Source organism: Hordeum vulgare, chromosome 7H (assembly GCF_904849725.1).
Source record: "Hordeum vulgare subsp. vulgare chromosome 7H, MorexV3_pseudomolecules_assembly, whole genome shotgun sequence".
Taxonomy (NCBI): Eukaryota; Viridiplantae; Streptophyta; class Magnoliopsida; order Poales; family Poaceae; genus Hordeum; species Hordeum vulgare.
The window spans coordinates 114993093-115065181 of NC_058524.1; the positions used below are offsets into that span (position 1 = coordinate 114993093).

Below are 72089 nucleotides of genomic sequence, written 5' to 3' on the forward strand. Positions count from 1 at the left end.
CTTGTCTTTGCGAATGAGCTTGACACCATTGTCTTCCCTTTACTCATAGGGACAATCCGCCATAAAGTGACTCACATTGCCACAATTGTAGCAAGTTATCACTCGTTGCTTTCCCTTATACCCGCTTGAGTTGTTCTCGGAGAAGTTGGGCCTTGAGTTTTTTTGGCCCCAAAACTGCCTTGATGCAAGAGCCATATGCTCATGGTAAGCATACTTGGTGTCTTCAGGGAAAGATTCTTCTTCGTCTTCCTCATCTTCCTCTAAAGCAGCCTTGGCCTTCAAAGAAAGGTTGGGAGAGTATTTTCTTGACCGTTGAACTCGGGCTAGAGAATTGTCAGCGGATTTGTTCAAAATGTTCATGGCAATAAACTCATCCAACACATCACTTGAGGACAAGGAATGAAAGTCTGGCCTTTGACGGATGACGGGGGACATGGACTTGTTGAAATTCATGACGGCCTTGAGAAATTTGCGCTTAATCCATGTGTCATCCACATCTTTGCTTCCATGATCCTGAAGAGCCAGAGCAAGAGTTGTAACTCTTTGATATAGCTCACGAGGATCCTCATCCTCGATCATAGCAAATTCATCAGCCTCATCGAGAACCACTTAATAGTTGGACCGCTTAATGCTAGAGCTTCCCTTGTACATGGAGATGATGTGCTCCTAACAATCTTTGGCATGAGTGAAGGGACGCAAGTGAGGAAGGTCTTCAACAGGTATAACTGCTTGAAGAATGAACAAGGCGGAGTGGTTGAGCTGATTGTCAGCCTCTTCTTTTGGCGTGATATTTCTTGGATCATGTGGGTAGTATCCCTGCTCGAAGATTATCCAAAGTTGTGTTGAGGAGTGGTTCCAATGAGATTTGATATGAGAAACCGAGTTAGCAAAATCATTCTTAACAAGCTTTCGTGGAGGACCTAGATTAATAATATGCGGTGGGTGAACCGGTCCTCCATAGACCAAGGGAGTTGGAACAGAGGTAAAGGCATTAGCCCCACTTGTTCCTTCACGCGTTTTATCCTTTTCACTAATAGCATTTACATTTTTGGAATTGCCTCCCGAATCCGAAGATGTGGGATTCGCCACCAACAATGGGTCGGTAGACGACTTGTAATTATCAAGGAAATCCTTCAACATGTTTTTGACTTCGATAGCCATAGAGGATTTAAATGTGGAAATAACCTCATTCAATTCCTCTAGAGTGACCGAGTTTGCAGCAGCTCCCTCGGGCACCTCATCGACCCGTTCCCCGTCGTCAACCATACTCTTTGGGTGGTAAAACCCTTAATAAAGAGACGAGGCTTTGATACCAATTGAAATGATCGATATGGTTGACTAGAGGGGGTGAATAGGCAACTAACGAATTTTAAGCTTTTATTTCGACAAATTAGGTTTAGCAACAAATAGGTTGTCAAGATATGCAACTAGGTGAGCAACCTATATGATGCAAACAACAACAATAATAAGCAAAGAGTAAATAGAAGTAAAGGTAAGAAACAGTCACAAGTGGAACCGATGAAGACGAGGATGTGTTCCTGAAGTTCCTTCCCTTTGAAGGGAAGTACGTCTCTGTTGGAGCGGTGTGGAGGCACAATGCTCCCCAAGATGCCACTAAGGCCACCGTATTCTCCTCAGGCCCTCACACAATGCGAGTTGCCGTGATTCCACTAAGTGATGCCCTTGAAGGTGGCAACCGGACCTTTACAACAAGGTTAGAATCTCTCCACAACTTACTTGGAGGCTCCCAACAAAACCACGGAGCTTCACCATAATGGGATTTGGCTCTGAGGTGACCTCTTCTGTCTAGGGTGCTCAAACACCTAATGGTAACAAAATCCACACAAGAAATTGGGGGAATCAATTTTCCTTTGATGAAAGTGTAGATCTAGGTCTCCTCCTTCAATCCCTAGCAAGACAACAAATTTGGGTGGCTAGGGAGAGAGATCGGGCAAGAAAGCTTCAGTGCATCAATGGAGGAGAGAGAGAGGGAAGAGATAAGGGGGAGGAAGAATAAAACCCCCTTTATATAGGCCCCCCAGATTTCTAGCCGTTAGAGGAAATATGCACATGGCGGTATAATCAGTCGCCGGGCCGGTACAGCCGGTGTCCCCATATATCAATGGAGGAGAGAGAGAGGGAAGAGATAAGGGGGAGGAAGAATAAAACCCCCTTTATATAGGCCCCCCAGATTTCTAGCCGTTAGAGGAAATATGCACATGGCGGTATAATCAGTCCCCGGGCCGGTACAACCGGTGTCCCCATATTAGTGGAACAACCGGGCCAAAACAGAAAGTTGGCCCACAGGTGTCACCAGCCATGGCCGTTAGGAGCGGCTATGTCCCAACTCCCAAGCGGTATAATCGCTTGGAACACCGGTAGTACCGGCTATAATTAATATAGAGGTACAACCGGACCAGCACCCCACAACAACCGCCATGAAACAGAACCGTGTCCGGTTGTGGACCAGTGCAGGGCCGGTACAACCGCCCATCAACTGAGCGGTACAACCGCCCGTAGCAGCGGTACAATCGGTCAGTTAGAAAAATTAGGGTCCCTCTCTCTCAATGATGCGATGGAACACGATGGGTGCAACAGTGTGTGACAAGAATTGATTCACCCACTGACTTCCAATGTGGATTCCTTCTTAATAGTACGGAATCCCTACGACTAAAGAGAATAAACACATAGGGAACACGTCCTCGATCTTTTCCGTTTGGAGGGAATGCCTAACCGTCTTGTATCTTAACAAATGATACCTGCATACTTGACACCCGGTTAGATAACATAATGAGTTGTTATCATCACCAAAACACTTAAGCAGGAGAATACCCTTACAAGTGGGGCGACGACGATCAACAACACCGGCAAGCTAGGACTAGAGTGACACGAATTCAGGCTGGCCTGGCCATAGTCGTCGGGACGATGGTGAGCCAAGTGAGTCGGAAGGGACACAACTATTGGGTCATCGATGGTGAAGTTGTCTAGCAGAGGACATCGGCCGTCATGGGCACAGGAAGGACGCGGGCTCGAGGTCGCCGGGGTTGGAGCAGCGTGAAAGTGCGTTATATCGACAAGAGAGGGGTGAATAGGAGATTTTTAGAATTTCATCACTGAGGAAATTCCTTTTGAGGAAATTCATCACTGATGACTAACTTACAGCGGAACAGTAAAGGATCAGATGTGCAAAGTTTCACAACAGCAGTTTTTCAGAGTGAAGAATGTGAAAACAGATTGCACTGTGAGCAGGCACGCAGAATACATATGAGGATTAACTGACGTGAAGAATTTGGGGTTGAGGAAATTCAGAGAAAGTCTTCAACAAATTCTTCAAACAGTCGCAGTGAAAGTCATCAACACATAGTACGAGGAAAGTAAGAAGTTGAGGAATTAGAACCCGTTTCTCAGTGAAGACAGTCGTTGATGACCCAGTTCCAACTGCTGTGACAGTCGTACATCTGGTTTGGAACGGCTTGGTATTGAAACCAAAGGACACACAATCCCAGGACACACAGTCCCTACCGTATTCTCCTTGAGCTAAGGACACACAGTCCTCGCCCAACACTCGTAGTAAGTCTTCAGGGCAGACTTCCAAACCCTCAAAAACTTGATCACCCGGCGATCCACAATTAACTGTTGGAAAGCTCTAGACCATGACGCCTAACCGTCTGGAGGATGCACAATCCTCAATGGTAAAAAGGCTTTAGTCCCACACAGGAACAACTTCTTCAGTGATGCTCAATCACTAGGTTTGGTTTGTGGTTTCTGTGTATGGTGTATTTCCTCACTGATGAATTACTCTTGAAGGCTGTGAGGAATTTGGGTTGCTCTTATGACAAGTGTCAGTTTCTAACGGAGCAGCCAACCAGCTAGTGGTTGTGGGGGTGGCTATTTATAGCCTGGGAGCATCCCGACATGATTTGACACTAATACCCTTAAGTAATATGACCGTTGGAGTGGATAAGACCAGTGACTTGGCGTGGCTATCGAAACGGTCGGAACCCTCAACTGTGAGAGTCCTCATGTCACTCGTATTCGTCATTTGAGGCTTTTGGTAGGATTAGGCTTGGGTTGAGCATCATGAGGAAATTCATTCCATAGTGTAACTTCGACCCCCTTTAACAATACGATGTTCCTATTACTCGAATGCGAAGAAAGTAAAACAGAAAGTGTAAATCTTCATGCTTCAATTCTTCAGAGTGATTTTCTTCAGGAACCACCGGACTTCTCAATATCAGTATCTTCATGAGGAATATCAATTTCATCGCAGATTCCTCGCGATTCATTTCTTCAGCTTCAGACCAATCTCTTCAACTGAAGACATATATTTTTAGTGGTCGATATTCTTAAAATATCTCAAACTCCTCACTGACTTATAGATCCCGTGTACACTCACAAACACATTAGATACTTAACCTATAAGTCTTCAAACCACCAAAATCACTAAGGGGCACTAGATGCACTTACAATCTCCCCCTTTTTGGTGGTTGATGACAATTAGGTTAAGTCTTCAACAGGGATAAAAAATATGAAGTGTAAATACTCATTTGAGGAATTTGAAATCAAGATTGAGAGAGACTCTCCCTGAAGATGTGCATATCTTGAGGATTTTGCTTTTTACAGCAAATGCACATTGATGATTTATATCATGGAGATCTCCCCCTGAGTCTTGTAAATCATGCATACATGTAACATATCATATGAAGAAAATGAAGATGCATGATGACAAATGGTATCTGACGAATTCCAGGATGCGTGCATTAAAACTTGAGGAATAAGCATGCGAAGAAAAACGTTCAAAAGCGTCAGAGTACCATCGGGCTTAAGTTACAACTCATTACATAAAAACTTCAGAAGAGCCAAGAGTTTGTAACTTAAATATAGTTCATAAGCCCCAAAAATATCCCGCTTGAAGACTAACTCTCGAGTTTCTCCCCCTTTGTCATCAAGTGACAAAAAGGGACAAACTGAGGACTAACGCCCGTGAAGACTTCATTTGTTGGCGGTTGAGGAAGAGCCGTGATGCTTCTTGGGAGTAGTCTTCTTCCTTGGGCCGGTAGCAGTGTCGAGCTGGTCTTCATCAGATTCAGTAGTGCGGAATGAAGAAAAGGAGTTGTATTCAAGGTCTAGCACTGGAATGGGCCTGAACTTCTTCTTGGGAGGCCACGACCATTCAAAGTCTCGCTCAAAGTCCATTTCTTCAAGCTCAGTTTGAGTCTTCAGATGTGCAAATGTAGCCCATGTGCGATCGAAAACCTCATGCAGATAGTGATGGTTGAGCTTCACACAGTTTTGTGTTTCAGTGGGGGTTTTCACATTGGCACCAAACTGGCATTTGACCCATTTGTAGTTGCGGTCCACCTTCTGGTGAAGACTGGGGAGGAGCTCTCTGGTATTCAGCACGCGAGGAGGAACGGGGCTTGCCGGATGAGTCTCGGTATCATCCCATGAAGAATAAGCTTCTGGCTCTCTAAACTGGCCATCAAGGGGCCTACTGCTTTCTTCAATCACAAATTTGCCTTTTCCTTCAATGGACTCGAAAGTCTTCTTGTTGACCCGGATAGGAGGCATATAACCAACATGGTTTTGGAAATCAGCGTGGAAGTTGATGCCTGTCCTTGTCCTGATGAATCTCATGATCCATGGAGCATATATCTTGTGATCAAAAGGACACATAGCATTGTCGGCCAAAGTCCTCAAGAAGAAATCATGGATGTTGATAGGAATACCATGAATGATATTGAATAGGATATTCTTCATGAGGCTTACAACATCTTCTTCATTGTCATGGCCTTTGATCGGCGCGAGCACACTCCAGAGGATTCTGTTGACAGACCTGGGTGTGTACTTGAGCTCGTGGACGAGGAAGGTTGTTCTCGGAGATTTTCCTTCAGTCAATGGTTTCATGAGGACTTCCATCATCCCATTTGGCAGCTCACGCTCACCATAAAGCTTCACAGCCTCATCTGAGGGAATTGGTACGGGCAGTTCTCTGAGGAGTTCAGTAGCAGGAGCCTTGTAGTGAGTGTTTTGTGACATTCAGTCAAACACCCAAGTGTTAATGTCTTCAGGGTTGCCAGATATGTGAAGAGTGGCATAGAACTGAAGAATTAACTCGTTGTCCCAGTCAGATATGTCGGAGCACATTGGGAGTAAACCTGCATCATGGAGTACACTGAGGACTGGCTCCAGGCACGGTATTGCTTCAAGTTCAACATGAGGAATATGCCTGTGCTGGAATATCTTGTTTCGTCCACATAGCACAGAGGCATAGTAATTCATCTGAGTCCTAGTCCAAAACTTCAGATGCCTCATTTGAGGCTTGTCATAGGGGTTCTCTCCAATGAAGTACATGTGTTCTTCAAAGAAATTTTCCTTTTGAAACTTTGGACGGTTGGAGAATGGCTGACGCTGAACTGGCTAAAGATTTTGCTGAGAAATAGGAGGGGAGACAACAATGGCAGTCTATGGGTTGAGCACGACGAATGCATTGTCTTGGTCAGGTGCATTCTCCTCAGCATTTTCCTCAGGGTGAGGAATTTCAGCAGTTGGTACTTCAGGCTGAGGAGATGGTGCTTGCTGGGCGTCAGGCTGAGGAGCTTGCTGTGGCCGTGCTTCAGGCTGAGGAATTGCTTCTTCTTGCTCAGTTGGAGGAGTTGGATCAGCCTGTTCCTCATCTTGAGGATTCTGCTCAGAGCGTTGAATTTCATCAGCTTGAGGATTTTTAGTTTGTTCTTCCTCAGCTGGCTTGGTGGCAGGGGCAGTTTCATCAGCTGGTGCAGCTGATGCTTGAACATTGTCTTTCTGAGGAATGAAAGGTTGAGGATTGTCGTCTATCTGAATTTCCTCGTCAGTGTGTTCCTCAGAGGCGACATCTTTCATTTCCTCATCTGCCTTTTTCGCTGGATCATCAATGATGACCATTTCATAGGAAGGAGCGACATTCAGGGGAACAGGGTCCAGGGGAGCAGCTTCTTCAAGTGCTTTGAGGCGCTTTGCCTCAGTTTCTTCTTCTGCTGAGGAGGCCTTTCTCTTTTTTGCTTCCTTTTCAGCAGCCCTGGTTTTATTCACGTCTGATGCAGACGGTGTCATCTTCTTCACCTTTGAAGCTTTTAGTGAAGGGGTTCTCTCTACAGATTCTTCAGCTGGTATTGAGGAACCAGCTGGAACAGAGTCATCAGCCTGCTTTGATGAAGCAGCTGGATGAGGGGCAGTCACATCACCTAGAGTTTCCATGATGATTTCTTCAATAGCCGGTTCATCAACACAACGCTCTCGGTGTACTTCCTCAGCTTGAGGAGTTTCCTCATCATGAGGAGATTCATCTGTTGGCTCCTCAATCAAGGGCTGAGGAGTTGGTGCTGGGGGTGCGGCCTTCTTATTGTAGTCATCAACAACACTAGTGGCCAGCTTGATGAAATTGCTCTTGAGGTTTTTGCGATCTGACAGCTTGGAGTACTTTTCAGTCAATTTCTTCAGCTCTGCCTGTGTTGTCACCAGTGCATCAGGAATCAATTTGAGGAGATTCTGCTTGAGGAATTTCTCCTTTTTAATCTTTGCAACTTTGGCCTGCCTGGCCTGCTATTCTTTCCACTTGGCTTCATTGATGAAAGTGGTCACCATGTGGCTTATGCCAGGCGAAAGTTTCAAATCATCAACTTGAGTGTTTGGGTCCTCATACCAGATGTTGATATAGTCAAGGAGGACCTTGGCGTCCATTGCCAGAGGAATGGCACTGCCTGATGCTTGAGCTACTCTTTCCTGCTTGTTTCTAATGATGGCTTGCATGGTTTCATCATCAAAATCATCACTTCCCTCTGATGCAGACGGGACGGTGATGATTTTGCTGGGGCTGGGCAGAGTTGCACGTTCAGCAGTTACCAAAGTCTTCGCAGGAGGTGTTGAAGACTTTGCCTCCGAGCTGGTTGCAGTTGGGAGTGAGGAGCTGGAGCTGGCGGTCATAGGCTTCATGACTTGCTTCTGTACTGGTTTCTCTTGAGGCTTTGGAGGTGGAGCTGAGGAGATTGGTACTGAGGGCTTTGGCACTGATGGTTTTGGTGCTGAAGGTTTTGGTGCTGAAGGTTTTTTGACTGAAGCCTGAGCAGACTTCTCTTGAGGCTTTGGAGCCCTTGGCTTTGATGGCACAGACTGCATTTGAGGAATTTCTGAGCCAGAGGTTTCTGCGGCAGAGGAAGTAGCAGCAGCTGAGGCAGCAGCTAAGGATTCATTGAACTTCCTCACTGCAGCTTCTGCCTGCTTTTTGAGCTTAGCCAGATGCTTTTCCTTCTCATCTGGATAGTCATCAATATTCATGAGGCTTGAGCGATGTGCTACTTGATGATCCTCAAGTGGGGCCCTTCTGCCAGGGGGCTTCAGAGCGGATTTCTTCGCATATTTGGGAGTCACAAACCTGTATTCCTTCCATCCCTTCGCCCATCGGCGTTCTATCTTCTGCAGCCGTATCTTTCTCTTGGCCATTGTCTCATTTTCATCAGGCGTGCAATAGTCCAAGTAAATATCCTCAGGGATATCCACAGCTGTGTTTTGCTCAAGTTTCTTTCCTCCCTTCTGTTTTCTGTCATCCTCCATTTTTCTTCAGTTGAGGATTTTGCTGATGAGATTGAACTCTTGAGTATTCTGATGAGACTTGAAGAGTTTCTTCCAGAAACGCTGCAAATGAGTTAATGTGATGAGAACCGAGAGATTCATCAGCTGACATTTGTGTACCTGTGAACATAGTATAGTTGCGAGGAATTTGGAGAGGTCATATGCATTCTCAGATTTGAAGAAAATGAAAAAGTTTGGCAGTTTGAGGAATATAACCAGTGGTTGAGGAATTTGCCTAAGCATACTGTTCTTGGGTTACAGAGTTGTACACATCCAAAAATTCGCACAATTGAGGAATCTCGTGAAAATCGTAGATGCTTAGCATAGGTCATCAATGATGTGGTGATAGGCAGTGTTTGAGGAATCAAGTGCTTATCGTTTCTTGAGGAAAAACAGATTTCACATAGAAGATGTAAAATTTTAGATCTAACTTGCTATAAAAATGGGATTTATTTACCCTGGAAGGTGCGCACGAAGAACACAAAAAGGTGTGTGTGGAGAAGCTCTTCGGTCGAATGTCCAATGCACCCTAACCCGGCGACAGAGGACGTCTACGGCGGCGGCGGACGAAGATGGTCCGACTCCGGCATGGTTCCGGCGACGGAGAAGTCGAGCCAGTGAAGCTCTTCCTCACCGGCGACGAGACTACCAGCGATGGCGCTAGGGTTCGGTGGTGTATGCTGTGGCAGGAGAGCGATGGAGCGAATAAGAGTATGCTGAGGGGGATAAGGACATATTTATAGCCAAAAGTTACTGTTGGCGCGAGAATTTCGGACCAAACAGCCCCTGCCTCTACGTCTCCGCAGGACACGTGTAGCTCCCGAACGATGCGGTGGAGATAGTGGAGATCGTGGTTATCCGATCGTGGGAAGTGGGGTTCAGTTACTGTGTATTAAAGAAACAATTTTCGAAGATTTGAGGATTTTCGTTACAAAATCATCAGCTGACAGGGTCGCAGTGAGGATTTTGAACAAAGTTTCAAGTAGAAGGCATATGAAGAATTGAATAGACTGGATGAGTATAGCATAGAGGGAAAGTAGGGTCCGATCACATTCACTTAGCAGAAATATCCACTTGAAGAAATAGCAATAAGTGAATGCTGTTGAGGACTTGAAATCACAGTCGATCTAGTCAAATGAAAGTCATCAAGTGTTTTTGAAGATTTTGTGATAAATCATCACAATGAAGAAAATCAACTTGAGGAATTTCACATTGGGCGGTGGCGTGACCCACCATATAAGAATGTTGATTACAGACGCCGCGTACAATTGTCGTAGGGCCCTGAGAATCAATTTCTTCGTCAATTTCTTCACATTCAGAGTGACATTCTTCATCGGTTGAAGAAAATCGATTCATCATGTGTTGCACATCTAAGTCATCAACTTTGCATAAGTGTTAGGATGTGTGCATGTTTTTACAAAACATTTGAAGATTCTAAGATATTTAGCTCACATCGCAAGTTGCAAAATCTTTTCTCATCCAAGGGCTTAGTGAAGATATCTGCCAGTTGATCATCAGTCTTCACATGGTCGATGAGGATATTACCCTTGAGGACATGGTCCCGAAGAAAATGATGACGAATCTGGATGTGCTTGGTCTTCGGGTGCTGTACTGGGTTGTATGCAATCTTGATAGCACTCTCATTGTCACAGTACAGAGGTACATTCTTCATGTTGATGTCGTAGTCCTTGAGGGTTTGCTTTATCCATAGCAATTGAGCATAGCAAGAACCAGCAGCAATGTACTCAGCTTCGGCACTGGAGAGTGATACGCAGTTCTGCTTCTTTGAGGACCAGCAAACTAGTGATCTTCCGAGGAAATGGCATGTGCCAGAAGTTGACTTGCGATCCACACGGTCACCACAATAGTCAGAATCAGAATACCCTACCGGATGAAGATTGGAGCCCTTGGGATACCATAATCCTAGTGTTGGTGTGTGAGCTAAGTATCGAAGAATATGTTTCACAGCCTTATGGTGTGATTCCTTCGGTTTTGCTTGAAAACGTGCACACATGCAAACACTAAGCATTATATCTGGCCTAGATGCACATAGATACAATAAGGAGCCAATCATAGAACGGTATACCTGCTGATCAAAGTCTTTACCATTTTCATCAGTGTTGAGGTGGCCGTTGGTAGGCATCGGAGTCTTGGCACCTTTGCATTCGTGCATGTCGAATTTCCTCAGAACATCCTTGAGGTATTTCTCCTGTGATATGAAGATTCCATTGCTTTGTTGAAGAATTTGAAGACCTAAGAAGAATTTCAGCTCCCCCATCATGGACATCTGATATTCTTCACTCATCATGTAGGCAAATTCATCACTGTATCTTTTGTCAGCACAGCCAAATATGATATCATCGACATATATTTGACATACAAACAACTCATTATCATAGGATTTTGTGAAAAGAGTTGGATCGAGTGAACCAGGTTTGAAGCCTTTCTTCATGAGGAATTCCTTCAATGTATGATACCATGCCCGAGGGGCTTGCTTGAGGCCATACAGAGCCTTTTTGAGTCTGAAGACTTTGTGTGGATTCTTTGGATCCTCAAAACCTAGAGGCTGAGCAACATATACTTCTTCCTCAAGCTTACCATTGAGGAATGCACTTTTCACATCCATTTGATATAAGATGATGTTATGATGATTAGCATAAGCAAGTAATATTCGAATAGCTTCAAGTCTAGCAACAGGTGCAAAAGTTTCATCGAAATCTATTCCTTCAACCTGGGTGTAGCCTTGGGCTACAAGTCGTGCCTTGTTCCTCACCACTTCACCGTCCTCATCTTGCTTGTTTCGAAATATCCACTTGGTGCCGATGATGTTGTGCTTGCGAGGATCTCGTCGTTTGACGAGCTCCCATACGTCATTCAGCTTGAATTGAAGAAGTTTGTCTTGCATAGCTTGGATCCACTCCCGTTCCAGAAAAGCCTCAGCAACTTTTGAGGGTTCTGTGATGGATACAAAGGAAAAGTGCCCACAAAAGTTAACTAAGTGTGAAGCTTTTGAGCGAGTGAGAGGACCTGGCACGTTGATGTCGTTGAGGATTTTTTCAAGTTCTACTTCGTTTGCAATCCTCGGATGAGCTGGTTGAGGATTTTGTCTGGGCTGAGGAAGTGGTGCTAGTGCAATTTCCTCAGGAGCACCTTGTTGGTTTTTATCAGTGATGGGGATCGTTTCTTCACCAATTTCCTCAGTGGGAACAATGTCTTCAGTAGGCTTAAGCTTTATTGCTTCCTCAGGAGACAACTTATCTGGATCAGAAGGCAATTGCTCTCTTTGCGAGCCATTAGTTTCATCGAACCGCACATCTACAGTCTCAACAACTTTGTTGTGATAGTTGTTGAAGACTCTGTAAGTGTGCGAGTCCTTTCCATAACCGAGCATAAAACCTTCATGTGCCTTAGGTGCAAATTTTGAGCTATGGTGAGGATCTCTAATCTAGCATTTTGCACCGAAGACTTTGAAATAACTTACATTGGGTTTCTTGTGAGTGAGGAGTTCATATGAGGTTTTCTTGAGGAATTTGTGAAGATATACCCTGTTGATGATATGGCATGCAGTGTTGATTGCTTCAGGCCAAAAGCAACGAGGAGTCTGATATTCTTCAAGCATTGTTCTAGCCATTTCAACCAGAGTCCTGTTCTTCCTTTCGACGACACCATTCTGCTGAGGAGTACAAGGAGCAGAAAATTCATCAAGATAATCATCAAGACCAGTGTTTTTGAACTCGGTTCCATTATCACTCCTGATATGTTTGATCTTGATGCCAAAGTTCGTCGAGGCCATTGAAGAAAATCGTTTGAAGATTTCCTGCACTTCAGTTTTATACACTATGATATGCACCCAAGTATATCTGGAATAATCATCAACTATGACGAAGCCATATAAAGATGTTGCATTGGTTAGTGTGGCATAGTGAGTAGGTCCAAATAAATCCATATGAAGCAATTCGAATGGACGTGTAGTGGTCATGATGGTTTTAGAGGGATGCTTGGATCTGGTCATTTTCCCAGATTCACAAGCACCACAGAGATGATCCTTGAGAAATTTGACTGATTTGATGCCGATGACATGCTTCTTCTTCGCGAGCGTGTGCAAATTCCTCATGCCTGCATGACCTAGTCTTCGGTGCCACAGCCATCCTTCTGAGGTTTTTGCTAGTAAGCAAGTGGCTGGTTGAGGGCCTGTAGAGAAATCAACAATGTACAAATCCCCTCTTCTTACACCTTCGAAGACTTTCGATCTGTCAGATTCCATGATGACTACACATCTATATCTACCAAAGATAACAAGCATATCAAGATCACAAAGCATCGAGACTGACATAAGGTTAAAACCAAGGGATTCAACAAGCATCACTTTGTCCATATGCCTATCCTTGGAAATAGCGACTTTGCGAAGTCCCAATACCTTGCTTTTACCTTTGTCAGCATATGTGATTTGCTTCAGAGGTGATGTAGTTAGTGGCCTATTCATCAGTAAGCTTTTATCACCAGTCATGTGATGTGTGCAGCCACTATCAAGAACCCACTCAGTACTCTTGGGTTTGTCATCCTACAGATGAATTAGTACAGCTTACCATCTCATATGCTTCAGATTTGAAGAATATGATACTAATTTCATCAGATCAGTAATTTCATCATAACAGAAATGTAAGGACGTGTGAAATATTTCTATTTCATCAATCATTAGCTTGCTTTCTATCAAGCATTTCCTCAGGTCTCCAGCAAATTCTTCAGATGATGATTTTCATCTGGAGACCTGACCTGCAGAAGTGATTAGTTTGATTTCTTCACCACCCACATCTGAAGGGGTGGCAAAGCGTTCATCATCCTGCGAGCACCATATGAGAAAGGTGGCATTGAAGCTAATGCACTTCTCTTAACAGTAGGGGGATTAAAGTACTCATATGAATATGCAGAGAACTGGTTTGAGGATTTATGAACATAATGATTTGAGGAGTAACGCTCATATTCATATTCCTTGTAGTTTCCCTGCATGTTAGACACATAAGCACGGGTGCGAGCATAGTTTTGACCAGTTGAGGATTTTGATCCTCTTGAAGACTTTGGTCCTCCTGAGGAATTTGATCTGGGGTTCAGATTCTTCAGTGGTGGTGTGATGAGGACATTCACCTGAAGATTTTCAAGACAACTTTTGGGAACCCAGATTTTCCTCAGAGGAGGGTCATTCCTGCAATTAGTTCCAACATATCGAGCAAATACTTCACTAGATTGATTTTTGAACAGTTTATAGTTGGAATCAAGTGACTCATCCGAGGAATAGGATAATTCACAAGAAAAGCCAGTTAGATTAGATAGATCAAAAGGAGGCCCAGTAGCAGCAACCCATGAGGTTTTGGGATGCTGCTCAGGTTTCCAATAAGATCCATCAGCATTTAATTTCCTCTCAAAGGCAATTCCTTCTTTCCTCGGGTTCCTGTTCAAGATCTGCTTTTTTGAGCACATCACAAAGGGTTTGATGTCCTTTGAGGCTTTTGTACATGCCTGTCATGTACAATTCCTTCAACCCTGCATTTTCATCAGTAACATTTGTGTTTTCCTCAAGTGAGGAAATAGACACAAGAGGTGCAGTTGAAGAATTTGTAGCAATGGTAACATTTGATGATTCTGGTGAGGAATTAGCAGTTTCGCGTTCAATGCATTTAAGACATGGAGGAATAAATTCAGCTTGACCAGCGCTGATCACTTGAATGAGAGGAGGCATTATTTGGTACCTTTGAACCTTTTTCCATGAAGCAATAGGTTGGAGCGAAGTCATCAGCATAGTCATCAGTATGGATGGTGCAATCATCTTCTTCGAGATTGAAGATTGACTTGCCGACGAAAGTGGTTGCCAGTGCAAGACTAGCCTGTCCGGATTCTGAGTCTTCATCAGAACCCTCTTCTTCATCACATTCCTGTGATTCTGCCTCGGAGTCCATTTCCTTGCCAATAAGTGCCCGAGCCTTTCTGAAACTAGTCTTCTTGTGTGATGAGGGCTTTGAAGATGAGGATTTTGAAGATTTCTTCTTCTTCTTCGAGTCATCAGAACTGTCATCCTTGTATTTCTTCTTCTTTGATTCCTTTCCCCAACGGTGACAATCAGCAATGTAATGACCTGATTTCTTGCACTTGTGACAGGTTCGTTTCTTGTAGTCCTCAGATGAAGATTCTGATATCCTCATGTCTCTTCTTGAAGATTTACCGAAGTGGACACGTCGTGTAAATCTCTGGAATTTCCTCACGAGCATTGCAAGCTCCTGTCCAAATTCTTCAGGGTCACAAATGCTGTCATCTGTGTCTTCTTCTTGAGATGAGGAAATTGCTCTAGCCTTCAGTGCACGTGGTCTGGAATAGCTTTGTCCATATAGATCTCTCTTTTCTTCTACTCGACTTCATGAGTATTTAGCCTTTCAAGTATATCAGCTGGATCCAGCATCTTGTAGTCTGGTCTTTCTTGAATCATCAGAACTAAAGTGTCAAATGAAGAATCCAAAGATCTCAGCAGTTTCTTCACAACTTCGTGATCAGTGATGTCTCGAGCTCCCAGTGCTTGCAGTTCATTTGATATGTCAGTGAGGCGATCAAAGGTGTCTTGGCAGCTTTCATTGTCATGTCTCTTGAAGCGATTGAAGAGATTGCGAAGAATATCAACACGAGAGTCACGCTGGGTTGATACTCCTTCATTTACCTTGCACAGTCTCTCCCAGATCAGTGTTGCAGAGCCCAAAGCACTTACTCTTCCAAACTGGCCTGGGCTCAGATGGCCACAGATGATGTTCTTCGCTTGAGAATCGAGTTGCTTGAATTTCTTCACATCAGCCGCAGTGACATTGGCAGAGATGATGGGGACGCCATTTTCCAAAATATACCAGAGATCATTATAAATAGCTTGTAGATGCATTTGCATTTTGTTCTTCCAGAAGGGAAAGTTCTTTCCTTCGTAGGTAGGACATGTTGCAGTCACCTTGAACATGCCTGCAGTCGACATAACTAAAACTCTAGGTGGTTAAACCAAAATCGCATAGAACAAGGGAGTACCTTGCTCTGATACCAATTGAAAGTGCGTTATATCGACTAGAGGGGGTGAATAGGAGATTTTTAGAATTTCATCACTGAGGAAATTCTTTTTGAGGAAATTCCTCACTGATGACTAACTTACAGCGGAAACAGTAAAGGATCAGACGTGCAAACGTTCACAACCGCAGTATTTCAGAGTGAAGAATGTGAAAACAGATTGCACAGTGCGCAGGCACGCAGAATACAACAGATTAGGATTAACTAATGTGAAGAATTTGGGGTTGAGGAAATTCAGAGAAAGTCTTCAGCAAATTCTTCAAACAGTCACAGTGAAAGTCATCAACACATAATACAGGGAAAGTAAAGAGTTGAGGAATTAGAACCCGTTTCTCAGTGAAGACAGTAGTTGATGACCCAGTTCCAACTGCTGTGACAGTCGTACATCTGGTTTGGAGCGGCTTGGTATTGAAACCAAAGGACACCCAGTCCCGAGACACACAGTCCCTACCGTATTCTCCTTGATCTAAGGACACACAGTCCTCGCCCAACACTCGTGGTAAGTCTTCAGGGCAGACTTCCAAACCCTCACAAACTTGGTCACCCGACGATCCACAATTAACTGCTGGAACGCTCTAGACCATGACGCCTAACCGTCTGGAGGATGCACAGTCCTCAAAGGTAAAAGGGTTCAGTCCCACACAGGAACAACTTCTTCAGTGATGCTCAATCACTAGGTTTGGTTTGTGGTTTCGGTAGATGGTGTATTTCCTCACTGATGAATTACTCTCGAAGACTCTGAGGAGTTTGGGTTGCTCTTATGACAAGTGTCAATTTCTAACGGAGCAGCCAACCAGCTAGTGGTTGTGGGGGGTGGCTATTTATAGCCTAGGAGCATCCCGACATGATTTGACACTAATGCCCTTAACTAATATGACCGTTGGAGTGGATAAGACCAGTGACTTGGCGTGGCTATCGAAACGGTCGGAACCCTCAACTCTGAGAGTCATCATGTCACTCATATTCCTCACTTGAGGCTTTTGGTAGGATTAGGCTTGGGTTGAGCATCATGAGGAAATTCATTCCATAGTGTAACTTCGACCCCCTTTAACAGTACGGTGTTCCTATTACTCAAATGCGAAGAAAGTAAAACAGAAAGTGTAAATCTTCATGCATCAAATTCTTCAGAATGATTTTCTTCAGGAACCACCGGACTTCTCAATATCAGTATCTTCATGAGGAATATCAATTTCATCGCAGATTCCTCGCGATTTATTTCTTCAGCTTCAGACCAATTTCTTCAACTGAAGGCATATATTTTTAGGGGTCAATATTCTTCAAATATCTCAAACTCCTTAATGACTTATAGATCATGTGTACACTTAAAAACACATTAGATACTTAACCTATAAGTCTTCAAACCACCAAAATCACTAAGGGGCACTAGATGCACTTACAATTAGATGGATCAAAAGGATGCCCAGTAGCAGCAACCCATGAGGTTTTGGGATACTGCTCAGGTTTCCAATAAGATCAATCAGCATTTAATTTCCTCTCAAAGGCAATTCCTTCTTTCCTCGGGTTCCTGTTCAAGATCTGCTTTTTGAGCACATCACAAAGGGTTTGATGTCCTTTGAGGCTTTTGTACATGCCTGTCACGTACAATTCCTTCAACCCTGCATTTTCATCAGTAACATTTGTGTTTTCCTCAAGTGAGGAAATAGACACAAGAGGTGCAGTTGAAGAATTTGTAGCAATGGTAACATTTGATGATTCTCGTGAGGAATTAGCAGTTTCGCGTTCAATGCATTTAAGACATGGAGGAATAAATTCAACTTGACCAGCACTGATCTGTTGAGCTAGTAATGAATCATTTTCCATGCGAAGATCATCATGAGACATCCTCAGCTTCTCAAGATCAAGCTTCCTTTGAAGAAATTCATAGGAAAGCTTCTCATGATCAGTGAGGAGTGTATCATAACGATCCTGAAGATTATCAAATCTAGACTAAAGACTTTTCACATCTTCAGTGAGGATTTGGGTAAGGTTCATTTCATCATTCAACAGATCATCACTTTTATCTAGCAGTTTCTGAAGCTTTTCAGAGCAGTTTGTTGTTTAGTGGCAATGATAGCAAGTTTACTGTAACTGGGTTTCTTATAATCATTAGGTTCACAGTCACTTGAATGAGAGGAGGCATTATTTGGTACCTTTGAACCTTTTTCCATGAAGCAATAGGTTGGAGCGAAGTCATCAGCATAGTCATCAGTATGGATGGTGCAATCATCTTCTTCGAGATTGAAGATTGACTTGCCGACGAAAGTGGTTGCCAGTGCAAGACTAGCCTGTCCGGATTCTGAGTCTTCATCAGAACCCTCTTCTTCATCACATTCCTGTGATTCTGCCTCGGAGTCCATTTCCTTGCCAATAAGTGCCCGAGCCTTTCTGAAACTAGTCTTCTTGTGTGATGAGGGCTTTGAAGATGAGGATTTTGAAGATTTCTTCTTCTTCTTCGAGTCATCAGAACTGTCATCCTTGTATTTCTTCTTCTTTGATTCCTTTCCCCAACGGTGACAATCAGCAATGTAATGACCTGATTTCTTGCACTTGTGACAGGTTCGTTTCTTGTAGTCCTCAGATGAAGATTCTGATATCCTCATGTCTCTTCTTGAAGATTTACCGAAGTGGCCACGTCGTGTAAATCTCTGGAATTTCCTCACGAGCATTGCAAGCTCCTGTCCAAATTCTTCAGGGTCACAAATGCTGTCATCTGTGTCTTCTTCTTGAGATGAGGAAATTGCTCTAGCCTTCAGTGCACGTGGTCTGGAATAGCTATGTCCATATAGATCTCTCTTTTCTTCTACTCGAATTCATGAGTATTTAGCCTTTCAAGTATATCAGCTGGATCCAGCATCTTGTAGTCTGGTCTTTCTTGAATCATCAGAACTAAAGTGTCAAATGAAGAATCCAAAGATCTCAGCAGTTTCTTCACAACTTCGTGATCAGTGATGTCTCGAGCTCCCAGTGCTTGCAGTTCATTTGATATGTCAGTGAGGCGATCAAAGGTGTCTTGGCAGCTTTCATTGTCATGTCTCTTGAAGCGATTGAAGAGATTGCGAAGAATATCAACACGAGAGTCACGCTGGGTTGATACTCCTTCATTTACCTTGCACAGTCTCTCCCAGATCAGTGTTGCAGAGCCCAAAGCACTTACTCTTCCAAACTGGCCTGGGCTCAGATGGCCACAGATGATGTTCTTCGCTTGAGAATCGAGTTGCTTGAATTTCTTCACATCAGCCGCAGTGACACTGGCAGAGATGATGGGGACGCCATTTTCCAAAATATACCAGAGATCATTATAAATAGCTTGTAGATGCATTTGCATTTTGTTCTTCCAGAAGGGAAAGTTCTTTCCTTCGTAGGTAGGACATGCTGCAGTCACCTTGAACATGCCTGCAGTCGACATAACTAAAACTCTAGGTGGTTAAACCAAAATCGCACAGAACAAGGGAGTACCTTGCTCTGATACCAATTGAAAGTGCGTTATATCGACTAGAGGGGGTGAATAGGAGATTTTTAGAATTTCATCACTGAGGAAATTCTTTTTGAGGAAATTCCTCACTGATGACTAACTTACAGCGGAAACAGTAAAGGATCAGACGTGCAAACGTTCACAACCGCAGTATTTCAGAGTGAAGAATGTGAAAACAGATTGCACAGTGCGCAGGCACGCAGAATACAACAGATTAGGATTAACTAATGTGAAGAATTTGGGGTTGAGGAAATTCAGAGAAAGTCTTCAGCAAATTCTTCAAACAGTCACAGTGAAAGTCATCAACACATAATACAGGGAAAGTAAAGAGTTGAGGAATTAGAACCCGTTTCTCAGTGAAGACAGTAGTTGATGACCCAGTTCCAACTGCTGTGACAGTCGTACATCTGGTTTGGAGCGGCTTGGTATTGAAACCAAAGGACACCCAGTCCCGAGACACACAGTCCCTACCGTATTCTCCTTGATCTAAGGACACACAGTCCTCGCCCAACACTCGTGGTAAGTCTTCAGGGCAGACTTCCAAACCCTCACAAACTTGGTCACCCGACGATCCACAATTAACTGCTGGAACGCTCTAGACCATGACGCCTAACCGTCTGGAGGATGCACAGTCCTCAAAGGTAAAAGGGTTCAGTCCCACACAGGAACAACTTCTTCAGTGATGCTCAATCACTAGGTTTGGTTTGTGGTTTCGGTAGATGGTGTATTTCCTCACTGATGAATTACTCTCGAAGACTCTGAGGAGTTTGGGTTGCTCTTATGACAAGTGTCAGTTTCTAACGGAGCAGCCAACCAGCTAGTGGTTGTGGGGGGTGGCTATTTATAGCCTAGGAGCATCCCGACATGATTTGACACTAATGCCCTTAACTAATATGACCGTTGGAGTGGATAAGACCAGTGACTTGGCGTGGCTATCGAAACGGTCGGAACCCTCAACTCTGAGAGTCATCATGTCACTCATATTCCTCACTTGAGGCTTTTGGTAGGATTAGGCTTGGGTTGAGCATCATGAGGAAATTCATTCCATAGTGTAACTTCGACCCCCTTTAACAGTACGGTGTTCCTATTACTCAAATGCGAAGAAAGTAAAACAGAAAGTGTAAATCTTCATGCTTCAATTCTTCACAGTGATTTTCTTCAGGAACCACCGGACTTCTCAATATCATTATCTTCATGAGGAATATCAATTTCATCGCAGATTCCTCGCGATTCATTTCTTCAGCTTCAGACCAATTTCTTCAACTAAAGACATATATTTTAGGGGTCGATATTCTTCAAATATCTCAAACTCCTCAATGACTTATAGATCCTGTGTACACTCACAAACACATTAGATACTTAACCTATAAGTCTTCAAACCACCAAAATCACTAAGGGGCACTAGATGCACTTACACAACGCAAGTTTATACCCGCCTTGAGAAGCATCGTGACCGCACAAGCACTATAGCCTCATCGCCTCCACGTGTTAGCCAACACCGTGGCTCGGGAGGGGAGGAAGGGCCACCGAAAACGGGAGGGCCGCCTGCACGGAGACGGGCTAAGAACAACCCCGCGATCGGCAACACGTCTCGCCCCAGACCAAAGGGGGGATGAGCAGACTGCTGGGGGTGGACGCCAAGGCCGTCGCCAAGCACGCCACACCCACACCGGACCAGTGGAAGTATGCAACTGCTGGGAGGGAGGGCACCAACGATGCCCCAATGGACAGGGGACACGAGGCGGGGGTGCATTATGGATGAAACCGCCCCGCAACCACCATGTCAGGGCACGGCACGGCCTCATTGGCCGGCCCTCCGACGACAGCGGAGCGGAGGAGGGTGGATGGAGAGCTTCCCGACAACGGCGACTGGTGGATCTCACGATTGTGGGTGGGTGGGGATGCGCGAGGGGGATGGATCCGCCCCACCGCCACCATCTCAGGGCACGACACGGCTTCGTCGGCCGCCCCTCCGGCGGCGACGCAGCGTGAGCGGGCGGAGGGTGGGGGCTTCCTGCGACGGCGACACGGTTTTCCCGTGTCACGGAGGAGCGAGCATCGCCAAGTTACAAAGAAATTTTTTGTAGGGAAAAAGGTACATAGACATCCTCAAGCACGAACAGTCTATGAAAACTCAAATCACAAAACATTTCACACTACGAACCTTTTTGTCATCTCTTATCTTATTACAAAATGGTCAATTTGTGATGACATAAGCCATGGGGGGGGATGTATGGTGGATTTTTCAGACCCGCATTCTTAAGTAGTACTCCCTCTGTTTCTAATTATTTATTGTTAACGAAAATTAAACTAGTTTCTCCAACAATAAATATTATGATACAGAGGGAATGGTAGCTTATCCTTTGTAGCGGTCCTCAAGCATTAGTTGAGAGTATGGTCTGCACTAGAGACAAGAGTAAATAACCTCCTCTTGAATCGTATCATGTAAGAGCACAATTGATTGTTGATATTTAGATATTTTTATTACTTTAGTTTGTTTGAGATATGTTTAAGCTCATATGATATGAAATTGGATTCTAAATTTTACGTGGGAATAAAATTATTTTATAAATGTGAACAACTATTGGTTAAACAATTGGTAGTTGAAGAAAACAGTTGGAGCATACATATTCATAGTATATTTTTTGAACAAACATGCATATTCATAGTATATGGGAACATTTCAACAAAACACCACAAAACAAATGAATGACGCCAACAAATTAAAGTTTTCAGATGCTTAAGAAAGCCAAGCTACAAAAGCTAGCACATCACACAATGGAGATCATTCCCATTGTCAATTTTTTTATCCTCAGAGCACTCCCCGCTCCCGCGCCCTAGCGCCGTCTCCCGGGAGGCGGACGGTGCGTCGTGTAGCCCCCTCCATCCATCCTTCTCCTCCTCCCTCTTCCCATGTCGTTGTGAGCGCGGGCGCCCCCGGATCTAGCTCAGGTGGCGTTGTCGGCGGTGGGGCCTCCTTTACCCGTGCGCGGCCCTCTTCCCCCGGGGCAGGGCGACGGCGGTGCAACTCGGTTGGCTGAGGCCTGGTGACCGGCGTGATGGTGGTGCTTTCCTTGGCGGCGGGACGGACTCGTAGCGCGGGGTGACCGGCAGCGTGCCCCCGGCCCATATTTGGGCCCTTAGGGCCCCATCCAGGTCCTAGTGGGTTGGCTCCGATGTGGCCACGACGCCTCTTGCATGATGAGGCGGGGGAGCGGCTCAGAACGGGGGCGGCGACGTCGATGGCAAGCCTTCTACATCGCGGCGATAGGAGCTTTACGGGCATCTAAGGCCCGACCAGACCTATGGGCCCATGGGCCTGGTATGCTCCTACTGCGACGTCCGGTCGGTTACCGTCGTTGATGGTGGAGGTTGGGCCCTCCTGCGTGCCGATGGTGCTGCTAGTCCTAGTCCCGGTTCCTCGTCTTCGTTGTGTAGGTCACACTTCGCGGTGTCGTGGTTAGACAGCGCGGGAGGCCTCAAGACCGTGATGGCGTGGGGTGGTGGACAATATGGTGGTGTGCTCCGGAGTGCCCGAGGTGATGGTTGGGATCGGGAGAAATCCTTGTTGTCATGTCCGACACTGATGCGGTGGCACCTGAGGGTGTCGCTGGACCTTCCTGGAGGGCGTCGGGTGCTACCCTTTCTTTCCCCTCGCCGCATACCGGGAAAATCCTTGGCACCAGCATTATCATCGTTGCGTCCCTTCTTCGAGGTGCTGATGGGTACCGACGTTTTAGAGTATAGGAGCTTGGTGACAGATCCCCGGTGGGCGCAATGGTCGCGAGGCTTCTTCATTTTTGTTGATCCGTTGTTGTCAGCATTTGTTTCTTTTGTATTTTCTTATTCGTTTCTTTTGGACATGATTGTGTTGCTTCCGTCCTGACACCTATCATTGGTTGTATCAGATGTTTGCTATATTATATAGGGGCACGAAAGCCTGCTTCGAGCACATCAAATTATGTTACACATCTTGCTTAATGATAACAAAAAAATAAAAACAAAAGAATGCAAAAAAAAACACTATCAATAGTCAAGTGGGGGCACTCAGCAAGTTATAACTTAGCAATAATTCATGGTTTCAATTTTGTAACTTTGTGTTGATTGTGGTCAAGTTAACTTTCCTTTCTGCACATCTAGCGGGTAACGATCGATGCACCTAGCCCATGGGCCATGGTACCGATGCATAGGGATGCAGGGCGGCGCCGACCCGTTCCGCTCTATAGTATAATCAGATCAGGTTAGTTGTAAGTTTCTGTAGCGATTTGGTTTACTTTTAAACTATCTAGTACAAATGCCCGTGCGTTGCAACGGACGAAAAAATATCATGTCATCAAAAAAAATTGTGTATGCAAGCTAGAAGGAATTGTGGTAGGGCAATATATACTCTTCTAGCCAAATTGACGCATTGGCTGATCATCGATACACTTGCTACGAGTTGCTCCTTCCAAAGAACGCAACCTTGCGCCATGGACGCCGGCATTTGACGTCATGGACCAGATTGACCGGTGATTGATGGTGTCTCTGTCTCACAAATGATTCATACACCGTCCTATTTGTATCGCTCATGGTTGTGTAGATGGACTTCTTGGGGTCATCGTGAGTACGGACAAAATAACTAAACGTATGCTGGGAAACATAACAAATAGATGAACACTCAAACAATTTTTTTGCACATACCCCTCAAACAACTTTGCAAGTAGCAAAACAAATGTTTAAAATTACTTAGAAGTACCAGGATCCATTCCTGGAAACAATCCATTATTAGAGAGAATGGTGTCCAGTTCTCTCCTATTACAATATCAAATGGGATATAAAATCAGATTTGTCAAGTTTTAGGTTTAATAATATAAATATTCAAAGCTTACCTCTCTACAACTAACTCATAGTTTTGATTATAGATTAACTTTCAGTAACTTGATCAATGACAGTGCAATACATATGAATATGATTATTATTCCCCCCCCCCCCCCACGGAAATATCATTAATGAAACAATGTAATAAAACATACATCATACACAAGTTTACTTTGAGTTGTCATTTTTTTATTTACGAGAAATGTATTGATCGGAACAAATTAATAAATTACCTCACTAAGTGTCGGGGAAAGAAGGCACCCAAATTTGAATTGTTAGTGTCGGGGAAATAATTTTTATTTTTTATTTCTAATACTAATCTTACCTATTAATAAAGCAAATATTGCTTCTACCGTACGTCATTCAAATTGCCCCTAAAGTTAACTAAAATTATCCACCAATGCCACCTATAAGTCATAAAAAATGTTTCAAACAAGAAAATCTTCGGACTGGGCCGGCCCATGTAGCACCTCCTATATTACGCTCTGGGCGTTGGAAAAAGATGCAACATAAAAAACGTTTCAAACAGGAAAATCTTCGGACTGGGCCGGCCCATGTAGGCACCTCCTATATTACGCTCTGGGCGTTGGAAAAAGATGCAGCACACCTGTTCGAGCCGGCCCATGCGTGGCACCTGCGTGGGTGCCTGTTTTCTTTGGTTTAGTTCTTTTACTTTTCTTTTCAGTTCCATTTTGTTTTTGTACTTTAAATAATTTAGAACTTCAAATAACTTTTCTACATTTTAAGAAACTGAGAATTTCAAAATAGAATATTCAAAAAACATATTTTTTTTGAGAATTCAAAAACTACTCGGGAGTTTTGAAAAATGTTTGCATATACAAAAAAATGTTCAAATTTCGAGAAAATGTCCATAAAATATAAAATTCAATGATTTTAAACAAAAGTCCGTGTAAAAATCTTGAAAACAGTTTGTGCCTCTGTTTTTAGTCTCGTTTTTTATTTTAATTTTTCCGTTCCATTTTTTAATTTAAATAATTTAGAACTTTGAAAAACTTTTGCAATTTATAAAACTGAGAATTTTGAAATATAAGTTTAAAAAAACATAAAATGTTTGTGAATTCAAAAAATGCTCGAGGTTTTTGTAAAAATATTCGCATATTCAGAAAAATGTTCATAATTTTGAGAAAAATGTTGGTGAAAACAATAAAAGTCCATGATTTTCAAGAAAAAAATTGTGTATTACTTTTTGAGTGCAATTGAAAAAAATGTTTGCTAATTCAAAAAATGTTCATGCATTTCAAGAAATGTCCTAAAATTTTAAAGACATAATATGATCAGCACCATTGGAGATTTAATTGTTTTTCTCCCGTTGCAACGCACGGGCCCTTTTGCTAGTTTTTCTAAACTACAGTTGCCCACAAGCCATCCCAAGTCACCGGGAGAAAGAAGGCACCCAAATATGAATTGTTAGTGTCAAGAAATTGCACCTGTCCTCCCTGCCTCAAACACGTGAGCATGTAAAAAAAACACAAAGATATAAGATGACAGAGAGTAAAGAGAAGGACGATGACATGAGGAGATGTTTTGTTCAGTCACCGCCGACCGAGCACCATCAGCAGAACGCACGCACCAGTCTGCCAAGCCATCGCTGACCCGAGCCTCATCATGCTTGTACGACATGCCCTTAGGCCGCCCCTGCACAAGTTTCATAGCACTGTATACCTTAGTTGCTGCTCCAACACCGTTCCAATAGAGATGCCAGAGAGAGGACAGCTTGAATCCCTTTTCTGCATGCTTCAGTTGTGCGGTTGTTCACATATTGGTGTTGTAGATAACAAGATCTCCTACCCCTCCTGATCCGCTGTTCCATGGCATCTGTTGCAAGAAAACGACGACACATCTTTTCTGCGCATGTACTTATAAGGATATTCATTCTTGTAAAACGACGAGATGCGCTTCTATTCCATCAAGGCCCTCGTGCTAAAACAAGGATAAAATCGCATCTTAAACATTACACCATGGCTGCCGACAACGAGACAACCCACAAATGGGCGTGGGACGACTACGTCCGAGAGGAGATGGAGCGCCAGCACCGCGGCCACAAGGAGGGCGGCACCGTCATCCTCGACGACAGTGACGAGGAGCCGCCCGGGCCTTCCAACCCCGTTCGCCACAATGACCCAGGGCAGGGGTGCAGCAAGGACAGCGGCGGAGCGTAGGACGATGACGATGACTACACCAATTTCTACAAGCTTCTCGACACATAGAAGGCCGCGGCATCGGGCGGCAACGGCTGGCAGCGGCGACATAGTTTAATTATGTTTTCATTTCACTTTTGTACAAATTTCAATGAAAAACTATGAATTTCCTTCAAATTTGAGTCGTTTTTATTGAATTTGGGCCGAGTTTGTTTTTCCAAAAACCAGTTGGGACGACCTTTGGGGGAGGGGAGGGGCGACTGGGAACCCGAGCCCCCATGCCGATTTTTTCGCCGACGCGCCCTAGGCGATGCTATTTCACGCCCCTGGGGCCGAACAGCTTGAGATGCCTCTTAGCAGTAGCCTAGTAGCCATGTTTTCACATGGCACAGCAGGAGCACTCTTATTCAAATTATTAAGATGCCCACATTGTGAAGGTGCCAACCAACTAATTTATGAGAGTGGATTTTCAACAACCTGATGCCTAGGCACCCTCTATGAACAGTAAAATTAAAATAAAGTAAAAAATAAAAAATCTAAAACTTTGCAACATCAAAGATGGTCAAACTTTCTAGGTGCTATAAGTTTTCATGCCAAAAAATCATTCGAGGAGCTCTGCACACGAAAAAATTCCAGTGCTTCAAGTTTTGAGCACTTTTACGACTGAAATCTGAAACTTGTTTGTACACCTTTTTCTACATGATATTTTGGCATGGAAACTTGCAAGAAACCACAAAGTTTGACCATCTTTGGTGTTGCAAAGTTTCAGATTTTTTTAATTTTGTTTACTATTATTTTTTATTTTACTGTTCATATAGCCATATAGGGTGCCTAGGCACCCGGGAGCTATTAACACCTTTTTCCTAATTTAAGGCCTGTTTAGGACTGCTCTACTCCAGAAAATTCAGCTCCACTCTAGAAAACATAAGCCAAACGGGGTAGCTTCACGATATACAGCTCCATAAAAAAACTAGAATCTAGGGTCCAACTTCCTGTTTTTTATGAAGCTCTTTATGAGGTGCTCCATAAAATTGTAGAAGCTGGAGTTGGAGCGAAATTACCCACCACTGCCATCCGTAAGTGGATACCCCTTCGTTTTCCCCCTCTCATCCAATCAAATAAATCCTTTCCACCAAATTTTCCATTCGTGAAGCTGGAGTTGGATAAAAGCCAAACATTTTCTTTAAAAGAGCTACAACTTCCGTATGAAACTGCTCCAAAGTGGATAAGCAGAGCGGTCCCAAACAGGGCCTTAGTCCATGGTTTTGTTTTTTAGGACTGTCCTTCAGAACGGTATTCCCAGTTTGGGGATTGTACCACGGGCATCATTTTGAGACCAGCAATCATTTTGTATTGATAAAGTGATAATGGCGCAATAAACCGGTGAAAATAAAATAAACAAACACATATTGCTTCAATTGGTATTTGGTAGAGAGTATCTACTGGAGCAATATTTACTGGAACAAAATAACTGTTAATTGATACTTCATACTAGGAATAGAAGGTAGATTGCAAAAATAAAATGAAATATACAGCCACATGTCCTCAAGATTAATATACTACCCAATGATTTAGTGGATCCACCTCCACCTTATTATGAATATCATATATACGAAGTCTTGGTCTCCAGTAACCTTGCATCCTCACTTTTTTCCGCGCCTCTGAAGAAAAATAGGGCAATATAAAAATTGCACAGGTTGGACTAACTTTGAAGGTTTTAAAGAGCCACAATGGCCGACTGCAAGAGGCGAGAACATGAATTCACCAAATCAGGGGCACTCACCTTTCAAAATAGGTTGTGAAACGCTGCTTCATCGACAGATAACCGGGAAAGAAGGCCAAGAAGAGGAAAATACAAAATACGTTAACCTCCATAACAAAAGCTAGATAGTACCAACTGCCAAGACAAGACCTGATGCTAGATAACAATCCACTAGATTAAGGGGATGTTTGGTTCCCAGCCACACTTTACCAAGCCAAAATTTGGCAGCCACACTTTAGTTGGCATGCGTTTGGTTTTTGTCACAGTTTGGCTTGCCTTACTTTATTGCCCCCATGGCCCATTTGTCATAGAGTCAATTTGTTTGCCAACTTTTGCCAAAGTTTGGCGTTCGATTTTTCAGCCACGCTTTGGTTTGGCAAAATTAGGGTCTGTTTGGTTGGAGACTAATTTAATTTTGCCAAACAGACCCTAAGAGCCGTCGACCGGTGAGCAAGCACCACGGCCTCCCTAGTGGGCACAACGACATCAGGACGGTGATATATCCAAAATATATTATACTTGAAGCTGCTCATAGTCATAGTGGACTCTGAAGAATATTTGGTTTAGACTGTCGACTCTTTGCAACTAGGTAGCAAGACATCGTACACCCATATAATGAACAAACCACAGTTCCACGCTGTAATGAACGCCAGTATTTGAACCATCGGGATTTGGGGAAGGATCCTCCACGCCACGGATGCTTGGAGAGGACGAGGCGATGTTGGAGCAGTGGACATCAACGATCATCGACCATTGAGGGAGGAGATACGTCAGGAATGGAGGTCATAGAAACCTTGCTTCCTTGTTGGTGACAGTTGGAGGTCGTTGAACGGAGGCTGGGGCGCTGGGCTGACAGGGCAGAGGAGAGGCTATTGAGTAGTAGTTGACCGGTACGTTTGCAGGATAGACGGCAATGTGTGGTAATGTTGATGAAATCTGGCCATTTGTTTCCTACCAAGAGAAGCCAATGTACACATTTATTTTCCTTGGCCTGAATTGTATGAACTTTTCGACAGACTGGGTGATAAGAGATTCACTTAGAATAAAGTTTCTAGCCCCCTCTTTGATATGGGCATACACACAAACACACACACTATCCGAAGGGTTGAATCTAGGTGAATGAAAACAAACTCAACAATCCGCAGTCCTAGGCCATGGGGGGACATCAATTATTTGAATCTGAACTTGGGTAATATATGAACTACAGTTTCAGTTGGCAGGCCAGGCCTAGGAATGGGGTCTGTTCCTTTGACTCATCGGGGACGAGGAATGGGGGTAAGTTCAGTTCATTCTGAGCTGTTCGGGCTAGCTGAGCTCAACTAGGTACTTAGTATTTACAACTTAAGATTGTACACATTCTGTTTTCCAATTTTCTCAATGAAGTGTAGCTGATGTTTATCAGGGATGACAGCAAGTCCGCAATAAAGAAAGTGGTTATGGACAAATCTGTGCTAACACCTAATTTCAGGTTGATCTCAGAAGGTTTCATAGTATGAAAACTAGCTTATCAGACGCAACTCTCATCACGCCGAAATGGTCATGAACAGAGTACACACCAGAGGAGCAGAGTGACTCGATAAACGCCACGCTCGTAATCATATCACTAGGAATTCCGATTCCGAAAGTTCGATCCAATACGGTGACATCTCCCTCGATAACATGCTAAAAATCACTGAAAGCTAAATATCCAGAGGTACTATTACCATATCAATGATAAGAAGAACCAGCCGTCGTCAGGCGGTGGGCTTGCGGTGGAAGCCCTCGGAGGGGTCGAGCGGATCGGCGGGGGAAGGCAGCACCGCCGTGACGGTGGCGGCGGGAGGCCCGACGGGAAGGCGCCGGGAGACCATCTCGTCTACCCTGGCGGAGTCTCCTGAGAGGAGGGCCTCCACGGTGCCATCGCGGCGGTTGCGGACCCAGCCGGCCAGCCCGAGCGCGCGGGCCGTCTCCACCGTCCAGTCGCGGAAGAAGACGCCCTGCACGCGGCCCTTCACCACGACCCGCACCGCCTTGGGGGCCGATTGCTGCGGGGGCGGCGGGTTGGCGGAGGCGGCAGCGGCCATGGCGCGGCGAGAGGCGGCGGGGACGAGGAGGCGGGAGGCCGTGGCAGAGGTAGAAGGGAACATTCTGGAGCGTGTTCGGATTTCAGAGATGGTTCTCTTTCGAGTTCGAGAAAGGTTGTGCATTTGCAATAACAAGAAGACTACGAGAACGGACGTTTGGAGGCCGACCTCCATTAAGCTCGAAATTTTTGAAAAAATCAAATTTTAAAAATTTTGGTTTTAGAAAAACTTGAAAAAAATATGTAAGTAAAGGAAGATATTATGTGTATGTATGTAAAATTTTAGGATGAAGTATCTTGTGATACGATATTCATGAAAGGAGATAAGTAAAAGCAGGAAGATGCACACATTAAAATCTTTATAATTCTAACATTTCATAAGATTTAATTCATGGATGCGATTATGCAGATACATCATTTCTATGAATATGTATAAGCAAGCAAGAGAAGGAAGTAACAATAAAATAAATGTGAGCATCTCAAACGACACCTCAAAAGAAAATGCAAAATAAGCCATAAGTGGATGTCTAAGTGACCCCACCTAAAAGGACTTATATCAGTATAATAATAGTTATGTTGTAGTCGAGCGTTTGAGACATACCGCATAAAGGTCTTATAATGAAATAATAACAGATGTAACACAGTTGGGCGTCTCAAGCGACTCCACAAAAAGGCTTACAAAATATAATAACGATGAGTAAGTAATAACATGCGTGCCACAATCGGGCGTCTGACCACAAATGGCCCGCTCTTTGTGTGGTACGACCTCCCCGCCGAACCACAAGGGGGGCGAATCTCCCATAGGTGACCATGTCCACACCTGCACCGACAACGGGTGACGGTCGAAAATGGACGGGGCGGTGGCCGGGAGCAAGCCATAAAGGTTCCGATGGCAGTTGGACTCCCGCCAACCGTCTTTTGCGTATACACGCGCTCTCGAGTTGGCTTCGAAATCCTTATTTTCATGGGTTCGATGGGGATGTTTATCGTGCCCCTTAAAAAATTATAGGTCGGAGTCTTATATTCGGATCGCTTTTTCTGCCTAAAACTCTAATTAAAATGGCGATTATTTTAGAGTTTCATGCTTCTTACGGGGTCTGCTAGAGATGCTCTGAGCATCAAGGAGGCACCATCCTCGACCGCATGAAGCAATACCGAAACTTGATGAAGTGGGTTGATGTGAGAACCCGGAATTTGCTTTCATACCCTCCTCTGTATATTTGGTGACCCCGGCATCATTGTTGACAACAAAGAACAATTTTATCGTTGCACAATACATACAAGTATTTTGGTACATATTTCCAAAAGCCATACATTGCGAAATGTTTCATGATATTTATTACAAACAAAAAACAGCGAAAAGTAAAATGCGCAGCGACTCCATCTTTGTCACACGTAGTCAATGTAATCCACGCGACTTCACTCCTACGGATCGCTATAGTAGTCGTAGTCATCACCTTCGTCTTCATGAAACTCTATTGTCAACAAAATTATTGCCATGAGTACATTACGTACTCAACATGCCTCCCTCGGAGAAGGTCCTAATAGCTACATGTGGCTTCAAAGGTAGGCTATATGGATCATTTGCATAAAAGCTAATCTTGTTTGAAAAATATAATTGTTATGATAACAACGATTTTAGATAAAAACATGGTTTAGCTCCAGAATAATGTTCATCAAAGTTCCTCCTCAATCAACTCATACTCTTCATAGGTTCCAGGAATAGGGGAAAGAGGAAATAAGCAAGACATGTCATGTATGTCAAGAAAGATTCATGTGTCATCCATGTACTTGGACACGGCTATTCGAATAATTTTACTGTAGGATCTGAAGTATGTCTAAAGGTGGCGGTTAGTATATTTGACAAAATAAAAACCTATCCTTTTCTCAATTTTAGTTATGGGCAGGTTTTAGCAATTATAGTAAATCAAGCACACTTTACACATACAAGTCTAAGAGTATAGTAGCAGAAAGTAAAGACATGCACACGTAAATAGAGGTTAGGGATAGGAAGATCAAATGCAAAGATTGACACAGCAATTTTTGACGTGGTTCCGATAGGTGGTGATATCGTACGTCCATGTTGATGAAGTATTCAACCCACGGAGGGTAACGGTCGTGCGAGTGCACGCAGGGCTCAACCCACGAAGGGTCCACGGAGAAGCAACCTTTCCTATTCCATCATAGCTTACTGATACGTCTTCAACGTATCTACAAATTTTGTTTGTTCCATGATGTTATATTATCATTCTTGGATGTTTTATGATCATTTTATAGTAATTTTATATCATTTTTTTGGACTAACCTATTGACATAATGCCCAGTGCCACTTGTTATTTTTTTTTGTTTTTTCCTTTGCAGAAACTCAATACGAGATGAAGTCCAAATGCCGTGAAACCTTTTGAAGATTTTTTTAGACCAGAAGGAAACTTGAGGACCAAGCATGGTCACGAGAGGAGGCCCAGGTGGCCCACTAGGAACCAGGGCGCGCCTAGAGCCCCTTGCGCGACCTGGTGGGTAGTGGGGGGCTCGGGCACCTCCTCCACCGTCTCTGAGCTCTATAAATACCCCAATATTCGAGAAACCCTAGAGGAATCGATGAAAAATCATTTCAGCCGCTAGAAGTTCCAAAAGCCACAGAATCCAATCTAAAGCCCGTTCTAGAGAGGAACATGATCACGGAGGGGTTCATCATCCTCATTGGTGCTCCTCCGATGATGTGTGAGTAGTTCATATCATACCTACGGGGACATAGGCAGTAGCTAGATGGCTTTCTCTCTCGTTTTGCTTCTCAATACAATGGTCTCTTGGAGATCCATTTGATGTAACTCATTCTTTCGTGATGTGTTTGTTGGGATCCGATGAATTGTGAGTTTATGATCAGATCTATGAAATTATACCCATTCTTGATTATTGTAGCCTCATATTTCTTCTCCGATATTTGGGTTTTGTCTCACCAACTTGATCTTTTAATCTTGCAATGGGAAGAGGTGCTTTGTAATGGGTTCGATCTTGCGGTGCTCAATCTCAGTGACAAAAAGAGACATGATACGCATGTATCGTTGCTATTAAGGATAAAACGATGGGGTCTATTCCTACATGAATAGATCTTGTCTACATCATGTCATCCTTCTTAAAGCATTACTCCGTTTCTCCATGAACTTAATACACTAGATGCATGCTGGATAGCGGTCGATGTGTGAAGTAATAGAAGTAGATGCACGCAGAAGTCGGTCTACTTGTCTTGGACGTGATGCATATATACATGATCATTGTCTTGGATATCGTCATAAATATTTTCTCTTCTATCAATTGCCCAATAGTAATTTCTCTACCCACAGTTTGCTATTTTCTCGAGAGAAGCCACTAGTGGAACCTACGGCCCCCGGGCCTATTTCACATCATCTATTTGTAATATCTATTTTGCTATTCGCATTTCCATTTTATTTGCTTTTTTATTTTTAGATCTATATTATCCAAAAACCCAAAAATACCTTGTTTCTTTTATTTGCCATCACTTTATTTGCATCTGTCAATCTATCCTTTCACTTTACCCACGAGGGAATGACAACCACTACACGCGTTGGGTTGCGAGGATTTTTTAATTGTGTGGAGGTACCGCTTACATAGTCTTGTTGATCTTCCTACTGGATTGATACCTTGGTTTCATAACTGAGGGAAATACTTGCCGTTGTTGTGCTTATCATGAGAATAACCCGCTTAGCATGGAATATACTGACCGCCCTGTGTCGCTCCATGAGCGCTCCAGGCACACAAACACATAAGTTCATTTGAAATATTAGAGGTGGCACATGCAAATTTACTTGGAATGGCAGGGCAATAACGCATATAGGTAGGTATGGTGGACTCATCTGGAATAACTTTGTTTCAAGGATTTTGATGCACAAGCAGTATTCCCGCTTAGTACACGCGTAGGCTAGCAAATAGGTTGCAAAGCGACAAGCTAGAGAGCGAAGACGGTCATGAACATGCTTCATGAATAATTATCGTTGCATACTAGCATGAGTAGGATATAAACACCATGAACATAAATATCATGGAGGCTATTTTGGTTTTGATTCAACTACATGCGCGGACATGTGCCAAGTCAAGCCACTCGAACATTCAGAGGAGGATACCATATCATCATACTACATCACAACCATTTTAATGCATGTTGACGTCCAAGATAAATCATTATCCACTCCTAGCTGCTTAAGCATGGCATGAACAACTATAATCTCTAATTATCATTGCAAACATGTTTGATCATAATATGCTGAGTCATTGATACTGTCTAAACATATTTACAAAAAAAACAAGTTGAGTTCATACCCACTTCTCTTTGCCACGGTCACTTCATCAAATATTGTCATTATTGCCTTTCACTTGCACGACCGAACGATATGAAAATAATAATGGTGCAAGAGTGTCATGGACTAAGGTGGAATCTATAACATTTTATTCAAAAGGAGAAGACAAAGTAATATGGGCTCTTTATTAGATCAATAACAATGCATATGAGAGCCACTCAATATTTTCATCGTGGTCTTCCCCTTGGGTATAACTCAAAGAAGGGAAAAGAAATTCGGAGAAACACACTAAAATGTTTTTGGAGTTTTAGTTTTTCAAGAAGAAAGCAATTAAAAAAAGGAAAACTTAAAACAATAAAAAACTATTTACTGGGTAAGATCCCAACAAGTAAAATAAGAAAAGAGAAATCTTTTTGGCTTTTCTGCAAGTTTTTCAAACACACAAGAAGAAAGCAAGAAAACTAAGTCTAACATGGATAATACAATGCAAGAGTGTGAACACCAACAACTAGAATATGTAAGCATGAATGTAGAGTCGGTGGAAACACGTACTCCCCCAAGGGATTTTGGCCTAGCTTGGTAATTACCCCTCGTAGTGGCCTGTGTAATAGTCAGTGTGGTAACTCATGTAAGCCCTTGGTGCAGCCTCCACTACCGCATTATATTCCTGCGCCTCCCTCTCATAAACATAATATCTCCATTTTCCCTGATAATCAAAGAGGGTAGGTGCAGGCAAAATAACAGGCACAATAGATTTCTTATTAAACATTAGTTTTGTAGTTATAATCAGTAGCGGTAGCCGTTATGAACTTGTGGCACTTCATGGCCTCAAAATCTAAATACTGAGTAGGAAGAATAGGGTCACTAGACCATGATGACATGCCACACTTCTTAGCTAAACGAGAGGCATAAATTTCGCTATAAAAATTGCCACTATCAGAATTGCGTTGCAATCTGTGTGCTAAGATTGCTCCGAGATTATAGCATTTAGTTCCAGTTAACACAGTATGCAGGAGACTCAAGTATGGGGCACATAAGGTACTACAATCTTGCTTGCCCACTATGTATTTTCCATTAAAGAGTGCTAGGTAACGAATTGAAGGAAAATGTATACTATTTATTCTACCTTCAATTACTCCCCTATATTCACCAAAGCAAAGACTAGTTAAAATGCCTCATTTTTAGATTTTGGTGGTTCTTCTAACAAACCCCAACATGGAATTTTACATGCATCACATAAATCATCTAGAGACATGGTGAAGGCATTTCCGTAGAGGTTAAAGGAGACACTGAATTCTCGAGGATAAAATTTAAATCCCTTATTGAAAGTTTCAGTGAGATGATAATGTTGCGTGCACTTATCGGCGATGAAGGGTGCATGCTCAGTATTATCATGAATGCATCGCTCAAATTCTTCCTTAATGCTTGCACCCAACATGAAGTCACCACTTGGCCAAAGGCACGATTTGGCGTGGGCTTCTCGAACCGAACTTTCACTTGGATCGGCATAAGACTGAGTATCGGAGTCTCACCCGATGGTGCCTCCGATGACTTCCTCCTCTAAGAACTCCTCTTGAACCAGCTCATTATTCATACATACAAATTTCTGAAATTTTTGGGTCAGAAAATAAAGTTAACAAAACTTCACAAGAATGATAGCAACTACTCATAGGGATGCCTAGAGCCTAAAACAAGCATTAAAACTACTTGTAAATTCAAGAATTCAACATCCAAGCTCATCTATAGCAGCACCTAGAGTAGCTAATTACTTCTAAGGTAAACCACCTAAGCAAAAACTAATTGGAGGAGTGGGGGAGTTACATACCAAGGAGCAATCCCCCAAAACAGTTTAAGAAATGGAGTTTCGAGCAAAGAGATCGAAATCCACGGGTTTGAGAGCAAGAACACGGTAGAGAGAGAGAGGTACAAGTTTTTTTCTAGAAGTAGGTGATGAAGTAAGCTGAAGGAATAAGTGAGGGGACCCCTAAGGCGCCCACTAGACACTTGGCTGCGCTTGGTGGGGCTCGCGCGCCCTGGTGTCTGGTGGCCACCTGAGACACCCCCCTACAGTGTTTTTAGTGCGAGATATTCTCAAATATTCAGAAAATAATTGTGTGAAAATTTCAGGTGATTTGGAGAACTTTTATTTTTTGGGCACTTTTTTATTGCACACAAAAAAATACGAAACAAGATAATCATGACATTTATTATAATAAAATAAAAATAACAGGAAAACTAAAATGGATACAAAGAGTTGTGCCTACTAAATTCATCGACCTCATGCCTCTTGAAAATGATTCATTAACAAGGTTGATCAAGTCTTATTAAAAACCACTTCCAATTAGCATGATCCCGAAGAATTTTGTGAAACAATAAGTTACCTCAATGGGGATTTGCATATCCCCAACAATAAGTATCTCATATTTATTTGTGGCAGTAGGTTCAGATAGTTGAAAACTTTCATTGGTGATAATCGAAGATTTTTCAATAACCTTAACACCATTCACTTGAAATTGTTTCCTGTGAAAATGTACCGTATGTTCCTTACCATTGACATGAAAAGTGACCTTGATTTTTTTGCAATCATTAACAGCCCCTGAAGTATTTAAGAAAGGTCTACCAAGGATAATCGACATGTTGTCATCTTTGGGCATATCGAGTATAACAAAGTCTGTCAAGATAGTAACATTTGCAACAACAACGAGCACATGCTCACAAACATCGATAGGTATGGATATTGATTTGTCAGCCATTTGCAATGAAATTTCAGTAGTTGTGAGTTTATTCAAATCAAGTATTTTGTATAAATAGAAAGGCACAACGCTAACACCAGCTCCTAGATCACATAAAGGAGTTTTCACATAGTTATTTTTTATGGAACATGGTATACTTGGTATTATTCCTCGATCTCCTAGCTTTTTTAGGTACTCCGTCCTTAAAAGTATAATTAGCAAGCATGGTAGATGTTTCAAATTAAGGTATTTTTCTTTTATTAGTGACAATGTCTTTCATGTGCTTAGCATAAGGGGCATCTTTAAAAGATCAGTTAAATGAGTATGCAAAAAGACTGGCCTAAGCATTTTAGCAAAGCGTTCAAATTCTTCATCATATTTTTACTTAGTTGGTTTAGGTGGATTAGGCATGGGTTTTTGAACCCATGGCTCTCTTTCTTTTTCATGCTCTATAGCAACAAAATCTCTTTTATCATAATGTCTGTTCTTAGGTTGTGGGTTATCAAGATCAACAACACGTTCTATCTCAACATCATTATCTAGTTCTTTAACATTGTATGGTTGAGCATCTACATGAGCATCATCATTATCATTTTCATTATCACTAGGTGAATGCTCACTACTAGAATGAGTTTCAGCATCAGAAGTAGAGATATCACTATAAGTAGGAGAAGGTTTTTCTACTTCAGGTTCACTAGAAGTATGCAAGGTCCTATCTTCCTAGAAGGATTAGGTGCATCAATATTAATTCTTTGTGAATCTTGTTTGGTTCTTTTAGGATGACCTTCTCGATATAGTGGATCTTGAGTCATTGTTCCTCCTCTAGTTATTACTCTAACAACATGATCGTTCATATTATTAGTCATTTCATGAAGTAACTCACTTTAAGATTTAGCAACTTGTTCTAGTTGGGTTTGAACCATAGAACCATGTTTACCTACATCTCTTACATCATTGGTGATTCTAAATAACAAGTCACTTAAGCGAGCAATCATATCACGGTTTTGTTTCAACTATTTCATGACATAGGAGTTGAAATGATCTTGCTTTATAATATAGTTATCAAACTCATATAAGCATTGACTAGGATGTTTATTGTAAGGGGTATCACCTTCATCAAACTATAAAAGAGAATTTACCTCCACCACCTGTGGTGGTGTTTTGAGACCATGGATTTCTTCGATTGGTGGTGAACTCTTAACATCTTCACCTTTAATGCCTTTTCCCTTAATACATTTCTTTTCCTCTTGCATAGTTTCAGGACTAAGGATTAAGATACCTCTCTTCTTTGGAGTAGGTTTAGGTGATGGTTCAGGAAGTGTCCATTCATAATAATTCTTCAATATATTAGTCAATAATTCCTGAGCTTGTTCGACAATTTGTTCCCTGAAAACACAACCAGCACAACTATCTAGGTGGTCCCTAGAAGCATCGGTTAGTCCATTGTAAAATATATCAGGTATCTCATTTTTCTTAAGAGGATGATGATGACCCACAAGTATAGGGGATCAATCGTAGTCCTTTCGATAAGTAAGAGTGTCGAACCCAACGAGGAGCAGAAGGATCTGACAAGTGGTTTTCAGCAAGGTAAAATCTGCACGCACTGAAAATGTCGGTAACAAGTGATTGTGTGGTGAGATGATTCGTAGCAAGCAACAAGTAACAAAAGTAGCAATGGTGCAGCAAAGTGTCCCAATCCTTTTTGTAGCAAGGGACAAGCCTGGACAAAGTCTTATAGGAGGAAAAACGCTCCCGAGGACACATGGGAATTTCTGTCATGCTAGTTTTCATCATGTTCATATGATTCGCGTTCGTTACTTTGATAGTTTGATATGTGGGTGGACCGGCGCTTGGGTACTGCCCTTACTTGGACAAGCATCCCACTTATGATTAACCCCTCTCGCAACATCCCGCAACTACGAAAGAAGAATTAAGACAAAGTCTAACCATAACATTAAACTAGTGGATCCAAATCAGCCCCTTACGAAGCAACGCATAAACTAGGGTTTAAGCTTCTGTCACTCTAGCAACCCATCATCTACTTACTACTTCCCAATGCCTTCCTATAGGACCAAATAATGGTGAAATGTTATGTAGTCGACGTTCACATAACACCACTAGAGGAAAAACAACATACAACACATCAAAATATCGAACGAATACCAAATTCATATGACTACTATTAGCATGACTTATCCCATGTCCTCAGGAACAAAAGTAACTACTCACAAAGCATAATCATATTCATGACCAGAGAGGTAATGAGTAGCATCAAGGATCTGAACATAAACTCTTCCACCAAGTAATCCAACTAGCATCAACTACAAAGAGTAATCAACACTACTAGCAACCTTGCAAGTACCAATCGGAGTCGTGAGATGGAGATTGGTTACAAGTGATGAACTAGGGTTTGGAGATGAGATGGTGCTAATGAAGATGTTGATGGTGACGAGTCCCCTCCGATGAGAGGAGTGTTGGTGATGACGATGGCGATGATTTAATGAATGTTAGAATGAAACTTCCCTCCCGGAGGGGGAAATCATCGCCATCGTCATCATCAAAGTAATGAATGTTAGAATGAAACTTCATAATCCAATGAATCAAAGTTAGAATGTTAGAATCAAAGTAATAATCTCTGGGTCGACGGAGAATTCATAATCCTTATTAGTAACAAAGATAGGTGAAGTAGCAAACTTAGGATCATATTTCATTCTAACATTCAAGGATTTTTATTTCAACTTGCAGAGTAGTTTCTTAAGATCCTCACTATCCTTACAAGCAAGAAAGTCTCTAGCAATTTCTTCATCCATAACATAACCTTTAGGTATTTCAGGCATTTCAGTTCTAGGATAGTCATGTCTAAAAGGTATTTCAATATTTTTAGTAGCAAAGACTTCATCAGTTTCAATAGTATCATCAGTTTCAGCATGCTTAGTTTCTTTAGCTCTAACAAGTTGTTCATCAAGAAATTCACCTAATGGCACAATATCATCAAGCAAGGTACTAGCATCATCGTAACCATCATTCATAGCAGAGGTAGCATCATCAATAACTTGCAACATATCACGATTAATAACATGTGGTGGTGCTGTTGCAAGTCTATTCAAAACAGAGGGTGAATTAGGTGTAGAGCTAGATGGCAGTTCCTTACTTCCCCACGTCTTAGAGGAAATGATCTTGGTTCTTGTATCTTTCATATTCTTCATAGTGATTAATAAATAGATATCCCAAGGGACTTAGCAAATATAGCTATGCTCCCGGGCAACGGCGCCAGAAAACGTTCTTGATAACCCACAAGTATATGGGATCGTGGTAGTTTTCGAGGGTAGAGTATTCAACCCAAAGTTAAAGATTCGACACAAGGGGAGCCAAAGAATATTTGCAGGTATTACCAGCTGAGTTGTCAATTCAACCACACTTGGATATTTAGTATCTACATCACAATAATCAGTAGCACAGTAATATGATAGTTTTGGTAGCACTGGTAACAGTAGCAGCAGTAACGGTTACAGTAGCAGATGTAACGGTAACAGTATCAGTAGTTTTGTAGAAGTTGTAACAGCAGCAGCAACATCACTAACTTAGGAAGCACTATATGTGGAAAACTCATAGGCACTGGATCAGTGATATTGCTAGATAATATTCATCGTATAACAGTCACAACATAGGGCGACACAAAACTAGCTCCCGTTCATCGATATAATGTAGGCATGTATTCTGTAAGTAGTCAGACGTGCTTATGGAAAAGAACTTGCATGACATCTTTTGTCCTACCCTCCCGTGGCTGCGGGGTCCATAAGGATACTAAGGGATATTAAGGCCTCCTTTTAATAGAGAACAAGAATAAAGCATTAACACATAGTGAATACATGAAATCCTCAAACTACGGTAATCACCAGAAAGAATCCCAATTATTGTCACTTTGGGGTGTGCGGATCCTAACACGTAGTAGGTGCATATAATTTGCAAGATCAGATCAAGAACGTAGATATAATGGTGAAAACATAAACGGTTCAGATCTGAAATCATGGCAGTCGGTTCTAGTGACAAGCATTAAGCATATAAAAGTCATAGCAACATCAATCTCCGAACATAGTGGATACTAGGGATCAAGCTCTAACAAAACTAACTCGATTACATGATGAATCTCATCCAGCTCTTCACCGACCAGAAAACCTACGAAGGGATTACTCACTCCCAGTGGCGAGCATCATGGAATTGGCGATGGAGGAGGGTTCGTGATGACGAAGACCGAAGATTCCCCTCTTCGGAGCCCCAAACAGACTCCAAATTAGGCCTCCAAATGAAGAAAAGGAGGTCACGACAGCTCCGTGTTGTTAAATGCGATGAAACTTCCTCTCTGATTTTTCTCCAAAAATAGGATTTTATAGCGCTATAATTAGGGTCAACCGAGCCACATGGGCCCCACTAGACACGAGGTCGCGCCAGGGGGGCCTGGCACACCCTGATGTCTAGTGGGCGCCTGTGGCCTCCCCTCTGGTAGGTCTTGGTTCTAGTATTTTATTTATTCCAGAAAAAATCTCCAAAAAGTTCAATTCCATTCTGAGAACTTTGATTTCTGCACAAAAACAACACCATGGTAGTTCTACTGAAAAGAGAGTCAGTCCGAGTTAGTTTCATTCAAATCATGCAAATTAGAGTACAAAACAAGAGCAAGTGCATTAGGAAAAGTAGATATGGTGGAGAAGTATCAGTGCCCACTACACATCTTGACTCATAAGAAACAACCATATAACAAACACAATGTCATCAACACACATGAAATGGAACCATCCTATTCATCCTAACTACACAAGCACAACATGGCAGTATAAAGGTAAAAATTAACCACAAATAAATATTTAGACTTAATCTAAATATTTATAATGGTGACCGAGAGAAGTGAGAAACGCCATTTCTAAACAACGAAAAGACACTTGTGTCAAAAAGGTAAAAAAAGAGACAAATAAAAGTGAGAAAAGGTCATTCATATATAACAAAAATACACTTGTGCTAATGCCGTTGAAACCCGACACCTCATATACAAAAAATGCACTTATACCAAAGGGTGTGTAGCTACCACCATGCATAAGAAATCGCCTCTCATGGTCAATAGTAGCCAAACATTAACATCAACTACATACTAATTCAAAAGAAAGCATTCAACGCGACAACCAAACCAACATTATGAACCAGACTAGTTAAACAATCAATAGTTTAACTGTCGGGACCCCGATCCTGAGCCATAAGAATCCAGCTTGTAACACATCGCATCTCTTTGTGGTCTCACGCACGGTTAACCCCACGGCTGCCACCTTTTCTTAGCGGGACCGTTTGCGCCTTTTGACTCACCTATGCATTTGTGTCGCTAGCATTCCAATGTCAAAGAACCCGGGTCGACATAACTAGTCATAAACTCAAGTGGCTCAAGTGTACAGAGACAGGCATACATAACCCAGCAATGCAGGTGTCGGTCATCAGCGAGTGTAGACGAGTCGTAGCAAGCTACAAGGACTCAATTACACCGCATGACATTCCTCGTAGGGATAGACACAGCAACTAAGAAGGATACATGCCGGTCAATCAATGTGTCCGGAGCAGTAACGAACTACCAAGGCTCGGTGGAAACACACAGGGGCATTTCTGTGTATAGAGAGCTACTAAGGGCATACGACTAGGTGTCGAATCCCATACATATCACAGTGCATCACACATACGCATGACATACTCGATATGCATAGATACAACTATGGCATCACAACATAACCATACAACATCACAACATTTGTTTAGAAGACTCGGAAGAGTCTTGCATAATATGTTCATACAGGTAGGGGTCACATGATCCGACACTCAAGTCATACAAGCAGAGTTATACAAACCAAGCGAAAGCATAAAAGTTGTCTGGGTACAGACAGTTGAAAGGAAAAGGTATAAAGCCTGACTATCTACATATCCCTTCTGAAAGGGGTCATGTCGTAGCTGGGACACCAGCTACTCGTCATCATCGATGTCTAGATAGAATCCACCTATTGCCTCGTGGGTATCCTCTGCAACATTTATTAAGCAAACATGCGTACAAAAGTACTCAGCAAGACTTTACAACAGATCTATCTACTCACGCACATGTATCAATAAAGGGGTTGTGGTGTTTCATGTAGCAAGCCAGCTTTGACTCTTGGCTAGACTAAACTACAATTTTTAAATAGTTTTAACAACTTTGAGATTTCGTACACGAGTCCACTACCACCACAACAATACACTATCATGAACTCCTTTCCGTCTCCCTACGGAAATGCCATACATGATACTCACGCTTATCTTGATACTTTTATGAGTAGCCATTTAAGTTGTCTATGAACAACATATGTCTCCAAGTAGTCCATATCCACAGACGCGACTATTCGAATAGATCATAACCCTGCAGGGGTGTAATTCTTCACACACGCTCTCGCCACTTATCGCCATGTGCACGTCATGCACCTCAACAACCTTCAAGCGGAAGCCCAGCGAGGGAGTCGGCCATGACTTTTAACCACACTAATACCTAGTCCAGGTTTATCGCCTATTTAAGAGTAACCCGCAGGCAAGTCCGGCCGAGGTTTCCACCACGGCCCCAAACGATGTGCGCAGGTTTCCGAAGCCCACCATTCGGGTGCCACTTGGTACACCGTGCCACTGCCTACCGCATCATAGCCCACCTCTAAGGTCAGCACTATGCACGGCCTCCAACATGACTATAAACACTAGAAACTACTTGCAACTCCTCGATCGGGTACTAAGCGATTAATAAGTCGACCAGGGTCATATTTCAGGGCCCAGCATGTGGTAGTAACTAGTCTTGGATTACATACACGAAACTCAGTTCCTAAGGACGGTTCCAATGAAACAACCCACCATGTACTCCTACGTAGCCTATCATCGGTACCTTTACCAAAACGGGTTCCACACTTATTCTTAGTCACTAGAACACATTCATCCATTCCTGTTCATCACCCAGATGAAACAAACCTGACACAACTCTAGGCATAGCAAGCATAGCAGGATAAGGCACATCATGGCTCAAGCAACTACCAGGTATGCTAGGTTGCAAGGTTTGGCTATTTACTATGACAATGACAGGTCATGGAAAGGAATAGGTTCAGCTACCGAAGTAAACATTTGAAACATTTTGTCCTAATGCTATAAGTGGGACCAGGAGCAAGAACATGGGATTACATCGGGATGATCAAAAGGGTGCTTGCCTTATTGCTCAACAGATGGTTTAAATCCGTCAGTCGGATATTCGGACGTATCCGAAAGGGCGGAGCCTACCAAAACAATAGCGACAATCAATAACATTCATATGCAACAATATGATGCATGATCATGGCATGAAATGAAATGTAGCATGAGCTAGTGTGGCTATCAAACCTTTGGGATGATGTTGATTTGAATTCAAATTCAAATATTGGTTTAAATAGTATATTTATCATATTCATTTAATTGATTTGACCTAATGTTGTTTCATAACTTTAATTAGCTAGGGGCTGGCCCCACCTGTCAGAGACCCAGGGGGTCAAACCCAACGGCGATGGGGTCAAACCCATCGGCGGCGAGCCTTCGGTGACTCCAGGGACGGCGGAGGGGTTCAGGATTGCTCCCCCGACGACCAAAAGGACGGCGGAGGGCACCAGGAGAACGGCCACTTGATGGCGCATCCATTTTTGCTATGCTCAGAGGCTGAAGTGGCGGGAGCTGATGCCGCCGACGAGCTCGGCGGCTGCTGGAGCTCGGGCATCATCGAGATCACTACTACGGGGCTTATCACGCATGGGATTGGGCTCCTACGACACCTACTCGTCGGGCTGGAGCTGATGGTAGGATCAGATCGACCAACCTATCACTGGAGCGTCACCGGCGACGAGCTCCCGCGGCGGATCTCGTCGGGCTCCGGTGGAATCGGGCGCTAGGTCACGGGATCGAGGGGGAAAATGAGGGGAAAAGATCCGTGGGCTCACAGGTATTGCAGAGGCGTCGAGAGCGGGCTCGAGGACGACCTGGAGAGGGAGAACGACGGCGGCGGGCTCAGGGGCTCTTTTACTTTGGCGGGGACGTTGTGCTCGACGAGGCGAAGCGAACGACGTGCTCAGGGGGGCCTGGGGTGGCCAGGAATGACGGCGAGCTCGAGCTCAGGCTCGGCTTTAATGGCGGCCGAGAGAGAGAGGCACAGGGGGGCGAATGAGGAGAGGGAGAGAGCTGGAATGGGTTGCGGGGAGGGTTATCCTCCTTGCCAGCGCGTTGGAGGGTCCAGGCAGGCACGCAGGTGCGTGGCCGCGCCGGAGAGAGCGGTGGCCACCTCCTGCTGCCGACTGGCGCGAGGAAGACGACAAGGAGAGGAGTTGGGCTGGGCGAGGTAAGCGTTAGATAGGTTTTTTTCCATTTTCTCTCTTTTCTGTTTCTGTTAAAACCCTTCTCATATTTGTTTCATTTATTTTTGGCTATAAACTATTTCTAAAATAGTGAAAATAATGTTGGAGTGTTGTTTGTAATATCTCCAAACCCACATAAAAGATTCAACATTTTATGAAACTATGAAATATTTGAAATCAAATATATATTTGATTTCAGTGGCTTTTGTATTTTAAATGAAATGCCAAAAGTATATTTAAAAAGAAATCCACCCATGAATTGTTGTTTCCAATATTTATCAAAAATGATGGACTTTTATGAAGGCCATTTTGAGTTCATTGATTTGTCACAAGTTTGAATTAGTTTGAATATGGAGTTGCTAGGGTTTTTCTCTTGGATTTCTATTTTCACTTATAGTGCAATAATAAACATGAGCACAAACTTGCTAGACTTTAAAGGTTAGCTAGGGATGTGACAACTCACCCCCACTCAAAAGAATCTCGTCCTGATATTTGGAAGTCGTCGGGAATACCGCAGGATACTCAAGTCGAAGACGGTCCTCTCTTTCCCATGTTGCCTCTTTTTCAGAATGATTTGACCATTAAACTTTAAGAAACTTGAGGTTTCGACGTCGCGTGGTACGCTCAGCTTGATCAAGAATACGAACAGGGTATTCTCGGTATGAAAGGTTACCTTGGAGATCAAGCGTTTCATGGTCCACTTCATGGATAGGATCCGAAAAGCAACGCCTGAGTTGCGAGACGTGGAAAACATCATGAACCTTGGAAAGATGCGGAGGAAGTTCCAACTGGTAGGCAACTTCTCCTTGTTTGGCAAGAATGCGAAAAGGGCCAATGTAACGAGGAGCCAACTTGCCTTTGATACCGAAGCGATGGGTACCCTTCAAAGGTGTAACCCGAAGGTAAGCCTTCTCATCAGCTTCAAAGGTCACAACCTTATGATGACGATCATATTGGCTCTTTTGACTAGACTGGGCTGTTTTCAACTTTTCACGAATAATGCGAACTTGCTCTTCTGCTTCCTGGATCATATCCAGACCAAAGAGTTGCCTCTCTCTGGTTTCTGACCAATTAAGAGGCGTTCGACATCTTCGTCCATAGAGAACTTCAAAAGGGGCTTTGCCCAAGCTTGATTGATAACTATTGTTATAAGCAAATTTGGCGAATGGAAGGCACTTCTCCCAATTCATACCGAATGATATAACACAAGCTCGAAGCATATCTTCTAGGATTTGATTCACTCTTTCTACTTGACCACTTGATTGAGGTTGGAAAGCATTGCTAAAAGATATGTGAGTCCCCATGGCATTCTGAAAACTTTCCCAGAAGCCAGAAGTAAAAATACTTCCATGATATGAGTTAATCTCCAAAGGAATACCATAAAGAGACACTATTCGAGAAAGATATAACTCTGCTAGCTGGCTAGCTGTTATACTCTCACGAACTGGAAGAAAATGAGCTACTTTGGAAAGACGGTCAATGACCACAAAGATAGCATTATTTGGTTTCTTGGTCCCGGGAAATCCGGTGATGAAATCCATACTAACTTTGTCCCATTTCCATTCAGGACTAGCTAAAGGTTGAAGGGTGCCAGCGGGCCTTTGATGCTCTGCCTTAACTCGACGACAAAAGTCACAGTTAGCAACAAACTCAACAATTTCTCTCTTCATCCTAGTCCACCAAAACCTCTGGCATAGGTCCTGATACATTTTAGTACTACCAGGATGAATGGTGAGAGGATAATCATGAGCCTCCTTAAGGATCAACAGCCGCAGATGTGGATTCTTAGGAACCACTAGATGGTTCTGGAAGAACACAACATCCTGATCATTCATGGAGAATTCCTTAGCATTTCCGCTAATAATATTCTCTTTGATCCGTGATATACCCTTATCACGCTTTTGGCTAGCTATGATTTGATCCCTAAGAGTAGGTTTCGCCATGACGTTAGAAAGGAATCCTTGAGGAACAATGTGGAGGTTTAACTTCCGAAATTCCTCATAGAGACTTGGTTGACCTCGTTGTAGCATCAAATTGTTACAATAAGACTTAAAACTTAGTGCATCAGCCATAACATTGGCCTTCCCCGGGGTGTAAGTTATCCCTAAATCGTAATCTGTGATCAACTCAACCCACCGTCTTTGCCTAAGATTCAAATCCGGCTGGTGAAGATATATTTCAGACTTTGGTGATCAGTGAATATTTCACAACGATTACCAAGAAGGTAATGTCGCCAGGTTTTTAGTGCATGGACTACAACTGCAAGCTCAAGATCATGTGTGGGATAATTATCCTCATGTGGACGCAACTGTCGAGATGCGTATGCAATCACGTGATGATCCTGCATGAGAATGCAACCTAATCCTTGTCGCAAGGCGTCGTAATAGATAACAAAGTCCTTAGAGAAATCTGGTGGTAGCAACACAGGTGCGGAAGTCAAGTGTCTTTTCAGTTCCTGAAAACTATGCTCACACAATGGTGTCCACTCGAACTTTTTATCTTTCTTGAGGAGTTCAGTTAGAGGCTTTGCAACCTTGGAGAAGTTCTCGACAAAGCGGCGACAATAGCTCGCTAGTCCAAGAAAACTCCTAACTTGCTTAACCGATTCAGGTTGAGTCCAATCAAGGACAACTTGAACTCTCTCGGGATTAACAGCAATACCCTTACCAGAGATTACGTGGCCTAGATAGGTCACTTCTAGTAACCAAAATTCACATTTTGGAAACTTGGCATAATGGCGATGCTCCCGAAGTTTCATCAATACCAGCCTTAGATGCTCGGCATGTTCATGTTCATTCTTCGAGTAGATGAGAATATCATCGAGGTATACCACGACGAATTTATCCAAATACTTCATGAAGATTGAATTCATCAAGCGAGAGAAGGTGGGTGGGGCATTGGTTAAACCGAGGGACATGACGGTGTACTCGTATTGGCCATAACGAGTGACAAAGGCCATTTTTGGAATGTCCCCGTTCTTGATCTTGATTTGATGGTAACCCAACCTCAAATCCATTTTGGAGAAGACTAAGGATCCAGCGAGCTGATCATACAGATCGTTGATCTTGGGGAGCGGATACTTGTTCTTTATGGTGACCAGACTAACTGGTCGATAATCTACAACCATCCGGTCCGTTCCATCCTTTTTCTTGACGAAGAGGACGGGACAAACCCAAGGGGAAGAGCTAGGATGAATAAAACCTTTATTCAAGGCCTCATCTAGTTGTTTCTTAAGTTCGGCTAGCTCCAAGGGTGCCATTTTATAGGGTCTTCTCGCTATTGGGACAGTTCCTGGAACAAGGTCTATCACAAACTCTACATCCCTGTCAGGTGGAATTCCTGGCAGTTCTTCTGGAAAAACATCTGGGAAGTCACGGACTATCGGAATGTCTTCAAGTTCTGGAAGAGGACTAGCATTGAGGGAATAGAGTTGACATTTGGCAACTCGAGTTGAGACATTTACTATCTCACCCGAGGGATGGGTAAGCTGATCATTTCTAGAATGGGTATCAATCTTGGCATAATGAGCTGACATCCAGTCCATACCCAAGATGATATTGATATCCGAGGATTTCAGGGCTATCAATGATGCTAGAAAAACTAGCCTGTCTACTAGGATTTCATTGTCATAGCTTATCCTAGAAGTTTGCCATTTACTACCAGGGGTTTGGACAACTAATGGGATTGACATATCACAAAAGGACATGTTATGCAACTGTGCATAACTTTCGGAAATGAAGGAAGGAGATGACCCAGTGTCAAAAAGAACAGACGCTGGGTGATGATTGACAAGGAGCGTACCCAATATGAAGTCGGGATCCTGTGCAACTTCTTCTGCTGAAACATAATTCACGCAGCCACGTGCAGGAGTTGGCTTCACATAATATGCTTTGCCCGACTTGCCTTGCCCAACATACTTCCCAGGTTGCTTGATAGATATATTCTGAGGACACTCTCGTGAATAGTGCCCTGGTTCTCCGCACTTGTAACAGATCACCTGATTGGCACGTGGTGCAGCATTGCTAGCTGGACCACCATAGGTCTTTGCTGGAGGGTTGGTCTGGTTCGCCCGAGGCACCACATAGGATGGCCTCGGGGTATATCTTGGTGGCAGAGAGCTATTCGGGACCCACAACCTGCGTTTTGGAAACGCGGAACCAGATGAGGAGCCCAAATCGCGAGAGTGCTTCTTCGTGGCTTCATAGTCGGTATGACCTGTCTCGGCACTGATCGCCTTGTTGACAAGAGCTTGGAAACTTGTACATTCATGAAGGCGCAAGTCACGACGAAGTTCGGGGCTCAGACCCTTGAGGAATCTTGCTTGTTTCTTGGCATCAGTTGACACCTCTTCAATTGCGTAGCGAGCGAGATTATCGAACTCGCGGCTATAAGCATCCACGGTCAACTTTCCCTGGGTGAAGGCACATGATTCCTCTCTCTTATGGTCCATCAGACCCTCTGGAATGTGGTGCAGACGGAAGGTTGCACTGAAATCTTCCCATGTGGCTGCTGGTCCGGCAGGACGCATAGCTTCAAAATTTTCCCACCACAGATTGGCGGGGCCTTCCAGAAAGTATGCAGCAAAGGTCACCTTGTTGGCCTCAGAAACATTGGCAGAGCGTATCTTGCGCGATAGACTGCACAACTAGTCATCAGCATCGAGAGGATCGATGGAGTGATGGAACTTCGGGGGATTCAGCTTCACAAAGTCATTGAGGGACACTGCATCATTTCGCGGCTGACGAGCCGTGTTTTGCTCAATACGTTCTAGCAGACGGTTGGTCTCTCACTTGTTCCTTTCTACCTCGAGCATAACTTCCGCCAAAGAAGGCGGGTGAGGCAGTTCCTCCTGTGCCGCCTGACTACCTTCCCCCTGCTCATGGTTAGGGGCATGGTTCAGCCTGGTAAACACCATCCTCGCAAACAAACTCACAGCTTAGACTAATATCAACATCAATACTAACTATGGGTTAAGAATGCACTGAACACATGGAATGCGGAAATGAACATCCGAACAACATGGTAACAAGCAACTGCTATATATACACCATGGTTCCTACACACCATTACATAGTTCAGTACAACCTCAAACTGAAGAGCAAACTACTGAAAAGATGATACTACTTCATCAGAGGCTTTCCAAGCTTCCTATACATTATTTATCTATGCCTCCAAAACTCATCTCATGACATAGTCATACTCCACAAGACACACATGACTGTGGGGGTACAACTACTACCATACTACTCTTCCACTCACGGGTTCAAGCATCCGCATAAAACATCTCAAAAAGGTTGCCTCCATGGACTGGGAGCTGAACCTGCGGATCAGGAAATACTCGAGCCTGCGACCCCTGAGAACCGTAAGGACACGGGTGTGGCCTTGGTCCCGTGACTGGTGGTAGTAGAGGTCCCGAAGAGGGTGACTCCTCCTATGGCAGGCCAGTCAACATGAGCTGGAAGATGAGTCCTAACGGGGTTCAACATCTCCATATCCCCGTACCCTGTCTGAACTACAGGTGCCAGCTATGTCAGGGCTGTCCACAAGCGGGCACAAGTAGCGTAGAGCTCCATACGAAGGGCATGAGCATCTCTGTCTCTATTCTCCAACATCTCAATGGTGGACTGCAGCAGCGGATCCTCCATGGAGGAATCAAAGTAGACCCCACTGAGGTATCCTTCTTCTCCTGGCTGAGAAGTGGGAACATAGCAGAACTCTCAATTCTACAGGAGTGCATGTCTCGCTCTCATAATGGTCAACATTGAATAGGCAGCATCTTGTACCGCCATGTCAACAGTAACCCCCAATCCATAAGACCAATGGAACGACTCCTCGGTTCTAGGGTAATCCGGGAATACCCTAATAGTGCACAGGTACTGACTGGTTGAAATCCCGGTACTGCTCCTCCACTGTATACTCTGGGTACCAGCGGTAACCGGCTACTGACATCATCCTGACCAGCATGGCCGTGTGACCCGGCACATCAATGCACCTAGTCGGACGGACCACCTGACGAGAAGGACGGCCAGGCATCTGAAATAGAGAGTAATGCAAAAGGCATTAGAGCTCTAGAGACAAAATTGGGCAGCATAACGGCTGTAAATGCTCAAAAACAATTTTGAGACAACCCACAAAAGATAGGATAGCATAACCACTCAACTATCAAGTTCAATTCCATGGTCATCAAAACTTATTTTCTTTTCCTTGGAACAAAAAGAAACTCGGAGTAACTCTCGAACTGTTTTCCTACAATCTACTGATTAGTAACACGCGATCCTAAGGGATAGATAAGTAACCTAGTTCTTAATCCACCTAGAAAAGACGAGGATGACCAGAATAGAATGACTTGAGAAGAGAAGCAAGAAACTTACGTTCCCTTCCACAAACAATTCCCTTATATATAACTAAAGAAATTCTAGACTCAACTTCGACCAGTTTGGCTTGGTAATCCTAAAGTCAGTTAGGCTCTGATACCAACATTGTCGGGACCCCGATCCTAAGCCATAAGAATCCAGCATGTAACACATCGCATCTCTTTGCGGTCTTACGCACGGTTTACCCCACGGCTGCCACCTTACCTTATCAGGACCATTTGCGCCTTTTGACTCACGTATGCATTTGTGTCGCTATCATTCCAATGTCAAAGAACCCGGGTCGACATAACTAGTCATAAACTCAAGTGGCTCAAGTGTACAGAGACAGGCATACATAACCCAACAAAGCAGGTGTCGGTCATCAACGAGTGTAGACGAGTCGTAGCAAGCTAGAAGGACTACATTACACCGCGTGACATTTCCCCGTAGGGATAGACACAACAACTAAGAAGGATACATGCCGGTCAACCAATGTGTCCGGAGCAATAGCGAACTACCAAGGCTCGATGGAAACACAAAGGGGCATTTCTCTATATAGATAGCTACTAAGGGCATACGACTAGGTGTCGAATCCCATACATATCACAGTGCATCACACGTACGCATGACATACTCGATATGGATAGATACAACAATGGCATCACAACATAACCATACAACATCACAACATTTATTTAGAAGACTCGAAAGAGTCTTGCATAATATGTTCATACAGGTAGGGGTCACATGATCCGACACTCAAGTCACATAAGCAGAGTTATACAAACCAAGCGAAAGCATAAAAGATGTCTCGGTACACACAGTTGAAAGGAAAAGGCATAAAGCCTGACTATCTATAGATCCCTTCTAAAAGGGGCCAGGTCGTAGCTGGGACACCAGCTACTCATCATCATCGATGTCTAGATAGAACCCACCTGTTGGCTCGTGGGTATCCTCTGCAACATTTATTAAGCAAACATGAGTACAAAAGTACTCAGCAAGACTTTAGAATACATCTATCTACTCATGCACAGGTATCAATAAAGGGGTTGTGGTGTTTCACGCAGCAAGCTAGCTTTGACTCTTGGCTAGACTAAACTACAATTTTTAAATAGTTTTAACAACTTTGAGAAGTCGTACATGAGTACACTACCACCACAACAATACACTATCATGAACTCCTTTCCGTCTCCCTAGGGAAATGCCATACATGATACTCACGCTTATCTTGATACTTTTATGAGTAGCCATTAAAGTTGTCTATGAACAACATATGTCTCCAAATAGTCCATATCCGCGGACGCGGCTATTCGAATAGATCATAACCCTGCAGGGGTGTACTTCTTCACGCTCTGCCACTTATCGCCATGTGCATGTCATGCACCTCGGCAACCTTCAAGCGGAAGCCCAGCGAGGGAGTCGGCCACGACCGTTAACCACACTAATACCTAATCGAGGTTTATCGCCTATTTGAGAGTAACCCGCACGGAAGTCCGGCCGAGGTTTCCGCCATGGCCCCAAACGATGTGCGTAGGGTTCCCAAGCCCACCATCCGGGTTCCACTTGGTACACCGTGCCACTGCCTACCGCATCATACCCCACCTCTAAGGCGAGCACTATGCACGACCTCCAGCATGACTATAAACACTAGAAACTACTTGCAACTCCTGGACTAGGTACTAAGCGATTAATCAGTCGAGCGGGGTCATATTTCAGGGCCCAACATGTGGTAGTAACTAGTCTTGGATTACATACATGGAACTCGGTTCCTAAGGACGGTTCCAATGAAACAACCTGCCATGTACTCCTACATAGCCTTTCATCGGTACCTTTACCAAAACAGGTTCCACACTTATTCTTAGTCACTAGAACACATTCATCCATTCCTGTTCATCACCCAGATGAAACCGACTTGACACAACTCTAGGCATAGCAAGCATAGCAGGATAAGGCACATCATGGCTCAAGCAACTACCAGGTATGCTAGGTTGCAAGGTTTGGCTATTTACTGTGACAATGACAGGTCATGCAAAGGAATAGGTTCAGCTACCGAAGTAAACATTTGAAACATTTTGTCCTAATGCAATAAGTGGGAGCAGGAGCAAGAACATGGGATTATATCAGGATGATCAAAAGGGTGCTTGCCTTGTTGCTCAGCAAAGGGATTAAATCCGTTAGTCGGATATTTGGACGTATCCAGAAGGGCAGAGCCTACCGAAACAATAACGACAATCAGTAACATTCATATGCAACAATATGATGCATGATCATGGCATGAAATGAAATGTAGCATGAGCTAGTGTGGCTATGAAATCTTTGGGATGATGCTGATTTGAATTCAAATTCAAATATTAGTTGAAATAGTATATTTATCATATTCATTTAATTGATTTGACATGATGCTGTTTCATAACTTTGTTTGTCATGCATGAAAGTAGCACTATTGTGTTCATTGAATTTTTCTGATCAATTTGCATATATTATTTGTCAAATTTGGAGTTATATTTAATTTTCTATGAATTTCCAAAGTTTTGCACTTATTCTGGAATTATTATAAAACAGAATTAGTATTATTACATCAGCATGACATCAGTAGGTCCAACTCGCCTTTGAAAGTCAAACCTGGCCAGTGGGACCCACTGGTTAGTAACTTTGGCCAGATTTTAATTAAACTTTAAGTTAATTAGTTATTTAATAGGGGCTGGCCCACATGTGAGTGACTGTTTAGTAATTTAATTAACTATTTGTTTTTATTAGTTTAAACTTTAATTAGCCAAGGGCTGGCCCCACGTGTCATAGACCCACGGGGGGTCAAACCCACCGGCGTCGAGCCTCCGGTGACTTCAGGGATGGCGGTGGGCTTCGAGATTGCTCCCCCGGTGACCAAAAGGATGGCGCAGGGCACCAGGAGAACGGCCACTCGATGGCGCATCCATTTTTGCTATGCTCAGAGGCTGAAGTAGCCGGAGTTGACGCCGGCGACGAGATCGGTGGCTGTCGGAGCTTGGGCATCATCGAGATCACTGCTACGGGGCTTATCACGCGCGGGATTGGGCTCCTACGGCACCTACTCGTCGAGCTGGGGCTGATGGTAGCCTCAGATCGACCAACCGATCACCGGAGCGTCACCGGCGACGAGCTCCCGCGGCGGATCTCATCAGGCTCCGGTGGAATTGGGCGCTAGGTCACGGGATCGAGGGGGAAAACGAGGGAAAAATATCCCTGGGCTCACAGGGATTGGAGAGGCATCGAGAGCGGGCTCGGGGACGGCCTGGAGAGGGAGAACGACGGCGGCGATCAAAAGCGGCCCGAGGAAGAAGACGACGGTGATCTGACGATGCAGGGCTCGGGGCTCTTTTCCTTTGGCGGGGATGATGTGCTCGATGAGGCGAAGCGAACGGCATGCTCAGGGGGGCTTGGGGAGGCCAGGAATGACGGCGAGCTCGAGCTCAGGCTCGGATCTAATGGCGGCCGAGGGAGAGAGGCACAGGGGGCGAATGAGGAGAGGGAGAGAGCTGGAATGGGTTGTGGGGAGGGTTATCCTCCTTGCCAGTGCGTTGGAGGGTCCAGGCAGGCACGCAGGTGCGTGGCCGCTCCGTAGAGAGCGGCGGCCACCTCTTGCTGCCGACTGGCGCGAGGAAGACGACACGGAGAGGAGCTGGGCTGGGCTAGGTAAGCGTTAGATAGTTTTTTTTTCCATTTTCTCTCTTTTGTGTTTCTGTTAAAACCCTTCTGATATTTGTTTCATTTATTTTTGGCTCCAAACTATTTCTAAAATAGTGAAAATAATGTTGGAGTGTTGTTTGTAATATCTCCAGACCCACATAAAAGATTCAACATTTTATGAAACTTTGAACAATTTGAAATCAAATATATAGTTGATTTCAGTGGCTTTTGTATTTTAAATAAAATGCCAAAAATATTTTTAAAAAGAAATCCACCCTTGAATTGCTGTTTCCAATATTTATCAAAAATGATGGACTTTTGTGAAGGCCATTTTGAGTTCATTGATTTGTCACAAGTTTGAATTAGTTTGAATATGGAGTTGCTAGGGTTTTTCTCTTGGATTTCTATTTTCACTTATAGTGCAATAATAAATATGAGCACAAACTTGCTAGACTTTAAAGGGTAGCTAGGGATGTGACATTAACATCATGAGTAGATTTGATCTAGGTGCAGCCCTAAAACATTGTTAAAATAAAATAGGATCAACTCCTTTATATCAAACCAATTCATTTGTCAAACAATCAAGAAACTATACAAAACTTAGAGCGAATGGACGAACGACTACTGTAGACATGATATGATTAAGAGTAATTGTCAACCACAAATAAATATTTAAATGAATCCAAATATTTAAAATAGTTAACAAAAAGAAAGACTAAACACCAAACATACAACTATTAGAAAGCATTTCTATAACAAAAGACAAACCAATACTATGGTAGAAAGTGACTAAACAATTGCATGGTAAGACATAACAAACAAGGCATGTGAAAATCATAATTATGTCTTAACTAATAACACATGCGTAAAGCATAAGAGTTTTCATGAGAAGATAATAAACTAGGACATAATCTTAATAATAAATAACAACCAATACTAGTTACCACTAGCAATTATATTATGAGCACATGATTAAAGTAATAAAGCATGATGCACACACTAACTGTATGATCAAAGCACAATTCTACTAACATGACATATGACTCATACTAAGTATACGAGTCATATCGACCAGTATTAAAACACTGATAAGATTAACATGTGCAAGGGTAATAATATATAAGCACAAGGGACTAAGTACTCAACTATAGCACATAGAACATAATAAGACATGAAAGATCACTTACGGGAACGAGAACTAGACATACAACAATGAAATAGCTAGATAAACTAGAAATAGCAACTAAGAATGAATTATCTTCACACAACACCACACTAGGCTACCAATATAAAACAACACATAGCTAACATAACTTAGTTATGATAACTAGTCTAAATATCAACAATGTCATTAGCACCCTTCTATCATGCTAGTTACGATAAATAAGCTCATGGAGATAGCATACTAGGCATGTACGCAAGTAAACAACTAGATCATGGCATCAACAACATCAAGAAAAGTAGTATAGTAGCATGAGTAATGAGATGGCATGCATTTTATGTCTAGTACAACTTATAATCATAAAGACATAACATAAGAACTTGTAATGACCTATACCATGAATTCATACACCGACACACTATCAATCTAGTTATACGAACATAACAACATGACATAGTATTAATCGAGCATGAAGGAATCCTACTTTGATTAAAATATACGAAATCATAAACTACTAGATGTATCTACTAACAAGTAAAGGTTAACCAAATGCGTGAACATACAAATGTATTAGCAATCTAATAACACAACGAAAATATGATTCAACTTTGAGTCGTGCTAACATGGCGGACGTAGCAATAACTAAGCATGTATAGCTACCATCATAGATAAATAAAACACCTAGGATAATTAACAAGGTAAAGTAAATCATAAACTTGACAATATCAACACAACACCAATTTAAGAAATACAATCACTAATTGGATGTCAAAGATCAACGAAATAATAGGAACACCATGCAATAATGTATCACTCTCATATAATAACATGTAATAATCTCACACCATGATACAACACATAATCTAAATGTTATTAATATGCCTACATCAAGCAATTCACCACAAGCATGACAGTGTTCAAAGTTAATATACCAGTTCATGATAACTAGTATAAACAAGACTAGATACCACACACACAACTAAAATAAACATCAACCTACAACATGGCATGACATCAAAACTATAAACACGCGTAGAAGAATATAAACATCTATCGTAGACATGACATATTTTAAAGCTAATAAAACAAAGATGCAACATGGATGAAAATGCATATGTAAACCATTTTTAAAATATCACAATGCTAAAGATAAATTATACTAATTAAAACATGAAGTATCCCAAGATTAGATAAATAAATCGACACCTTAAAAAATACCAAGGTATTATAAGCATGGCAGCCATTCACCAAAAAATTTACACACACATACAATAAGTATTGAACATTGCCAAAATAGTAATAATAAGATTATCCTAACGATGACCTAAATCTAAATAAAATACAACACCCCTCAAAAATGTATGGACAATGATAATCCAGTGCAGTGAACCAATTCCTACACACATGGAAATAATTGACAAGAACTAGTCTAACGGTGCATAATACTGCTACCACAATGCACAAAACTATCTAGATGGAGACATACATGAATATATTTAATAATTTAAAACATACACTCAATCAATCAACCACATGATACTCCTATAATTATTAGGTGAATACCATGCACTCCAAGGCATATCATGAAAATTAACATATCCACACAAAGTTCAATGTACATGAAACCAATCTCGATCTTGGCCAAACGACTATATAAAAATATGTACAAAAATTGAATCACAAAACTAGGGATCTAACTCCATCATGAGGTTACTATGACCATGCGAAACATTTCATCTATTAGGTAAAAAGTCAGCTGACGGACAGAAAATAAAAAGATATGTCAATGCCATTGGATGACATTCGTTCATGCATCGACCCGAACAACAACATAGATATGTTGGACGATGATGTATATGGAGTAGAGTAGATGATGTGAGTATGCGTGCGAAAGGAATTTGATAGAGGCTCGCTGAGTTTGAAGGGACGGTGTGATGAACTTGAAAAATAGTGTAGATGGACATACGGAATTCTTCGCATGCGGTCAAAGGGATGTGTTCCTCCTTATTTGAATGGATTCATGGCATACAGGAGAACCTTTTGGCACAAGGGAATGGATGGGTGGCCTACTTCACTGGAATCGAGAACAGGCGTCCATGGGTCACCATTTCTTTGGAGAGTGAGTTCTCGAGGGGATGAAGAACGTAACTCGCAACGAGACTATCGAAATGAAAGAGAAGTTGGGGTTTGCATGTCTATGTATCTTCTGTTTTGGAAACTGACCAGATTTGTGGGATTTAAGGAGTTTCCTTTAGGTAATATACAAACAAAGAGAGATTTTTTGAGAGGTATAGCTAAGCTTTATTGATCATAGTCCACAAGAAGTGGTATACAAAAAGGATCATGGTGATGGATCAACCACACATTTCGTCCTTGATCAAGAGTATTTGAAAACTTAGCTAACCTATCCGCATCAATGTTTTATATACGACCATCAAAAGTAAACTTGCAATTATCTAAACTAGCTCGTTCCTTTATCTTGCTAACGGTACAATCATAAGTACTAGTAATTCCTCTTTCAATGTCATTCATCACCTGTTTTGAGTCGGAGGCGATTATAAAATTTTCAATCATCAAATATTCTACAAGAGCTAATGCTTCTCTACATGTCACCGCCTCGAGTGTAGTTAAATCAATGATCCCTCGGACAACGACAGAGGAGTTGCTCAAAAATCGCCCACCATCATCTCGGCACACTGCAGATGCTGATCCTCTCATCTCACCCTGGGCATTTGGGTACCCGAACCCGAACCGGACCGAATTACCCGAATTGTCGGGTAATTCGGGTATCGGGTAAGGGTTCGGTTCTCATTTCTTCACTATTCGATTTTCGGGTTAGGGTTCGGGTTCTAGTCTGGAAAACCCGAAATACCTATACTACCCAAATTATTCATACTGTCCAAAAATTTCATGCTATTATTATGCTAACTTGTTACCCATACCAACTAAAATACCCATATTACCAAAAATACCCATAATATCTGAGTTATTCATATCAAAAGTTGATGTATGCTCCGAATATTTTGGGTATTTTGGGTACCCGAATTACCCGAACCGAAATTTTGGGTAATTTGGGTTCGGGTAGTTTTTTGATAGAAACAATTTTGGTTCCCATTTTCGAATACCTGAATTACCCATAAACCGAACTACCCGAACCGAAATAACCAAAATACTCGAACGCCTAGGCTAAGTCTCATCTCAGACTTTGCCATACTTGCATCCACATGGATTTTTGCAAAACCCTCAGATGGCACCCTAGGCCTTGCCACTATTCTCCTAATATTACACTACTAGGGAAAAGCCTAAAGGTGGAGACTTAGCAGTAGAACGCTGTACGGGAAAGCACTACTGCTACTTAGTAGTAGCGCAGGACAATAACACTCGCTAATGACCCACACTTACAGTACCGCGGTCCAATAAAAATCGCTACTCCTAAGTGGTCCCCCCTTACTCAGTGAGGCTAGACATAGTGTCAACACTGGTCTCAGACTAACGCTACTGCTAAGGATGTTAGCAGTAGCGCGGTAAGCCCTATGAGCGTTGCTACTGCGGCCAACCCGGGCCGAGCTCACCACCTAACTTAGCAGCAACGCTGGTTACCATCCTGTGTTATAGATAGGTGGGCTAGCAACAGCGCTGGGCTTTGGCCGTGCTATTGCTAAGCCCACCTTATCTTCTCCGGCCTCACTCTCCCTCTCCACTCTCCACACTCCTTCTGTGTTTACCCTGCTACTGCCACCACTTGATGTCGCCTACACCCACTACCGACACTGTCTGTTGCCTTCGTCGCTGCCCTAGGTATCTCTCCATCCATCCATCCCTCCCTTCTCCCTCCCACCCTCTCTCCCTCCATCCCTCCCTTCTCCCCCTCCCTCCATGCCTCCCACCCTCTCCCTTGATCCCTCACTTCTCCCTCCCTCCTTCCCACTACCCTCTCCCTCCATCCCTCCCTTTGGCCCTAGGGTGAGAACTAGCTAGGATGGATGGATAGATGTTAGGGTTAGAACCAGGGTGTTTAGGGGATTTAGTTTTTGTAGTATATATATTGAATTTCAGAAGTTTCATTATAAATTGATTATCAATTGCATAAAATTATGAACATTTTAGGTGAATTTTTGGGAGAAGTAAAATCCAACAATGTTGAATTGAAAAATGTGAGGCATGTATTTTTTATGAAATGAAAATGTGAAGATAGGATTTTTTTTGAATTGAAAATGTGAGGAACTTCACTCTGTTTGAACATGTGAAGAAATAAAACTGAAAATGTGAAAAAATGAAGCTAGTATTTTTGCAATGAAAATGTGACGAAATGAAACCTCCGAGTGTCCTATGTTTTTCCGGAATGTTGATTCATTTCTGTTCTAGCAAATTTCACGCACTAGGTATGTCTTGTTTTTAGAAAAAGTTATTCCATTTTTTCAGAATAGGAATTAGATGACATTCTCGCAAAACATAGGTCATTTTTATGTCGTTACTCCATAAATATAATGTTAATTGACTAATGCTTATAGGATTGACGTTTAGTGTCTCGGAGCTCCTTGTGTGACTTTTAGTATGTTCTTGATGGGTGAATACCGACTATAGCCATGTGGTCGGTTCCTCTTCTTCTCTTTTTGTGATATATACCTCGGTATAATGCGCAAGGAGAGAAGAAGAGGTGCGACCATCACCGACAGTCAAAATATTAATGTGAGTGAGTGTCCACCAACATACCCCACCATATCAATGTGAGCGAGCGTGCACCATATACACCATGAGATTGTTGGAAATATGCCCTAGAGCTAATAATAAAGTACTCCCTTCGTCCCAAAATAAGTGCCGTTCATTTGGTATAAAATTTGTACTAACCTAGTACAAATTTGGCGACACTTATTTTGGGACGGAGGGAGTAGTTATTATCATATTTCCTTATTCATGATAATCGTTTATTATCCATGCTATAATTGTATTGATTGGAAACTCAAATACATGTGTGGGTACATAGACAACAAAGTGTCCCTAGTATGACTCTAGTGGAGTAGCTCGTTGATCAATGATTGTTAAGGTTTCCTAGCCATAGGCATGAGTTATCATTTGATAACGGGATCACATAATTAGGAGAATGATGTGATGGACAAGACCCAATCCTTAAGCATAGTGTTTGATCGTATCTAGTTTACTGTTATTGCTTTCTGCATGTCAATGTATCTATTACTATGACCATGAGATCATGCAACTCACTAACACCGGAGGAATTCCTTGTGTGTATCAAACATCGCAATGTAATTGGGTGACTAAAAATATGCTCTACAAGTATCTTCGAAGGTGTCCATGGAGTTGGCATGGATCAAGACAGGAATTTATCACTCCATCTAACGAAGAGATATCTTGAGGCCCACTCGGTAATACAACAACACAATAATCTTGCAAGCAATGTGGCTAAGGAGTTAGCCATTGGATCTTGTATTACGGAACGAGTAAAAAGACTTCCTGGAAATGATATTGAACTAGCTATGGAGATACTGACGATCGAATCCCGGTCAAGTAATATACCGGTGGACAAAGGGAACTACATACGGGATTAACTCAATCCTTGACATCGTTAGTTCGACCGATATAGATTTTCATAGAATGTGTGGGAACCAATATGGGCACCCACGTCTCGCTATTGATTTTTTACCGTAGAGGTGTCTCTGTCATGTCTACATAGTTCTCGAACCCCCAGGGTCTGCACACTTACCGTTCGGGGACGATATAGACATAGTTGAGTTATTGTGTTGGTGACCGAATGTTTTCTGGAGTCCTCTGTGAGATCTCGGACATCACGAGGAGCTCCGTAATGGTCCACAGGTAAAGATCTATATATGGGAAGTCATATTTTGGCTACCGGAAAGGTTTCAAGTTTTTTCCATATTGTACTAGGAAGCTTCTAGAAGGTTCCGAAAAAGTCTGAAGGAGTCCGGAAGTCCACCAAGGGTTCCACCGCATCCCAGGGGTTTGCATGGGCTGAGGGGAGGCGCCCTGGCCTTATTGGGACAGGTGCACAACTCCCTCAAAGCCCATGCAGTTGGGAAAGGTAGAAAGTCCACCTTTGTATGGAAGGGAAGGAGGAGAACTAGGATTCCACCTGCTCCCACCTTGGCTGCACCCTAGGGCTTGGAGGGGATGTTCCCCACACCCCTCCACCTATATATAGAGGGGAGGGGGTGCCCAAAGAGGACACAACAAGCCCTTGGCGCTCCTCTCTCTACCTAGATCGTTTTCTCCTCCATTTGCGGTTTCGGTAGCGCTCGGCGTAGCCCTACCGGAATAGCATCACCACCACTGCCACCATGTCATCGTGTTGCTGGAGAACTCAGCTACTACTTCACCCATGCTTGCTGTATCGAGGTGGTGAAGGCGTCATCGAGCTGTACGTGTGCAGAACACGGAGGTGTCATCCGTTCGACACTTGATCGGGACGTTCGTGATTGCATCGCGGGATGGATCGTGATTGGATCACAAAGACATTCGACTACATCGACCGCGTTTCTCAACACTTCCACTTAGCAATCTACAAGGGTATGTAGATGCAATCCCCCTCTCATAGCTGTTGATCTCCATAGATAGATCTTGGTGAGCGTAGGAAATTTTTTGTTTCCCATGCGACGTTCCCCAACAGTGGCATCATGAGCTAGGTCTATGCGTAGATAACATGCACGAGTAGAACACAAAAGAGTTTGTGGGCATTGATATTCATATTTCTTAGTTCCTTAGTCTTATTTTGATTTGGCGATATTGTAGGATGAAGCGGCCCGGACCAAACTTACTCGTCCACGTACGAGAGACCGGTTCCATCGACTCACATGCAACTTGTTGCATAAACATGGGTGGCGGGTGTGTGTCTCTCCCACTTTAGTTGAATCAGATTCGACATAGGCGGTCCTTGTATAAGCTTAAATAGAAACTTGAATATCACCGTTCCGGATTTGTGTAGGTAAGAACGGTTCTTGCTAGTTACCCATAGCAACCACGTAAACACATGCAACAACAAGTAGAGGACGTCTAACTTTTTTTGTAGGGTATGTTGTGATATGATATGGCCAATGACATGATGAGATATATGTGATGTATGAGATGATCATGTTTTGTATAGAATTATCACGACTTGCATGTCGATAAGTATGACAACCGGTAGGAGCCATAGGGTTGTATTTAATTATTGGTTTTTTTGCTTTACTTGATCGCTATGAGTTAGCAATAGTGGTAGACTCATAGTTGGTGCAACAACCCCGATGGCGACACGATGATGGAGATCATGGTGTCATGCCGGTGACGATGGAGATCATGTCGGTGCTTTAGAGATGGAGATCAAAAACAGAAGATGATGATGGCCATATCATGTCACTATTATGATTTGCATGTGATTTTAATCCTTTAATTCATCTTATTTTTCTTAGGATGACAGTAGCATTATAACATTATCCCTCACTAAAATTTCAAGATAAAATTGTGTTCCCCCAAGTGTTCACCGTTGTGAAGATTCATCATTTCAAAGCACCACATGATGATCTGGTGTGATAGACTCTACGTTCGCATACAACAGGTGTATGCCAGTTTTGCACATGCATAATACTTGGGGTTAAACTTGATGAGCCTAGCATGTAGAGACATGGCCTCAGAACACAGGAGACCGAAAGGTCGAACATGATTCATATAGTAGATATGATCAACATGAAGATGTTCACCATTGAAACCACCTCAACTCACGTGATGATCAAACTTGGGTTGGTGGATTTGGATCATGTTACACTCAAACAACCTTAAGGATGTTAATTTGAGTGGGAGTTAAGTAATATGATTAATTGAACCCATTATCATGAAAATAGTCCAAGTTGTCTTTGCAAATTATGTTGTGGATCAATGGCTCGCACAGTAGCTCCCCTGAATTTTAATGCGTTCTTAGAGAAAGCTAAGGTGAAAGATGCTGGAAGTAACTATGTGGACTGGGTCCATAATCTAAGGATTACCATCATGGTTTCGCAAAAGGCTTATGTCCTTGATGCACCACTTGAGGGAGCACCCCCTCTAGCGGCGTTTGTAGACGTTGTGAACGTCTGGCACGCGCGCGTGGATAACTACTCAATAGTTTAGTGTGCCATGTTGTATGTCTTAGAATCGGAACTTCAAAGGCGTTTTGGACGCCATGGAGCATATGAGATGTTCTAGGAGTTGAAGTTAGTTTTTGAAGATAATACCCGAATCGAGAGGTATGAGACCTTCGATAAATTCTTTGCCTGCAAGATGGAGGAGAACAATTTTGTCACTCAACACATACTTAGAATGCCTAGATACTACAACTGTTTGACTTAGCTGGGAGTTGAGCTTCCGCTCGATACGGTCACTGACAGAGTTCTTCAATCATTGCCACCTAGCTACAAGAGCTTCGTGATGAACTATAATATGCAAGGAATGAACAAGTCAATCTTCGAGCTATTCACGATGCTGAAAGTCGCGGAAGTAGAAATAAAAAGGAGCATCATGTGTTGCTGGTAAATAAAACCAGTAGTTTCAAGAAGGCAAACGCAAGAAGAAGGGAAACTTCTATAAGAACGACAAGTCAATTGTCGCTCCCATGAAGAAACCCAAGGCTGGCCCCAAGCCTGAGATTGAGTGCTTCTATTGCAAGGGAACTGGCAGCTCGAAGCAGAATTTCCCCAAGTATCTAGCCAATAATAAGGCTGGCAGCGTCAATAGAGGTATATTTGATATACATGTTATTGATGTGTATCTTACTAGTGATCGTAATAGTGCATGGGTATTTGATACCGGTTCGGTTGCTCATATTTGTAACTCGAAATAGGAACTACGGAATAAACAGAGGCTGGCAAAGGACAAAGTGACAATGCGCATGGGAAATGGTTCCAAGGTTGATTTGATCACCGTCGGCACGCTCGCTCTTCGATTACCATTGGGATTAGTTATGAACCTAAATAATTGTTATTTTGTGCCTACGTTGAGCATGAACATTATATCTAGATCTTGTTTAATGTGAGGCGGTTACTCATTTATATTAGAGAATAATGGTTGTTCTATTTATATGAGTAATATCTTTTATGGTCATGCACCCAATGTGAATGGTTTATTCTTGTTGAATCTCTATAGTAATGATACACATATTTATAACATTAATGCCAAAAGATGTAGATTGAATAATGATAGTACCACTTTCTTGTGGCACTGCTGCTTAGGTCATATTGGTGTAAAACACATGAAGAAGCTCCATGCTGATGGAGTTTTGGAGTCACTTGATTTCGAATCACTTGACACATGTGAACCATGCCTCATGGGCAAGATGACTAAAACCCCGTTTTTTGGTACAATGGAACGGGCAAGTGACTTGTTGGAGATCATACATACTGATATGTGCGGTCCAATGAGTGTTGAGGCGCATGTGGATATCGTTACTTTCTCACCTTCACCGATGATTTGAGTAGATACAGATATATTTACTTGATGAAGCAGAAGTGTGAAAGTTTGAAAAGTTCAAGCAATTTCAGAGTGAAGTTGAGAATCATCGTAACAAGAAGATTAAGTTCCTGCGATCTGATCGAGGAGGAGAATATCTGAGTTATGAGTTTGGCATGCACTTAAGACAGAGTGGAATAATTTCATAGCTCACGCCACCTGGAACACCACAACATAATGATGTATCCGAACGTTGTAATCGTACCTTATTAGATATGGTGCATTCTATGATGTCTCTTACCGATTTGCCACTATCTTTTTGGGGTTATGCATTAGAGATAGCCACATTCACTTTAAATAGAGAACCATCTAAATCCGTTGAGACGACACTATATGAAATATGGTTTGGCAAGAAACCTAAGTTGTCATTTCTTAAAGTTTGGGGCTGCGATGCTTATGTCAAAAGGCTTCACCCTGATAAGCACGAACCCAAAGCGGATAAGTGTGTCTTCATAGGATACCCAAAGGAAACACTTGTGTATATCTTCTATCTTAGATCCAAGGGCAAAGTGTTTGTTGCTAAGAACAAGTCCTTCCTTGAGAAAGAGTTTCTCTTGAAAGAATTGAGTGGGAGGGTTGTGGAACTTGATGAGGTTATTGAACTATCACTTCAACCAGAGAGTAGCAGGGCACATGAAAGTGTTTATGTGGCGCCTACACCAATTGAAGAGGAAGCTAATGATGGTGATCATGATGCTTCAGATCAAGTCACTACTGAACCTCGTAGATCCACAAGGACACGTACTACTCCTGAGTGGTACAGTAATCCTGTCTTAGAGGTCATGTTGTTGGACAAGATGAACCTATGAGCTATGGAGAAGCGATGGTGGGCCCGGATTCCAACAAATGGCTAGAGGCCATGAAATCCAAGATAGGATCCATGTGTGAAAACAAAGTATGGACTTTGGAAGTATTACCTGAAGGTTGAAAGGCTATTTAGAACAAATGGATCTTTAAGAGGAAGACGGACGTGGACGGTAATGTTACTATCTATAAAGCTCGACTTGTTGCAAAGGGGTTTTCACAAGTTCAAGGAGTTGACTACAATGAGACTTTCTCACTCTCACTGATGCTTAAGTCCATCAGAATCATGTTAGCAATAACTGCATTTTTCAATTATGTAATCTAGCAGATGCATGTCAAAACAGCGTTCCTTAATGGTTTCCTTAAGGAAGAGTTGTATATGATGCAACCAAAAGGTTTTGTCGATCCAGAGAATGCTGACAAAGTATGCAAGATCCAACAATCCATTTATGGACCGGTGCAAGCATCTCAGAGTTGGAATCTTCGCTTCAATGAGGTGACCAAACCGTTTGGGTTTGTACAAGTTTATGGAGAAGCTTGTATTTACAAGAAAGTGAGTGGGAGCGCTATAGCATTTCTAATATTATATGTGGATGACATATTGCTGATTGGAAATAATATAGAATTTTAAGAAAGCGTGAAGATATATCTGAACAAGAGTTTTTCAATGAAAGACATTGGAGAAGCTGCTCACATATTAGGCATAAAGATCTATAGGGATATATCGAGACACTTAATTGGACTTTCACAAATCACATACCTTCATAAGGTTTTGAAGAAGTTCAAAATGGATCAGTCCAAGAACGGGTTCTTGCCTATCTTACAAGGTGTGAAGTTGTGACAGCCCGAGACCGACGCCCAGAAGATTCCCCTTTTCCTTTCCGTTTCCGTCGTGTGGGTATTTTTACTTGTTGCATCATCATGTAGTTGCATCATCGCATCATGCATGGCATCTTGCATCGTCTATCGCGTGTGGTGTTTGGAGTGTTGTGCTTCGAGTGATCACCGAGTCGTAGAGCGATAGAAGTTCCCCCTCTCTCCCCTCTTATTTCGTTTTTGCGGTTTGCTAAAGTTTCCCGTTTTAAACCCCTATTTAAAAGGGTTCGTCTTCTTCTTTTCAATAAAAACCCTTTTATTAAATGTGGGAGTAACCCTTGGGTTTTTATTTCAATTCTCCTTTTGTTTTATTTTAAAACCGTCTTATTTTATTTCTCTTTTAAAGAGCTTTTATTTTATTCTTTAAATAAAAGAGGTTTCTTTTATTCTTCAAAAAGGGTTTTGTTTTATTCTTTAAAAAAAGGTTTCATTTCTATTTCTTAAAAAAAATGCCCAAGCTATTTTATAGTTGGGGTATATTATTTTCAAAGGAGCCAAAAGCATTTTTCTATTTTGTTAAAAACCTTTTTCATTTTGTTTGAGTTTCCTATTTTTAAAAGGGGGAAAACCAAAATAAAGGAAAGAGAGGAGGAGCCCAGCCTGTCGAGCCGGCCCAAGGCCCAGCAGGCTCCCCTCCAACCTTAGCATCCCTCAGCCCGATCCCATCTCTCCCTCACGTCCTCCCCAGCGCCTCCTCCCTCAGCCCGACCCCCTCCCCCTCTTGATCCCGCAGCAGCCGAGCTGCTCCACCTATCCACCGGAGTCCCTCGCTGCTCGCCCCCCCCCCCCCCGCCATGCTCGCCTCCTGTGCCAAGCCCCTCCAGGTCCTCGCCGCGCCGCCTCACCGTCCTCCCTCGCCGCGGCCCTTGCCGGAGCCCGAGCTCGCGCGGCCGCTGCCATGGCCGCCCGCCGCTTGCCGCAAGGAGCTGCTCCTCCCCGTGCGCCGCCCTAGACCCAGCGTCGGCCCTGTGCCACCACCCCGTGTGCAGGTCTCGTGCGCCCCGCCGGTTGCTCGCCTCGAGCCTGCCATGGCCCCGGCCTCCTCCTTCCTTTTGATCGCCCTGAGCCGCCTCCAGCTTCCCTGCCGGTGCCGGACCACGTTCCGAGCACACCAGCCCCGCCGCCGCCGGCCTCAGCTGCGCCTCCCGCGGTCCCGTGCCGACCTACCACCGCTGTTGTTGTTGCTGTCAACGTTTTGTTGCTGCCGCTATGCCTGCCGCGAAGTTGTTGTTTGTGACAGCCCGATGCCGACGTTCCAGAAGATTCCCCTCTCTTTCCGTTATCGTCGTGTGTATATTTATATTTGTCGCATCATCATCGCATCATGCGCATCATCTGCATTGCATCGGCGTCTCCGTTGCCGCCCGTTTTCAAAACTTGCATCCGTTGTTAGTTGCCGGTTAACGTCGTTGTTCGTTCCGAGCCTGTCCGCACACGCACGCGCCCGCGGCACCGTCGTAACTCTGCTTTTAAAGCGTGTATAAAACTTTCTCCGATTGAGCTGGAATTTATCGCGCGGTATTATTTAGTTATAGCTAGGCGCCTGTCAAATTTCGTCGCGATCGGAGTCCGTCTGGTACCCGAACGGTCGACCGTAGTGGCACCGTCTCCGGTTATTCGTCGGACGTCTGTCGGTGTTTTAAAAATCGTTGCCGCGCTGCCCGTTCTCCCTCTCGTCTCCAGACATCTACACAACACGGTCACTTAGCATGTCCCGCGTTTGGAATCGTCTGAATCCGACCCCGCGGTTGGATCCGGAACGCGATTTCGGTTAACCGAGCCCCTCTTTTCCCTATAAATACCCCCTCCTCCTAATTTCTAGACAACCATCCCTAACCTACCTCGTTTTCCGCGCCCCACCTAAACCTAACCCTAGCCACAGCCTCTCCCCACCAGCGCCGCCGGCCGCCCGAGCCTGCGCGCGGCCCGCCGAGGCCCATCCGGCCGCTGCCCGGGCTGCAGCCGCCGCCGTGTGCCCAAGCCTCCCTGCCCGTGCCTCCTCCTCCCGAGCGCCTCGCCGCCGCCTCGGTCCCGCAGCCGCGCCGCCGCGCCTCCTCCCACCGGTTGCCGCCGGCGAGCCGCCCCTTGCAGGTCCTGGCCCGGACCGCATCCTCTCCTCCCTTCCTCTTCTCTTCTCCCTCTCTCACCTCCCGTGCTCTCTCCTCGCAGAAAAAAAGGGAGGCCGGCGATCTCCTCGCTGCTGCACCGCCTTGGGCCATCTCCGGCGGGTATGGGTCCGGCCGTCCCGGATCCACCGCCTCCCGGCCGCCTCCCCGCTTCGGCCGGCCACCCTAGCCACCGGCCGTCGCCTCCATGGTGCTAGTGCCCCGTGCGCAGGGAGGGAGACGAGGCCGCCGCTCCTCCAGGCCGTTGACCGCCGGCCCAGCAGCCCCGGCCTGCTCCACCGGGTGCCCTCAGGCCAGGCCGGTCGGCCTCCCCCAACAGTCGGCCCAAGCCGGGCCCCTCCGGCGCGAGGCAAGGCCAGCCTCTACCCGGGCCATGGCCCACCAAGGTAAGGCCCCTAGCCGTCTATGTTGCGGCCCGAGCGGCATTTGGTTATCCTTCGCCCACGCTTGTTGACCCATTAGTAGTCACATTCGGCCCGTTAGTTTTTTTAATTTAGGTTTCAGATTTATTTAATTTCCGAGAGTTATAGATATTAGAATGCCCGTAGAATATTATCCGTAAGTCGTATTGCGAAGATTTAGATATGTATCTCGTGTAACTTTTTGCGTAGAACCCGAATTTAAAACTTGCACATTTGTTTGACGTTGTTTAGCGTGCTGTTTGCCTAGATAAGCGTGCTGTCCTAATAGGTTTCGACCCGTATTTATTTTTCGTGCAAGACCGGGTTGTCCGTATACCGTAGATTAAATGTCCATGTTTTATGAATCATTTTTCCATGTATTTTAGAGCGCTCACCCGTATTTTTGCGTGTAGGGTTAGCCGGTAATTTATTTTCCCGTATCTAGGTGATTATCTCGCATTATTGTGTGGCGTTATTTTGTGTTACAAACCCCACATATTTTATATGTTTTCAGGGATTTTTCTGTGCAATTAGTTTTAGCTTTCGAGTAAGTTAGTTCGCGCGATATTTTGCCGTGATGCCCTTTTGTTTAATTCGTAGGATTTATTCCGTGTGTCGTTTGGCGGAGTTGTCAACTAGGGAGTTGATCTTGGATGTTTTGTTTAGCCCCTGGTATTTTGGTTGCAATAGAAATGCATGTTTAGGTGTTGTTTGCTTGCTCTCAAGTTGCTAGAAATAGTGCTGTTTTAGAGGAGCTGAAATATTTCTAAGTCTGGAATCTGTTATATTTTGTTGCTGTTTTGTCTTGCTTGTATCTTGTGATCTGTAGCTCTTTTGAGGTTGGTCCAATGGAGTTAGTTGTACCCCTTGTGTTTCTCTAGCGTGCTGTAAATTTTCATGCCATTTGGAGTCCTGTAGCTATAGGTTTTGCTGCTGTCAATATTGCTTCAGGCTGAAAACTGCACTTTCATGAGGTGTAATTTTCACTAAGTCTGAAATAGTGTGTGGGAAGCCATTTTGTGACTTCTTTCCCTAGTGTTCCTTGCTGCCATGCTAGTTGTTGTTAGCTGTTCATAGTAGTGCTTCTTGCCCTCTTCCGTGCCATGCATTGCTTGGGCATATCGGAGTTGTGTAGCCGTAGTTGTGGGGCGTAGCATATGCTATGTGACTGTTTTTGGCAGATTGTAGTGACTTCTTGATTTGCTCGTAGTTGCTGAACCGTAGCTCCGATCTGATCGTGTCCTACATGAAACTTTCTTAGAATCTTGTGTAGTTTCATTTTCTCTTGCTGGTTGTTTGTTTTGAAGTGCTCGTAGCCTTTGTTGCACACATGTTGCATTCATGCCATCATATCTTGCGGTGCTTGTATCTTTTGAACCGTAGCTCCGTTGGAGATGTTCTTTATGTGTAGATTGCTTGCCTTGATGCGTAGAATCATGTGAACCTATTTGTTTTGCTGTTTAACAACTAATTAAAGGTGTTAATTCAGATCTGGACAGAATTGTAAATTAACATGTGAGGTCGTTTCGGAGGTGCTATATGTCGTTTCCGACCTCATTTAAAATGTCTAGATAGGTAGTTTAATTTCCGCTTCACCTCTTGCATGTTTGACAACATTAATATTGCCGTGTAAATAACTTGAGTGAACTAAATAATTAACGTGGAGTTTCGTCAATATGCAACTCGTGCATATTGAACTTCACTTAATGTGTAGTGTGTGATTGTGTGATTTGTCATGCCGTGACTTGCATGTA

The 72089-nt window shown here is 43.3% G+C and overlaps 1 protein-coding gene across 2 annotated transcripts; it reads right to left on the reverse strand.

The window, feature by feature from the left end:
* Positions 1-27571: 27571 nt before the first annotated feature.
* Positions 27572-30121, reverse strand: LOC123412645 (acylphosphatase-like). Of its 2 annotated transcripts, XR_006613559.1 has the most exons (3): positions 29647-30121; positions 27965-27987; positions 27572-27842 (listed from the first exon to the last, which is right to left on the reverse strand). XR_006613559.1 is itself a non-coding variant. In XM_045105592.1 (2 exons), the coding sequence occupies exon 1, from the start codon at positions 30067-30069 to the stop codon at positions 29677-29679; it is 393 nt and encodes a 130-aa protein (XP_044961527.1). In that variant the 5' UTR covers positions 30070-30121; the 3' UTR covers positions 27572-27842; positions 29647-29676. The 2 variants fall into 2 exon arrangements, 1 of the variants encoding a protein (XP_044961527.1); XM_045105592.1 differs by lacking the exon at positions 27965-27987.
* Positions 30122-72089: the final 41968 nt, after the last annotated feature.

Bases quoted from the DNA above. Each gene is read 5' to 3' on its own strand.
- LOC123412645 (XM_045105592.1), bottom strand. From the start codon at position 30,069: ATGTTCCCTTCTACCTCTGCCACGGCCTCCCGCCTCCTCGTCCCCGCC.